Raw genomic sequence first — 72,089 nt, 5'->3', positions numbered from 1 at the left:
GGGTGGTGTTTCCGCCGTCAGGAGTATAATGACGGTTTCCCACAGTCTTTCCGTGCTGGCCTTTCTGACATGGAAAGTCTGTCAGAAAGTGACTTCTGGGGCCCCTAGCAGGGCCCATTTGCCTCTGCGGCCTACGGTTGAAGGCAGAGGGGGTACCTAGGTCGCACCCCTGTAAATCCCTGCACTGTGTGGCAGGCAGCATGGGGTGCCTGCCACAGGGTACAGGGTTTTACACACAGACGCATTTCCCTATTGGAGCCTGTATTATGGCCAGTTTACGGCCGTAACACAGGCTCCCACGGAGAAAGGTGAGTATCTGACCAAACAGCATTTGGTCGCGTTGTAATCAGGCGGTCAGAACCACCAACCGGAGTTTGGTCATTTCCGAGACGGTGATGGTCAGGGGCAACACCGACCAACATCATAATAAGCCCCTAAGTGTCCAGTGATTCAGTTACAGTTCCACAATTCTACGTATGATTTCCCTGAATTCCCAGTTTTGCTCGTTCTACTGGCACAGCAAATTCCCTGCTTACGCATTAGTGGCCCGTAGTCACTCGTTCTGCTCCCAGAAATATCCCACCATACAGTTTGGATGAAATCGTTGTATTCACAGCACACCATCACTTTCTAGAAACATATTTATACTATATGGAAAGCTAAAGAAAATAAATAAAGTCAATTGTAATTTAAAAAGATAAACAGAAAGTACAAAAATACTTAAAATTCACATTAAAACAGTAATAAATCAGTAGAAATGTAGTAAAATTGTAACTGTATTCTAAGTGCCTCTCTTGACATGTTAAAGAGACTGAGTTACACTCAGCCACAGCCCGTATAGGGCATGCCACCGGGCGGTGACGTGGGGCAGGGGTTGTAAAATGCGGCAAACGGACGATTTGAGGAAAGTAACAAAATCAAAACAATAAGACGAATTTTGTTGCGCTCGCTGCATCGCATTTTGCCCTGGGGGGGCACCTATGGTGGATGCTGCAGAGTGCAGCACCCACCACAATGCAAAACATGGGCAATGCGACCGCCACAGTGGCGGTCACATCCTAATTTGCTCTGAGGGACTGCCGCCTCGTAGGCGGGCGGTCCCAAATACGATTGGATGACAGATGGACGAAAGTCCATCCGTCAACCTAATGACCCTGAATTCCTATTTGTCAAGAACAATAAGCAAGGTACAGTGAAAACCGGGCTTAATAACATTTACCTTAATGCTTCCGAATCCAACCATTTCCCAAATTTCCAGTCACTTGGATTTACCTTTGACACCAATCTCACCCTCAAGGAACACATTGCCAAAAACACAAACATTACAGTTCTCATTTCTTCCAGAAAGCAACTTCAGAACTACTATTCAAGCTGTTGTACTCTTGTCTTTGGATGGTGGTAACACCCTGCACCATGACCTCCAGACTCCACATTGTCACCCCATAATCGCACCCTACGGCATGTACACCTGATCCAGGGCTAAAAGAAATATGATCACATCACCCTCCTCCTGATGAAAGTCTATTGGCTCCATCATAAAAAACGAGAAAAAAGGAGGGTCCCAAAACGTGTTTTCCCCATGCAATTTCCCATAGGAAACTTTAGACAAGGCTACAGCCCGATCTGCTGAACAGAATTCGACCAAATTTGGCAAAGAGGTAGTTCTTGGTTCAGAAAGAGGCTTTTTTGTTAAACTGTGTAAATCCGTTCAGTAGTTGCTGAGAAAATCAAAAGTAAAAACACATATATATCTATGGCCGTGCAGGATCCGCGCACCCTCCCGATCACGAGATGTATGCTAATTGACTGTCAACACTCCAAAGCAGGAAGTGTTGGCAGCCGTCTTGTGCCTCGGTAGAACCGAGGCACAAGAAATCTGTAAAAGAAATGTAGAAAACGTGAAAAGGGGGCAGGGTAGAAACACCCTGACCCCCTAGGCCTGCTTAGAGGGTACCCGACACCCAGGGCCCAAAAATATATATATATATTTGTTTTAAATCGGCTAAAATCCGCGAGGGTGCGCGGATCCAGCCGTGAAAAAAAAATGAAGCGCGGGCTCCCGTGCATAATTAGCCCCTGGGTGGGCCAAATACCTTGGGCAATCTTTGTATAGGGATGGGGGCCTAAAGGGGCCCCCCAGCCCCAGGGACCGCCACCCCGGGGCTTTAAAGTAATGTGTGGGGGGGCTCACAGCCCCCCAGCCCCGGGGACTGCCACCCACGGGGCTTCTAAAATAATGGGTGGGGGCTCAAAGGCCCCGCAAAGCCCCGGGGACCACCACCCCGGGGAATTTTGAATATATGTGTGGGGGGGCTCACAGCCCCCCCAACCCCGGAGACCACCACCCGCGGGACTTTTCAAAAACATTTGCGGGGGGCTCATGGTCCCACCGCAGCCCCAGGAACCCCTGTGGCTTCTATTTTCTTTAAAAAACCTGTGTGGGGGGCTTCAACCCCACCACACACCCCGGGGACTGCCAACTCCCCGGGGCACTAAATATTAAAATTGGGGGTCCGTAGCATTGTACAGAGATGTAAAAAGGGGCACGGCCTAGACCACCTCTCTGCAACGCAGCTCTGTGGCGCTTACTGGAGGTACCTAGTGGGCTAGTTGGACCCTAGGGACCCTCAGGATTCAAGGGGACTTAATGTCCCAACTTAAAACAGCCACAGAGCGTGTTTGCACAATGGTGAAGGGAGGGGACGGGGCCTGAGGTGACGTGTGCAAACACGCCCTGTGGCGTGTTTTAAGAGGTAGTTTTAATCCCCCTGCCCTATTATATACTAGGGGCTTACAGAGGAGGTCATGCTAATCACAGGGGGTGCCCAACACATAGTGTTCCCTAGTGTATGTAGGTGTTTTCACTGTATTCTAAGTGTCTTTTAACATAGCACTGGCTCTAGGACTGGTTAGTCAGACTCAGTTACCACCAGTATCCGTCTGAAAAGTTGAGTGTACAGGATGATTTTGCAACAAGGCTTCTTTCTGCTCTTCTGTTTGTTCTTTCTACACGTTTTCCTTTTTCCTGCACTTTTCTTCACCTTCGAGGACTTCAGTTGCTTCTTTCTGCATTTCTTTATTTTCTTTCTGTGCGTTTTTCTTCTTTCTTCACATGTCCTATCTCTGTAGGCATAGAGTTAAGAATTAGCATTTAAAAAACCTTAGAAATTCACTGAAAAAAACTTAGGTTTCAGGGGCGTTATAGTTAGCTGGACATTTCACTCATACAAAACCATTGAAATTGCCCCGATATAGTTAGTTCAGCTAACTATAACTCGCGCGCCTTCAATGCATTGCTGATGACATCACATATTACATCACTCATGACATGGCCAGTGACATCACTCATGACATCACTGATGACATCTCAAATGAAATCACTAACTTAATTAACAACTAGTTATTAAATAATTTTTAAAAAAATACTTTCCACCCTTTAACCCTGTAAACCCCACTTCCCGTACCTAAAAAAAGAAGTTTACACATTTAACATAATTAATTATCAATTAATTAATTAATAACCAACAAAATATTTTTTAAATAAATAACTTCCCACGTTCTACCCCATAAGCCCCATATACCTCACCTATAAAGGAAAAAATAAATTACACAATTAACATAATTATGTATCAATTAAAATAATTATTATTGATTAACAACTAATTAATAATGAATTAAAAATAAATTACATAACAACCTTCATCCCTCTAAACCCCACAACCCACATATTAAATTTACATGAAAACATTAATAGCACCACTAAAATAATTGAATATTAATTAAATAATTATTATTAAGTAAAAAATAATCATTAATGTATTATAATTAAATTACTTCCCACCCTATACCCAGATAAATCCACAACCTAAAAATCACAAGCATTAATTAAATAAATGTAATAAATGCTAAAAAGTTAACAAATATATTAAGAAAATAAACACATCATATACATTTAAAATATATACTAAAATACTTAACAATAGTTTCAAAAACAATATTTTAAACTATATATGTTTACAAACAATCTTAATGACTTACCTTAAAATCGATATTCTTCACAACAATATTCTTGCTGATGATATTTCCATATCACGATATTTTGAACACAATATTTTGGTAAGGCAATATTTTTACATCAATATTTTGTCTGAATTCCCACTCCCTGACTGTATGTTTGCCTTTGACCCTGTACAGCACTCTGCTGACTGGCTAACGTCTCACTATACAAATATCACATGAATATACCTATATGCAAGAATCACAAATACAGGCCCCAAAAATGAGTGCCAGTGTCCTCCACCGGCGACCACTGACATAAAGTGCGTGGCCCGCTTTACATCAAATCCTCCTTGACCAGACATAAATGCAGAAAGGCACCTTGCAATCTGCACTGTTACATGATGCATCAAGGGAGATTGTCGCTCTCCGGCAGCATGCCTGGCCTTCGTGAATCAAAGCGAACACGTGGGTTATATCTGAGTCATCGGCAAAGCAGGGCACTCAGCTTTCAGCCCAGGACACCATTGTTTGCTTTTGACCTACTTTTCGCTTTTAAGGCCATTCAACGCCAGTCCTTCTTCCAGTAAAACCTCCCATCTCTGGAGCCCTGAGTTACATAAGAGGAACATTGGATTTCCAGGACAGGTGAACAATAGATACACTGTCATCATGCGACAGAGAGATGCAAAACACAAACCAAAACAATGCAGTCAAGGAGCCTCATTATGAAAACATGGCCGCGATTTGACAGAATTCTATGGCGCGGACTGATGACATCATCACTCTTTAGTATTTGTGTCCAAGACACTATGCTATACAAGGTAACCCTGGGCGTAGTGGGGCTTCGCGAAGCTACGCGAAGTGGGCGAGAAACTACGTCCACCTACGCACTTCGCGTAGCCCCACTACGCGCCACCCGCCTCCCTCCCGCCCTCCCTAAATACTTAAATTACTTATTATAAAATGATTAAAAACCACTTACCTTGTCCGCCACGTCCCCGGGGCTCCCTCTCGTCATCGCGCGATTTGCGCCGCCGTCTTGGATAGTAATGCACATGCGCGGCCGCCCGCGCATGCACATTTCTTGTGAGAAATGCGCATGCGTGGGCGGCCGCGCATGCGCATTACTATCCAAGACGGCGGCTCGAATCGCACGATGACGAGAGGGGGCCCCGGGGACGCGGCGGACAAGGTAAGTGGTTTATAATAATTTTCTAACATGTAATTTATGTATTTAGGAAGGCGGGTGGCGGGCAACTGGCGGGCAACTTCTCTACACCCGCGGGGTGGGCGTAGTATTGCCTGCTACGCCTACTTCGCAAATGGCGGAGTAGGCAACACTACGCCCACTCCGTGGGCGTAGCGAAGTGCTACGCCCAGGGTTAATACAAGGTATTTACATATTCTTACTACTTGTTGTTTACACAATGAATGCACATGTCTTGTACACCCAAGTTCACAGAAAAAGAAGCAATACATTAAACACATTGAAACTGTCACAGGAACGCTCTCTATGTGACTGCCTGCAGGGTCAGACTGGCTGTAGCGGGCCCCGGGCAATCCCCCGGTGCACCGCAAGGGTGGGGGCCGGTTTTGGGCCCCTGTGGGCCGTTTTTGCAGCAAAGCTGCAAAATCGACCCTGTAACAAAATCGGCCGAAAACCGGCCCAGGCAAAGAGCTCGATTGCACCCCCACCCCCAACCTGCCCCCTGGGGGCCAGCCGAGCAGTTTGCCAGGGCCGGTTTTGGTTCCCAGTCCGGCCCTGACTTCCTGTCTCAATGATCAGTGGCAGGTTACTGTGGCAGCTGGACGCAACTTTAGGGATGGTCATGTTTTCCTCCAACTGTACACGGCACATATCCTATATGTGTTCTCTGTGCTTTAAATGGGCAGGCACTGTTCGGTACTGAGTACCTGCACTTGTTTAATTTGAAAGGGAGAGTTCCTGCACTTCTCAGCACTGCTGCAATGCATTTAATGGAAGAGTACTAGCACTTCTCCCTTGTCAGGAGCAAACAGGAACTCTGACCAGTGAGCACCTGTATTTCTGAATTTCCATTTAATCCACTTTTTGTGGTGTTCCTTTGGCGATAAACGCTTTGCCTTAGTTCCAAGGCGGCGTTAAGCCACTTAATGGGGCTTGATGCTGCGTGGTAAATAAGGACCCCTTTCGCACTACTCTGAGGATGAAGGGGGTGGGCAATGGGTGTCGTGGTGGGCGTTCCACCTAAACAACCATTGATTTTGACGATATCCCCTATAAACAAGGGTGGAAAATAACCTCGTCTTAACGTGGCGAAACGTGGAAAAATGATTAATTTCGCCTTGCTTTTTACTGTTTCTATGTGTGCTGCATTGTGTAGCACACATTGAAACAGCAAATCACCATCAGTGATTGTTTATGGGTAGGAAGGTGTCCCTTTCTGCACATAAACAATCATTAAAAAAATTATGATTTGCAACTTCTATGTGTGTTGCACAATGCAGCACACATAGAAGACCTTCGTGCACATAAACAATCATTCCCTCAATGCAGGCACCTTTGCACTATTGCGCAAGGGTCCCTGCATTGATGCAAGGCAGCTGAATTTAACGCCAGCGCTGGGGAAAATGCAGGTGTGTGCCGCATCATTTTAAATATAGGGCATTCATGTGTTTTCAGAATGGAAGAGTGCAGCGTTAGCAATTTTAGCTTAACGCTGTGCTCCGCCAGTCTATTGTAAATATGCTCCTCTGTTTGCTTGGGATTCGTTAAGCGGGGGCTGTGAAAAAAGGGGGGTCCCAAAACACATTTTCCCCATGTAAATTTCCATAGGAAATTTTGCGACCAGCCACAGCCCGAACTGCTGAATGGAATTACCCCAAATTTGGCAGAAAGATAGAGATTGGTTCAGAAAGGGACCTTTTTTTCAAATGGTGTAAATCCATTCAGTAGTTTTTGAGAAATTCAAAAAATAAGAGTAAAAAAATTAATTTTCCATAAGAAACTTTATGCAAGGTTACAGCCGAAACTACTGAACGGAATTATCCCAAATTTGGCTAAAAGGTAGTGCTTGGATCATAAAGCGACCTTTTTTTTTTAAATGGTGTAAATCCGTTCAGTAGTTCCTGAAAAATTAGAAAAATAAAAGTTTCTATATCTGGGTGTAGCCTAAGTCTTGTGCATGAGCTTCACTGTGATTGGCTTTCAACACTCCAAACCAGGAAGTGTTGGCAGCCATCTTGTGACTCGGTAGAAGCGAGTCACCAGAAAACAGAGAAACAAAGGTATAAAACAAGTGAAGGGGGCAGGGAAGAAACCCCCTAACCCCCTAGTCCTGCTCAGGGGGTCCCAGAAAAACCCCCAGGGCCCAAAAAAGATTTTTTTGGGGGCGTGTTTGCACAGTGGTGCAGAGAGGGGGCGGGGCCTGACATAGCAAGTGTGCAAACGCACCCCCTAGCACATTGTAAATTGGGGATTTAAGTCCCCTTCAATCCTGAGAGTCCCTGGGGGTGAACTAGCCCACCAGGTACCTCCAGTATGTGCCAGGGAGCTGCATTGCCAGGAAGGCATATAGCTCTGGTATGACAGAAAGCCACTCTGGTAGAGTTTCAACCTGGCCAGAAAGTGTGAGTGATGGTGCCTGTGGAGCCCAGGGCTCCTCAAGACAATTGGTTAGGGCTCTATGAGGTGAAGAAGAGGAAGGTGGAGGTCACTTACTTGGTGGACATCAAGACCCCCAGAAACCCCTCAAGGGTCCTCCACTTCAACCGCCTCAAACTCCACTATAAGAGGTCTAAGGTCACCGTGCTCCTGGTGATCGATAAGGTGGTGGAAAAGGAGTGAGCCTCATCCTGGCCTCTTTTCCTCTTAGGAGAACAATGGGTCAGTAGAGGGTGTCAATCTCTCCCCTACCCCAGAGGACTTGTGTACCCATGACATAGACACAGGAAACAGTACACCTGTAAAGAATTAAATTAGCATGCTGTTAGATAAGGTGAGGGTAGGCCTTCAGGAGGAAGCCTCGAAAATGCAAGATTTAGAGGTGAATGAGCCCCCCCTACAGTACATGGTCTAGCCCAGTAGGGCTGGTAACCAAAGCCGCCCCACCGTATATTGCCCCAGAATTTAGGTTGTGTGTGGACTACGGGGGACTCAACTCAGTCACAAAGACTGCTGCTCACCCCATCCCCAGAGGTGATGAGATCATAGACAGACTGAACACTGATATGTTCCTCAATTCCTTTGATCTCTTACCAGAGTACTGGCAAATTTTCCTGACTGAGGGGGAAAAGAAGAGTTCAGTAATCTCCACCTCAGAACCCTGCCACCTTCCAGAGGTTGGTGAACAAGTTTTTGGCTGGGAAGAGGCCTTTTGCGCCTCCAACTTGTATGACATAACTACCTACAGCTCCAACTGGGAGAAGCACCTGTTTCGCCTACGGGATGTACTTCTGGCCCTGCAACAGGCAGGACTGACTGTCAAGGCCAGCAAGTGCCAGAATGACAAGAAAATGTGGTGTATCTGGGACACCTGGTGGGTGGAGAGGTGCAGCTGTTCCATGTCAAGATTAAGACCACCCTGGGCTGGCCACCCTCAAAACTGTGACAGATGTGAGGGTCTTCCAAGACCTCTCTGGATATTATAGCTGACTTGTAAAAAGCAGCCCAGGAAGATGATCTGGACAGAGGCCAGCCAGAAAGCCTTCAACATCCTCAGGCAAGCCATGTGCACAGCACCTGTACTCAAGGCCCTTGACTTCTCCAAAGAGTTCATAGTACAGACTGATGCTTCAGGGCATGGCATTGGGACTGTGGAATTACAGTTCAATGAAGAGGGCCTAAACCAACCTGTAGCCTTCCTTAGAAGGAAAATACTTCCCAGGGAATAGAGGTGGAGTGCTAATAAAGGGAAAGCCTTTGTTGTGGCCTAGGCACTGAAGAAGCTAAGACAATACCTGTTTGGGACTCACTTCCAAGTTCAGACTGACCACAGACCCCTCAGATGACTCATGCAAAAGAGGGACAGAAAAGGTTCCAAACATCTTGAACCTACATCTGGGCCCAGCCTGAAATGAATCCTGGCTACTGTTTATGTGATGCATACATACTGTATACATTGCCTCTAAGTTAAGCTTGACTGCTTTTGTTCCAAACTACAAGAGGGTTAAGTGACTATTTGTGGTTCACCCTGTCAAGGATTGGGGCTTCTGTTTGAGTAGTGTTTCACCCCCTCATCCAACAACCCAATTTCTCACAGTACCAAAGGTTAGAGAAGGTGATCTGTGCTTCAAAGGGAAAACACTTATAGTCAATCTTAATAAATCTACTTAAATAGATTGAAAAGTTTCCGCTAAACATATAAACATCAATGTAAATCCTACCATGCTATGGTGGCCCAGTAAGACACCTTCCACTCATAGTAAAAATATGGAAATATATCCAAAAGGCTTACTGCAGTAGAGTAGAATCAGGGCACAAAATAATTCAATATCCCCAATGTCACATACTGCTGCCTCAGCGTCTGCTTCTTGAAGAAGACAGCGAGCGCGAGAGAGATAGAGAGAGAGAGAGAGAGAGAGAGAGAGAGAGAGTGTGTGTGTGTGTTAGTGTGCCGGTGCGTGTGTGTGTTATACTGAGATCGAAAAAATGATTGATTAATGAACATTAATAAAATTGTATAGCTCATTTACCTGGTTTCAGTGGCGGCTCCTCTGCTAAGGAGGCGGAACGTTGCTTCACTGCTTTCAGAGGAAACAAAGGAAAAATAAAATGATAATAACTTGTTGTTATTATTATTTGCTGCAGCGTCTTTGTGATGCGGGCAAGGCTGCTCTGCTCTCAGATCAGGAGGCAGGAGTGGTGGGCATTCTGGTAATGCGCAATTACGGATTGGCTGGCCCTCTTAGGCCGCTCAAACAGTCATGTGTACTTTTCATGTTTTCCACCAGGCTACATTACAGCCTTGGTGGAGAACATGCCCAGGCTCCCATTCCCTGGCTGAGCGGCAAACCACGGCACTCAGTCCAATCACAATGCTGCATTGCAGCAGTCCTGCCAAGCGTCACGCAACAGGTGTGACGCTCACGCATTTCAGTGCGGTGATCCGCATCACCGCACTGAAATACATTGTCACGCATTTTGCCACCTGTGGCAGGCATGCCAGCGGCGCCTGTGCCCGGGCTCTCTCTGCTGTTCCGAGAGAGGTGCTGTTAGCCGAGTTCCTAAACAGTTAACAAGACTGCCGCTCTCGGCTCTGTGTAGTGGCTGAGAGCGGCACGCTACAATGTATCTCTCTGCACTCGTGGCACCAGGGGGCCGGGATTAAATCCGGATGTGCCGGCGGTAGAGTGCCGTCACGTCCGGAGGCACTAGGAAGTCCAGAAAGCGGCGGGGGAATCTGAAAGATGAGTGCAGGCTGCGCACGAGAATCAGTCTCTCTCATGCCATGATGGCCACCCGCTGCTGCCGCAGGGGGCCGGATGAATCATTTGCGGCAGTCGGCCGCCTGTGCCCTGCTAAACACTGCAGGCTGCACCTTGACCACCTCCTGGCAGTGGCAGCCGAGCTGACGACAGTCAGCTCTAGTGCCTTGAGGCGTGCGCGCCGCCGGCAGCTTACACAATCCGCTGCATACAGTCAAAAGTGTGCACTGTCCACAAAAAGAATAAGAAGTCAGTATGATGATTAGCATGGTGCGTCAGAGGCCTAGACGATGAACATGGTGCGGCGCTCACACCGGGACCGACGGACGGACCGAAGGACCGAACTTGCTCAGTGGAGGAGGATTGGAAGCATAAATATGCTGTGAGTCTGTGTTTAAGTTGAATGTTAAAATGACAAACGGATTAGAAGTTGCTACCGAGTACACGCTCTTTATTTGTGCAAGTAAGAGTAGTAGTGCTCTTCATTTAAAATGTGCTCTTAAGGTCACGCCACAGGGAGCAAAGAGAGAGAGGGGCAGGCAAAAGTGACCGCCAGAGACGGCTCACAATCTTGGTCAGTTTAGGACGTAGAGGGGAGATGGGCTATGGCAGTCTGCCGTGAAAAAAAGCCCCTTATCAATTAATTGTCCAGCAGGGGGAGCTTGCAGGACATAAGAAAGCACAGCATAGAGAGCATTTTTTTAAAACACCCTGCAAGGCTCCTTTATTTCAGCAGAGAGCGCCGGGCCCAGGAACAAGTCAGCATATATGGCACTTGACAATACCGCTTTGTACATGTGAACGGACTTTGGTCATAGGATCATTTCCTGTTTCCTACGTTTTTTTAATATTTCACACCATTCTATACTGAATGATTAGAATGCCGCTTTTAATCTAATGTTAAACGGTTTCATCTTTTTTCGTTCATTGTAGCTGCACTTCATGTGTTTCTCCCAGAATGCATGGGCACAGTGAAGTCGCACTTATCATTTTGTCAAGTAAGATTGGAGTTTATGTGGACACAGCATTACACTGCGCGGACTGAGCAGTTGTTGGGAAGGAGTGTGTGCTGTTGACTCTGGCAGCCAAGTGGGGGGGGGGTAGCTAATGGAGAAAGAGTGTCGGATAACTGAATGACTTGAAAAAAGCACTAGAAAGTGGAGAGTGCTGACGGCTTCATAGTGCTTTTAGGTCCAGATTGCAGAGACAAGGAAGGTGGGAGTGGGTGAGGAAGGAGGAATAAAAAGAGTACAAGGGAGGGAAATGAGACAGTGGCTAGGAGGGGAAAAGCATTAAAGAAGACTAAAGGGGAGGAGAGAAACAACATGAACCACACATATATTTGAAAAACTTTTTCATGAGGATTAACTGTGAGTTCATGCTTTTTACTAGCTTAGTACCCTTCCATTTCTTCAGCTTTACAACAGTTGTACGCTCTTATTAGGGTTTCTTGCTGCTCAAATGGGTTTAATTTCTTGAATTTATATATTTCCCTTTTCTTTATTGCATGATTTTGCACGCGAGAAAGTGTCACTCATAGTCGTTGAATGTCACTCATAATTTCACTGAAATTATGAAAATGTCACACATAAGCAATCGAAACCTTGGCAGCTATGTTGCAGCATTATGATTGGCTTGGAGGAGCCTAGAAGCCTGGGTGCTTCCAGTTCTGGAGGGCAGGTATGACGATGAGGGACGATGAGGAGAGACGCAGCGAGGAGGTATGTTTTTTCCTTTACTGCCTTCCCCCTCTGACACCTCCTCCCCGCCCCCAACGTCAGCCACGCCACCCTCAATCCGTGCCGGCAGCCACTGCCTGGTTTCACCATAATTGGACTTCAGAGAGAATAAAATTATTTTCAGTTAGTGATTTGTGCCACCCTGGCCCATATTAAATATTTAATGTTGATTTGTGTAGGTAAAAAGGAATATTATTGATGTACAGTGTATAACGATAATGGGAATGTGTGAGGTTTATGTTGTCACAGATTTATGAATCAAAATTGAGCAAACGACTGCATTTCTACAATTGAAGCTTGAATGGCGAGTAATTGGCGGAAAGACATAATGGTCTTTTCTGCAGGACATTTTATTCCTCCCCATCCTTGACCTCTGAATATTTCTTTCTGGATGACGCACAAAGGCACCAAAGGAAGGCATTTTATTATGTTGAAGAGAGTGACCAAGAAAAACAGTAACCTCAAAACACAGATAGCTAGGCAAAAACACTGTGTAACCGAATTTCAAAGCCTTTCTGTCAACTGCTAGAAGTCTCTTCCTGCCTTTTGTCCTCACTTGTTTAGAGCATATTTCCAACAGTTTTGACGAGCAATAAAGATTACTTTTGCATATTTATCATAAGCGTCAATTTCAGAGAGTGCGACAGTTTCATTAATTTTACCCAGTCTTGTTCAATGATGCAGATGCACAATTTTTCGATGAGTAAAGTAAAAATTGTTTTGGAATCCATAATTCACTGACACATGGGTTGCTCCTTCTTTTTTCCCTCCCTACCTGGACATGTACATTGATTAGTATTACATGAAAACGTGTCGGCTAAGAGGCCTATTTACAAGCCCCTATCGCCACCACAACATCACTTTCAGTGACCTTGTGATGGCAATAGGGGCCTCGCCTTATTTACAAGGCAGCGTTACTTAACGCTGCCTTGTAAATAAGACCCCCTTTCACGCTGCATTTAGCTTGAAAGGGGTGGGCAATGGGTGTTGTTGTGGGCGTTCCACCGCAACACCCATTGATTTTGACATAGCCCCCTATTTAGAAGGGCACCGTAAATAGGAGGCAGCTGGTCTTAAACAGGCGAAACTAGGAGAAATGCTTTATTTCTCCTTGTTTTTGCTGTTTCCATGTGTGCTGCCTTGTGCAGCACACATAGAAACAGTTAATTACCTATGATTTTTTATGTGCAGGAAGGTCACCCTTCCTGCACATAAACAATAAAAAAAACTTAAATGCCATTTTGCAACTTCTGTGTGTGCTGCATTAAGCATCACACATGAAGTTACAAAACGGCATTTAAAGATTGTTATTGTGCAGGAGGGGTGAACCTCTGGCACGTAAACAATCTTCCCCTCAACAGAGGCACCCTTGCACTATGGTGCAAGGGTGCCTGTGTTGGTGCTAGGCTGCTAAAGTTAGCGCCAGCACACAGTCGCGGTCGGCATGACTCGCAGGTGGGGGGCCGGGAGGTCGCGCCGGGAGGGGGCTTAATTTAATTTTCTTAAAATGTTAAACTTACCTTCCCCTACAGTCCCGTGTTGCGTCTCCTGCTCTCTCTCTCTGCTCACAGGAACCAGAAGCAGGCAGCATCCCTTTCCTCTAAGCCAATCACATGGCTGCAATGGCAGCACTGTGATTGGCTAGGACGCCGTCCGTACAGGAGTCTATGAAGTGGCCGTTTTCTTCATGCAGGCTGCATGCAGCCTACATGGAGAAAACAGGAGAGTGCTCATGACTGGTTTGGTCGACCCTGGGGCCGACCACACAGTCAGCGCCCAAAACATTGGCCTAGCCACTCATCCCCTAGCCGCCCACCCGCCTGCCCCCAACCAAACCCTTCTTCTGCTTTCTCACATTGCAAGAAGAAGAAATATAAAATGATATTTATACCATTTTCAGTTTCTGCTTCTCGCACTGGGAGAAAGCAGTGGGGTGATGCTCCTCTGCCCACGTGGAGGAGCCGCTCCTTCTAGCGCAAGGGGAAACACAGGGCTGCACCATGTTCTAATAAATTTGGTGTAGCCCTGCGTTTCTACAGTGACAAAGTGTGTCATTAGCCTCCTTGGCTTAACAACGCGCTTCACCACTTTATTGTAAATATGCCCCTTGGGGTGCTCCTTCTCTTTTCCCTCCCTACCTGGACATGTACATTGAGAAGTATTACATGAGTGTGTTAGTTAAGTGTCTTGCATACATCAACCCCTACACTTTCTCTTAACTTTAACAGAAGCTTTTTAAAATGTGTTTCCAGGATGGAAAACAGCATGGACGGGACCGGGCCCACAAGCATAAAAGGTATAGATGGTCACTGCCGTTCTTATACCTCCCTGAATGCCCCTTTCCAGCTCACCTAACACTAAACTGTGTATGGTGCATTACACATCCTTGTGAATGCACTCTACTCCACTAATCCTGATATTATGAATCAGAATGTGGAACTTCAAATTGCAAGTTACTTTTGTTGTGTAACCAAGTTACATTTAGATGAACAAAAACGTTTGAGTTTCGTGTCCCTATTTCTTTAACACTGTTTAAGAAAAAATCAAAGGGGCATATTATCAAGAGCAAAATCGCCACTTTTCCAGCGCAATGCGCCGGAAAAGCGGCAATTTTTACAACTCAAAATTTACAAGGACTCGCTATCACGCTTTACCGCAAGTTTCCTTGAGTCAGGTGCCATTTTAACCCTACTTTGCATGTCAGCGATATACATCGCTAATGACATGCAAAGTAGGCATTCCCAAACGAATCCGCATGGATTCCATCAAAAACACAACATCGCCCTATTATCGAGGCAGGTCAGGAGATCACAAAAGACGCGCTAACCGCGTTTTGCACCAGATTTTAACCCCTGAAGAAAACCTGACCAAGCCATCCTGCCAATGGAAGGTGGATTTGTCAGGCTTAGTCCACCAGGGCGTATCAACAAGGATTTCACCATTGATAAGTTTATATTGTTGGATTTCCAGCGATATTCAAGCATTCTGCAGCTATCGCTGGATTTTAAATCGCCAATGCACAAAGCGTTGTTAAAACAGCGCTATCATGGTGATAAAATCCAACGATAGCCAGGGGATAGCCAGCGATAGGAAAAAACGCGCTAAGCGAGTTTAGCGATAATTATCGCTACGTGTTTATAATATGCCCCTAAATACCTAAAAGATACAAGGCCATTATAGCTGAAACTTAGCGTGGGACTTCAGAAAGAAGAATTAATAAATGAATATATATGAATATATATGAGTAGGAATTGGCAAACTCAGGCAAAGGCTCAGTTCATCCAGGACCCAAAAAAGACTCACTGAGTTAACCTAGGTTCTGTGAGGGATACATTTACTGGGAATTATAACTTGGTCTAAGCAGCAAGGAGTTTCATAGATGGTAATGGGGTAAGCTACCCCAAAAAAAAACTGTACCAAAAAGTTAAAGGGGCAACCCTTTAAGGTTGATTTCATTACAAGACCGGAGGCTACATTATGCAATAACTTTTTATTGCTGCTCAAGATATGCAGGCCTTCATAGTGTAACAATTACATCATAAATAAAACATTCCAAACAGCATAACAAAGTGTCATAGCAACCGATTAGCTTCCTCTTTTATTCGCTGCTCATGGACAGTTAAGTACAACTTCTTCCTATTCTCCCTTATTTGATGTTTTTTGATGTAAATGAATGATCTAAACTTACTATTTATTCACAGTTTTATTGGTTTGGTAAGTAACTTTATATTTCTGGACTAAAAAGCGCTTATTGGACAACTTTACCTTTTTTCAGGTAAGTTTCTTTTCTTTTACTCATCCTTCAAATTTATAGTTGGGCTCTTTCCTTTCTTCCCTTCTATTTATGCTAAAGAAATGTTATGGGAATATATTGTTTAACCTGTGACATCAGCTTTTAGCATCTCGGGGACTGACTATTGACGCAAATAATCTCTAACGGACGATAGACACGCCTTAACTTGAGCGTGTCTACCTCCGCTTACCGCTTGTACGGAGATTATCTCTCCAATTGCTTTTAACCTCTCCCACAGTTATCTGAGCATTAACTTGAGCATTGTTTAAACATTGACCTTTGTTTATTCTTAAATAATCACATTTACCTCGAGACTGTTTCCGCTCCCGAGCGTGAGTAAGTCGAACGCGCGCTGCTCTTCAGGGTTTGAGAAATGTGACCCGCTCACAAAAATTAGCATGATGTATGCTTTTGTCACCTCCCTTTGGGACCGGTAAGGACAAGATTACAGCCTGAGAGACTGAAACAGGGGCTGTTTTCAGCTCGCTCTGTGCTTCTCCATGCCAACGCACAGCACAGAGCTAACGGACAGACTGTTTTACCCTTTTCTCGGCGAAGGTGACTTGATTGACAATATTTAGAGAATTTTAAAGGAATTTAAGTCCTCGCTAGGACTGTACTTTTAAGAAAGTCCTTGCTAGGATTCTATTATATTATTTTCTTATACTAATGATAGAGCAAGCTTCGCATTGCGACTTGCTCGAGTCATGAACCTCGCCTGTGTGTAATCAATTAATAAAATTTGTACGTCTTACTAATCTTTTATTTTTATATTCGAACGAAGTAGAGGAAGCTTGCGTATTTGTATTTCTAATACAACTAATCCATGTCTCTAAAACATGGCCACCGCTTGGTAAATGGCTTCTGCGCATGCGTCAGTCACACTCACGTGACCTGACGTAGTTATAAGTTTGGTGGGAAAGGGTGCGCATGCGTAATACACAGCTTTCGTGAATAACGTGGTGATGCTCTTGTGAGTGTGTATATGTTGCTAACATTTAAACTGCATAGTATAATTTTATAGTGATAAGAATGAAGTACAAAATTATGACATGTAATGCATTCATTTATTTCTATGTATTAATTTGTCCTCGCTTACTTTTCATGTACTGCGGGGAATGGGGGCCCGAACCGGTTGGGAACCATATTGAAGGTCCCTTCTGCGCATACTCGTGGAGCACTGAAAGGTGGCAACATTGGACAGTGGAACTCAGCCAGCTGGCAGCCACAGTCAAGATGCTCATGGGAAAGCCACCTCTGCCCTACGAGAATGGAGAAAGTTGCTCCTTATATGATACATTGTGTGTTGCGCTACTGTTTGCCGTGCAGTTTCTCATGGGAACCCCAATCTTGCTAGGCGGTACCCAGAGATGCAAAGTAGGCCTCCAAATAGTCTATTCTGATTGGTGTGTTACCCAAATCCTACCTTAGGACCAATCCAAATTGAGGGATTCTGACACTTTGCAACATTGGGGGGTGGTACACCGTCCCAAAACAGTATATCTACCCTGGGTTCACCTAGGGAAATTGTCCAACTTGTTGGGTTTAGCTGACCTGTCACTGACCCAACGCACTCAATAGGTGACTTGATACAGAGGAGCTGCGGAGCTCTCTGTCCGAAATTTGACCATAGACTCTGAAGGTTTTACTGAACCTTAAGTGCTGGCGAAGCACTTTGCTGGGGAATTCGCTGACCCAATCGGGGTCCTGATCGATAGCTGCAGAGAGGGTGGAGCGCAGGCGTTGCTTCCGAACTGCGGGTGCTGGTCGTATCCTGAGGGTCCTGTCCTGATGCTAATCTGAGGGTTTCCTGTCCTGTCTTGGGTGTCCATTCTGCACCTGCTGTCCATTCGAGGGGTATCCTTCCTTGAGGGTTTCCTGTCCTTAACTGACCCGTGGCCAGGGTTTGGTTTTCACACCAGTCTAGGTAAATATTGCTCTGAAAACTCTGAATCTTGCACCTTTCTATTTTTCTGTCTTTGCTTCAATAAAGACATATCCTTGCACGTGAATTAATTTTCAATGCTTTCTCCCGCAACCATTGAATTATAAAGTCATTTGCATTTATAACGTGTTCCTATGTCACCCTATCTGTTAGAAATTATATTTTGCATTGCAGTTTGTCATTTCCTGATATGGTCTAGAACCTCCCTACTTAAATTGTCTAAAGCACTTTTGCCTTAAAGCATAGCGTGTCTCTCTCTATAGACTCTCCTATAGTTATATAAATGTCCCGAACTCCTGTCTCATATTTTTTAGATAAATTCTAGAATACTAGTCCCAATCAAAGCCTATCCCATCTGTAGTGATTCATCCTAAACGTTCTAATTTCTGATCCTTTATTTTAATTGTGTCCTGGTTCCAGTAGGTTATAAATGGTTGCACTGACTTATTTACTATTCAGCTATGTACTTTCTGTTATTTTGATTATCGATTGCTTAATTACTGTGAATTTGATGATTTCTGAATTTTACTAAATTAGATAAAGATTTTAAAACTTTCAGTTGTCCGTGGTCATTTTACAAAGGGTATTGAATGTTATTTGCTGGGTTTGTATTTTGCTGCCTTTCCTTTTACAGCTAGCTCCCTGATCCATTGTGGTCATAGGTACCCGTGTCGGTGGATGGTAAGTCGGGTACTCTGAGGAATAACGAGAGGGACTCACAAATATCTGATAGCAGACCGTGAGGTCATCCGATCAATGTATATGGTGATTTGAAATATATGGGCCCGAAGCCGGAAGTGGCGAAATTATTGGTCGGGTGACCCGCGCGCTCTATCAGTATTTTCTGGTAGCAGAGGTATGGTTAGGGAATAGTTAAAGGTTAGGTAGGACTAGTTAGGCTAGGCAAGTCGATAGCTGCTAAACATTATTGCTGCTATAAGAACGGCCATTTCGGGGGACTTGATCAATCTCTTGAGAATGCGCTGCTATTGAAATATATGAATTGTTTGAAAATTGTTATTCTTGTTCTTATATTGTTATATGTATTAATCCATGCGTATGTAAAACGTTTTGTTAAGTGTTGTCGGAACTCCCCGGGGAAATTGAATGGCAAGTGGTGAATAGAATCCATTGCCTTGAGGTCGCAGGCTCAAGGAAAGTTAGGTGCAGGTTAGGTAGAACCAGAAGCACTAACTAGGGCGTTTTCTGAATACATGTGTGAATAAATGTTAGTAACGAGGTTCATTGGCAAAATTCCCATAGTGGCGTAACCTAATAAGGGTCACATCGGAAGAGTAGCAGGTTCATCGGAGCTTGGGTGAAAGCAAAGGGGTCCGCTGGGAAACCTTAGACTCGAATATATCCCGGAAAGAGTGGATGGGTCTAGGGAAGTAACAGGTTCACTGATGCTAGAGTGAAGGGTGGGCGGAAGAGATCTACCCGTAGTGTGTGAAAAGTAAATGGAAGTAGTTTACTTGCAGTAAAACAACTCTTTCCTGTCTAGACACTTGAGCACTGTGGCGAATGTGTATTCGTTGTAAAATAACCAAGTACTAAGCACTTTGAAAGAAAGAAAGTTTCCGTTACCTTGTGAAGGGAGGGAGTCAGTCGCGAAGCGTCTCTGACGTCACTCCGTGCCGCGCTGGGATTGGTAGGAACAGCGGGCGGGTAGCGGGGCTGGAATTGTGAAGGAGGGGTGAGCGCCGGAGCGTGAGAACGGTCTCGCGAAAGGGCCGCGCACCCATTGGCCGAAAATTATTTGAACTCGTGCACCCCATTGGTCGCACGGAATTACAAGACGCATTCTGATTGGAGGTAATTTTGTAAACAAAGTTAGGCGTAGGAATCGTATGTGGCACTCGTATACTCCAGAGACTAGACCCGATCCAAGAAACCTAGGGTTTGAAAGGGATCAGGGGAAGGCTAATAGATACGGCATTATGTACGGAAATAAGCGAAAAATGTCCCTTATAAATAAGGTAAAGAATTACTTCAAAAAGGACAAGCCGATTCAAACTAGAGAGGGCATTGTTATTCCTCCACCAAATACTCCCGCCTCTTTCATGATGTTCGACAGAGGGTACAATACATGTGTGTGGTTGGAAAATTGGGCGAAATACACACAAGATGACGGAATAATGGCCTTTCCGTTAGAAGGTACCTTTAATGGTAGGATCTTGTTCAATTTAAGAACCCAAATGAATGAATTACATCCCAGACCGAGACTAACGCAGTATGAGGCATTAGAGGAATGGGAGATTGAGGCTTTCCAAAGAGAAAAGCCCCGAATGGACAAAGGGCTGACAAAGTATTACCCAAAACTGAAACAAGAATCACGAGACAAAAAAATGAAACAGTGGAGACAGAGCATGATTGTTGAGGGTCTGTTTCCCATGATGCCAGCAGAAGATCCTCCTGGGGGGGGAAAAGGACGGAGAAGTCCAAGCACTGGGGGCCCCTAGGAGAATCAGATGACGAGTTGTTAGATGACCTATGCATGAGAAGTCCGCCTCCTTATAATGAGGGACACCGACCTTCGAGTGCAGGAGATATTCCCCGGAGACCCCTACAAAGGGAAGAAGTCAGGTCCGCAAGTGTAGGAGGGGATTATCTAGTTCCTCCTTATACTGAGAATCTAGGACCCGTAGAAACCAGAAGTATTTACCCCAGGAGACCCGTGGGTGGGGAGACGGGATATTCACGTGAAGGAGATTTTTGCCCTCGTCCCCCTTACGGAGGTGAGGTGAGGTCCTTAGGTACAGGAATGCCATTATTACAGCCCCGGGATGAGGAAGATCAGAGAATCCTAGGCACAGGAAGTTTGTTTCAGAAACCTAATTATGGTGGAGGGCCGAGTGAGACACATCCCACTGCCCCGAGTTATGCTCCCATTCTAACCCCGCAGGTGTTACATGGAAACACTTTGGACAGGTTATTAGAAGAAAAGGAACGAGAAGCGCTAGGAAATCAGAGAGCTGAGATAATACGGAAAATGTCACAACTGAATGCAAGTCCTGAAGCTTTGACGATCCCAGTAACTATCGGACCGGTGGTTCCGTTGTACGGGGACCGTCAAGGAAGTCCGAAAACTCCAGTAATTACTCCTGTCATTGCACCGACCAGACCAGAACCATTAACCGTAGATGACCAGACGAGTGAGTGCGAGTCGGAGGTCTCGCTGCTAGACCTGCCCGTTAGAAATACAGGAAAAAGGATCCAGAAAAGACACAATCCTTTTAATGCGAGGGAAATTCAAATGGAATCGACCTCAGGTACGAAGAGTGGCACATTGGTGACTCCTGAAGAAATAGAAAGATGGAGTCAAGAATTTGAAAAACAAGCGTCCCCAACGAAACCTTTAGATCTTTACAAGCTGAGAATAGAAATAGAGGAGTTGATGGCAGGAAACGTAGGATTAGACAGATTAAATACCTACTCGGAAGACGAAATGCTGTTTATCTGCAAGAGTCTCACCCGAAATACCCGAGTACTTCATGAAAAACTGACAGATACTGCTGCTAGCATGGGAATAGATATTTCAAAATCAAAACCACTGCAGAAACCATATAGGGCAGATTTCTCGGACAAGGATTTGGAAAACTTGAATGTTTTAGGGAAGAAAGCACAGGTCAAAGAACTATTGACAGTATTACAAAAATGGGGCGATGTGGAAAGGTGGAAAGCCAGATGGGCCAAGAAAAAGGATGAGGCCAGGTCTAGGCAGGCAACTCCCGAATTCGCTCTAAGAGAAGCTGACAAGCCAGAACAGTTATGCCCGATGCGCGAAGTACCAGGTGGAAAGTATGTGCACGTTCCATGGTCCAGACAGGATATTGTGTCCTTTACTAACGATTTCCCGAAATTGCGCGAAAAGCCAGTCGACTGGTACAGGCAGGTGGAAAGGTTCGTAAAGGTGCAAAAATGCCTGTGGAAGGACCTGGATGGGTTTTTCGACATAGTGGTCCCGGTAGATCTGTGGACCGAGTGTAAAATAGCAATAGCTTGGCCTAGTGAGGAATACCCGAGAGATGACAAAACAGGGGAACCATCGAAAGAAGTGATGAGAAAATATGAACAAGTAATTCAGCATCTGAAAATAAAAGTGCCAGCAAAGGAAACTGATTGGACCAAAATAGATAGAACCACGCAGGAAAGAGACGAGACAGTGCACTCTTTTTATGAAAGGCTGTTGCAGGTGTTCAAAACATACAGTGGTATAGATAACATCGAGATGAAGGATATGACACATTTTATTTACAGGTTTGTAAATGGTTTAAGACCCGAAATTTGTCAGTGGATAAAAGATAACAAAATCTGTTGGCATACAAAAAAAATGGATGAGGTCCTACGGTACGCAAAGTACTGTGAGGACGAGATGGCAGAAAAGAAAAAGGCTCTCAAGGAGAAGGTTATGTGGGCTCAAGTGAAGCTCGCAGAACAGCAGGAAAAACAATTGAATAAAATGGCCAAAACTACTCAGAATCCAGGTCCTGGGGGTGGGGGAGGAGGAAAGCCCCGGCCCAAAATGAGCAGGGAGGAGGCTAAGAAGAAATTTCCCTGCCACCAGTGCGGAGAAATTGGACACTGGCGAGACGAGTGTCCCTATTTGCAGGATGATAACTCCCAAACACCTGATTTAACTCCACAGACGCAGAATGAAAGACCAAGAAAGACCCAACAACAGGTAAAAACGATTCAGTTGCCCCGAGCACCAAAGCAAGTGTTTAAGGGAAAATCCACACAGGGTGAGGACGTAGAAGTCTGGGGGAGTAATGAGAACAGAAATACAGCAACTTCGCAGTATTTACTAAATGATACCTTCTTTTGTGATGACCAGTACTGACGGGGCCTGAGAGGGGAGGACGAGGAGTGCGTGCTTGGCGCCTCCTTGCCGGTAGACCAGTCAGGGCCATACATTGAAGGAAAGGTTGACGGAAATGATGTCACTTTTCTATTGGACACTGGCGCTACCCGTTCTACTGTGAGAACAGTGGACGTTCCAAACCTACCCCTCTCGGGAGAAGCAATCCAAGTAGTGGGGGTATCTAATCAACTGATTAGTACTCCTGTTACCGAGCCCATGAAGATCTCAATTGGAAACTTTAAAGAAATGCATAGATTTGTCGTTTGTGACACCAGTCCAGTGAACTTACTGGGACGTGATTTGCTGTGCAAAATGAACTGTACCATCTTTTGCACACCAAAGGGTGTTGAAATTCAGACCCCAGATGAAGATGGCATTTATAAATTAATGTTAATAAGACCTAACTCAGAAATTAAACGAATGACTATGCAGGATTTGCCCAAAGAACTCCAAGAAACAGTGAAGCCAGAGGTATGGGACTTTACGGGGAAAGATGTAGGGTTAATGAAAAACGTAGACCCCATACAGATAGCCATAAAAGACAATGCAGTATACCCTAATACTAAACCCTACAGAATGAATGCAGAAGTGAGAACAGGTGTTGCCCTGGAAATACAGAAACTGCTAGAAGGAAACATCATACAGGAAGTAATGAGTAGCCCATGCAACTCACCGATTATGGGCATCAAAAAGCCTAGTGGCAAGTACAGAGTAGTGCAGGACCTAAGAAAGGTAAACAAGATAGTGGTTCCTTGCTGCCCTATTGTCCCGAACCCAGCAGTGATTCTGTATCAGATTCCCTGGGATGCTGAGTAGTTCACTGTGATAGACCTATGTCATGCATTCTTTTCCATTCCCTTGCATCCAGACAGCAAATTTCTTTTCTCATTTGCTTTCAACAGCCACGTGTATGTCTGGAATAGGGTCCCCCAGGGGTACACAGAGAGCCCCTCTATCTTTAATCAGATCCTGAAAAAATGCTTGGAAACTTTGGTCTTACCTGGAAATTCTGTCTTGGTGCAATACATTGACGACCTCTTGGTGGCGTCCAAAAGTCATAAGGACTGTGTGATTGACACCATTGCCCTACTGAATCACCTGAGTGAGAAGGGACATAAAGTGGCCCCTGAAAAATTACAGTTCTGTGCAAAATCAGTAAAATATCTGGGGCACCAGATAGAGAAAGGCATCAGGAAAGTAACGTCAGAAAGAGTGAGAATAATTCAAAAGATGCATTTACCCCGTACTCAGAAAGAAATCAGAATGTTTCTTGGGGTGATAGGATACTGCAGGCAATGGATTCTGGGATTTGCAGTCCTAGCTAGGCCCTTGATAAAAATGACCAAGAGAGGAACACCAGATATTGTAGAATGGGATGATGAAAGCTTAACAGCCTTCACAAAATTGCGAGATTGTCTGTGTACAGCCCCTGCGTTGGGAATGCCAGACTATTCCAAGGAATTTGCCCTGTTCTGTGACACTCGCGATAATTGCGCGTTGTCAGTCCTAACACAAGAGCATGGCACAACCAGAAGGCCAGTGGCATATTTCTCTTCCATCCTGGATCCAGTGGCTGCTGGATTACCAGGATGTCTGAAAGCAGTGGCTGCTACTTGCACAAGTTTAGAGCAGAGTGAATCCATTGTCATGGGACATCCTGTGACTGTGTATGTTCCTCATGGAGTGGTAATTTTGCTAACAAGAACGAAAACTCAGTATCTCACCCCTAGTCGGCTGACTAAATACGAGAGGATTCTCGTGGGTGCTGCAAATATAACAATTGTCAGGTGTAACATTCTGAACCCCGCCACTCTGCTTCCCAACTCAATGGATATGGAAGATGGGGAGGAAGATGAGCATAACTGCATTGATTTAACAGAATTTTGCACAAAACCACGCCCAGACATTAAAGAAACACCTTTGCCTAAACATGACATGGAATTGTTTGTGGATGGTTCATGCCTAAGACATGAACAAGGAGGCCTGAGTGCTGCCTATGCGGTAGTCTCCTTAACTAAAATTGTAGAAGCAGGTTATTTATTTGAAGTAAAGTCTGCACAAGTAGCCGAATTGATCGCTATGATAAAAGCTTGCAAAATTGGGAAAAATGTACGCCTAACAGTGTATACTGACAGTCAGTACTGTTTTGGAGTTGTGCATGACTTTGGCCAATTATGGCTACAGAGGGAGTTCCTGACTTCATCAGGTACCCCTATTCGAAATGGAAAAGTTGTTCAAGACCTTTTAGAGGCAATCCAATTACCAAAAGAATTGGCAGTGGTCAAGTGTGTTGCCCATAAGAAGGACTTTGACCCTGTATCATTGGGAAATGATTTCGCTGATCGAGTGGCACAATAATGTGCCAGGGATCGATTGATCATAAATCCAAAACGGGGGGGCCCGGAACCAGCTGCCAACTTCGAGTGTTTGAAGAAGTGCCTACATGGGATGAAGTGAGAGAATGGCAGCAGGCGACACCCTGGCAAGAGAGAGAGAAGTGGAAGGAAGAAGGGTGTAGACCAAGACGTGAGGATGGTGTCATCTTGGGCCCAAATGGTATGCCTGTGTTACCCAGACACTTGCTTGGCACAATGGCGAGATTGATACATGAGGGATCACATATTGGTAGGGACGCCATGATTCTGGTATTCCAAAAGACTTGGTACAGCAAAAAGTTCAGGAAAGTAGCAGAGTCCCTCTGCCAGAGGTGCCTGTCATGTCAACAGATGAATCCAGGCAAGAGAACAATGGTGGAACTAGGGAAAATTGGAAGGTCAGGGGGTCCCTTTGTGAGAATACAGGTTGATTTCATCACCATGCCACGTTGTGAGGGGAAGCGTTATGTCTTAGTCATTGTCTGCCTATTTTCAAAGTGGGTGGAAGCTTACCCTACTCCCCAAAGTGACACACTGACAGTAGCAAAGTGTTTACTAAAAGAACTGATACCTAGATTCGGGGTTCCAGTCACTATTGAATCAGATAGAGGCCGACATTTTCGGAATGATGTGATCGACCAACTCTGTAAGGCATTTGGGATCTCGCAAAAACTCCACTGTGCATATCATCCAGGCTCCTGGAGTAGTGGAACAAATAAACGGGACTATCAAAACAAGACTAGCGAAATTGTGTCATGCATCTGGCATGACCTGGGTAAAGGCCCTGCCTCTGGTTCTGATGGGACTCCGAAGTATTCCAGACCGGAAGACAGGCCTGAGCCCACATGAAATCCTGATGGGAAGAGTGATGAGACAAGCGTGGGTACCAGGAAGCAAACTGTTGAGTATTACTGATGATTTGGTGCTTGAATACTGCAAGAGATTAGGTGACCAAGTACGTTATATCTCTCGCCAGATCGGAGAAGACGCCGTCACCAATCCAACGACTCCTCTCCACAAACTGGTTCCAGGGGACTGGGTCAAAATAAAGAAGCATACTCTGTCGAGCTGCCTGGAACCAAGGTGGGGACAGAAGCGCCAAGTAATCCTGGTGACGACCACAGCAGTGAAGTGTGCAGGTGTTCCCCATTGGATCCACGCCAGCCACACCCAGAAGGCACTACCTGACGAGGAGTCTGGAGAAGAAGGCCGTCCAGCAGAGGGGCCTGCAGAAGCAAGACCAGAAACAACTGACAACGTACAGCCCAGTACCAGTCAAGCTGAGGGGTCCGCAGACGTTGGTCCAGGAGTAGTTAATGACGAACTACCAAGAATCCAGCCTGCTGAGGGGTTCCCAGAAGTTGGTCCAGAAGTAGCTGATGACGAGCTGCCGAGCATATGGCCAGATGAGTGGATACCCTTGATTGACCTCACCGAAGACCCCATCAGAACAAGAGAGCGAATTTTGGAAGGTAGAGAGTGGAATAGAGAGGAAAAGCAAGGCACAGGCGAAGAACCTCAGACTATTGAGATTCACATCAAACCTGAGGAAGGAGAAGGTCAGACAGGGACTGAGCAAGTAATTGATACACCTCCACTGACTCCTGATGTCGAAAAGGAACAGACTAGACATAGTGTAATAGTTCAAGCAGAAGAAAATCAAGGGATCGAAGTGCTCGAACAGGATCAGACAGGGTTAGAAGAACGTGTTCAGGACACAGAAACAGAGACATTTGAAAAGCAAACACAAAACTCTCCTGAACAAGGCCAGTTTAGTAACCAGGCAGAAGAAATAGATACGAGCCCTGGAACTAGTCAGATAGGAAGGGAAGAAAAGGAAGCAGAATTGCCACAAGCAAATGAAAATAAAAGGGTAATAAAAGAAAACCAAATCCCAGTGCCAACTAAAAGACTTAAGAAAAGAAAGCACCTTGTGCCTGGATTCATAAAGAAATTGAGGCTAAGGATAAAAACGGTAGAAGAAAAACGTGCAGAAGAAAGGAGAAGTTCTCGCATAGCAGAACAACCAGAAGACACTTCCAAAAGAAGGAGCGATCGAATAAAAAGACAAAACAAAAAGTACAAGTCTCCTGAATGGACGCTCGTTCTGGAAGAATTTGAGGATCTTGATATAACTGACGAAAGCGACGGAGAACCAGTTGCTGAGTACTCTGCCGAAGAAGAAGACGAGCCACCGTGAATTTGCACAAAGTAAGCTACTGGTGCAAAGAGACAAAGAGGGGTCGAGAAACTTCTTCTGAGCCAAAATGTCTGATTCAAACGTGAATGGTAGACCTAGTCGCAGCTGTTGCAAAACATGCTGCAAGGTATGTGTATGTAGTATAATTATAGTGATATTAGTTTGGATAGGACTAACAGTTTTCATTCCTTTTGCGGTGAGCAAAAATACTAATATTGACCCTACTCAGATTACCGACACTGAAGAACTGACAACACGAAGTGTACAAAGACATGAAAAAGCACTCAGACAGACAAAACGAGACTTAGAAGCATCAGATGAGGAAGGACTACATTACCACGGAGTTAGAAACAAGACACATTTAAATGTTTTCGCAAACTTGTTAATACACTATGTAGAAACTATGGAAATTGAAGATTGCTATGTCTGCATGAAGCTACCTACCTCTGTGGCTGAAGGCGTGACATACCATCACTTGCCCCTGACATACGGAATATCCTGTAGTATTTTAGCAAGTTTATTTTACAAAAGAGGACCGTTACAGTACTATTACTCTAACAATGACGTGATCTTTTCTGAACTTCCTATACATGGGAACCTGAATCCTGTACATACCAAAAGTGACGTTACTCGCTATATGGGCGAATACTTTCTGACTATAGGTAATATAGACATAGGTGACGCACACAGAGATAACTTGACCTGCTCTTTGCGTGAGCAGGAAAAGATTTTCCTGAACATGGCAGAGAAGAGGAGAATAAAAATAAAAAGAAAGGCAGATGACGAAAAACAGAAAACACCAAAATGGGCTGAGGACATGGAGGGCACCTCAAAGGGTGGGGCGGGACCTGCTCTGTTGCTGGATTTTGAAAAGAAAGGAAAGCTTTGTCTTCACCGTGAGAAGACTAGCTATTATAATAACATTTTCATTGGTTCCAGTGAATGTGAACATAATTACAAGGTAATTGGAGGATGGGGTTTCAAAAATGGGTCAGAGCCTGTGTTTCCTGGAATTTATTATATATGTGGAGACAAGGCTTATTTCAAATTGCCGGATCACTGGTATGGAAGCTGCTATTTTGGCATTGTCTTCCCGAAAATATACCATGTGAATGAAGTTGCTGGAAGCAGTGAAAATACTAATGGCTTAGTGCGTAGTAAAAGAGAAAGCGTAGGTGAAATAATGGGTAGTATTTTCAGTGCACTGATACCTGGAGTGGGAGTGGTTCTGAACACTCACAGAATTTGCAAATTGTCCACTATAGTGGATGTGTTGTCTACTGACACAGCTCATGGATTTCTGCTGGTCAATGCCGAAATGGTTGCGATCAGATCAATGGTTTTGCAGAACAGACTTGCTCTTGACACCTTATTAGCAAAAGAGGGCGGAGTCTGCCGGATATTGAAGGCGCAACATTGTTGCACTTATATTCCGGACAAAAGTGTGCAGCTCAAAAGATATGTGAAAAACATTACTAATTTGGAAAAGGAACTCAAACCACTCGAGGTTGACAGTGCCTGGAAGAGACTGGTAGATGGTCTCTCAAATGTAGGTCATTGGTTTGCTAGTTTAGGTAAAAGCTTATTGTTCAAGGTATTGATGCCAATTGGAATTATAGGTCTTATCTTATTTTTCATATTTGTCTGTTGCAAATGCCGTAAGCACACCAGAAAGCATCAAGTGAATGCCAGAGGAGTGAAACGAAGTGTGGATGAGCTTGAATTAGAGGAAATGAATGATCAAATATACAAAAAGGTGAAAAATTCTCACCCTACTAAAAATGAAAAGGAGAAACTGGATCGTTTGTTGGAAGAGATAGAGCTGTATAAAGTGTGAAGAAGTTGGCATCTGGGTCCATTATTTTTGTGATGATAGTAAATATCATCAAAGAGGGGATTGATAGAGCAAGCTTCGCATTGCGACTTGCTCGAGTCATGAACCTCGCCTGTGTGTAATCAATTAATAAAATTTGTACGTCTTACTAATCTTTTATTTTTATATTCGAACGAAGTAGAGGAAGCTTGCGTATGTGTATTTCTAATACAACTAATCCATGTCTCTAAAACATGGCCACCGCTTGGTAAATGGCTTCTGTGCATGCGTCAGTCACACTCACGTGACCTGACGTAGTTATAAGTTTGGTGGGAAAGGGTGCGCATGCGTAATACACAGCTTTCGTGAATAACGTGGTGATGCTCTTGTGAGTGTGTATATGTTGCTAACATTTAAACTGCATAGTATAATTTTATAGTGATAAGAATGAAGTACAAAATTATGACATGTAATGCATTCATTTATTTCTATGTATTAATTTGTCCTCGCTTACTTTTCATGTACTGCGGGGAATGGGGGCCCGAACCGGTTGGGAACCATATTGAAGGTCCCTTCTGCGCATACTCGTGGAGCACTGAAAGGTGGCAACATTGGACAGTGGAACTCAGCCAGCTGGCAGCCACAGTCAAGATGCTCATGGGAAAGCCACCTCTGCCCTACGAGAATGGAGAAAGTTGCTCCTTATATGATACATTGTGTGTTGCGCTACTGTTTGCCGTGCAGTTTCTCATGGGAACCCCAATCTTGCTAGGCGGTACCCAGAGATGCAAAGTAGGCCTCCAAATAGTCTATTCTGATTGGTGTGTTACCCAAATCCTACCTTAGGACCAATCCAAATTGAGGGATTCTGACACTTTGCAACATTGGGGGGTGGTACACCGTCCCAAAGCAGTATATCTACCCTGGGTTCACCTAGGGAAATTGTCCGACTTGTTGGGTTTAGCTGACCTGTCACTGACCCAACGCACTCAATAGGTGACTTGATACAGAGGAGCTGCGGAGCTCTCTGTCCGAAATTTGACCATAGACTCTGAAGGTTTTACTGAACCTTAAGTGCTGGCGAAGCACTTTGCTGGGGAATTCGCTGACCCAATCGGGGTCCTGATCGATAGCTGCAGAGAGGGTGGAGCGCAGGCGTTGCTTCCGAACTGCGGGTGCTGGTCGTATCCTGAGGGTCCTGTCCTGATCCTAATCTGAGGGTTTCCTGTCCTGTCTTGGGTGTCCATTCTGCACCTGCTGTCCATTCGAGGGGTATCCTTCCTTGAGGGTTTCCTGTCCTTAACTGACCCGTGGCCAGGGTTTGGTTTTCACACCAGTCTAGGTAAATATTGCTCTGAAAACTCTGAATCTTGCACCTTTCTATTTTTCTGTCTTTGCTTCAATAAAGACATATCCTTGCACGTGAATTAATTTTCCATGATTTCTCCCGCAACCATTGAATTATAAAGTCATTTGCATTTATAACGTGTTCCTATGTCACCCTATCTGTTAGAAATTATATTTTGCATTGCAGTTTGTCATTTCCTGATATGGTCTAGAACCTCCCTACTTAAATTGTCTAAAGCACTTTTGCCTTAAAGCATAGCGTGTCTCTCTCTATAGACTCTCCTATAGTTATATAAATGTCCCGAACTCCTGTCTCATATTTTTGAGATAAATTCTAGAATACTAGTCCCAATCAAAGCCTATCCCATCTGTAGTGATTCATCCTAAACGTTCTAATTTCTGATCCTTTATTTTAATTGTGTCCTGGTTCCAGTAGGTTATAAATGGTTGCACTGACTTATTTACTATTCAGCTATGTACTTTCTGTTATTTTGATTATCGATTGCTTAATTACTGTGAATTTGATGATTTCTGAATTTTACTAAATTAGATAAAGATTTTAAAACTTTCAGTTGTCCGTGGTCATTTTACAAAGGGTATTGAATGTTATTTGCTGGGTTTGTATTTTGCTGCCTTTCCTTTTACAGCTAGCTCCCTGATCCATTGTGGTCATAGGTACCCGTGTCGGTGGATGGTAAGTCGGGTACTCTGAGGAATAACGAGAGGGACTCACAAATATCTGATAGCAGACCGTGAGGTCATCCGATCAATGTATATGGTGATTTGAAATATATTGGCCCGAAGCCGGAAGTGGCGAAATTATTGGTCGGGTGACCCGCGCGCTCTATCACTAACAAAAAAAAAGAGGGCAAATGTCTGAGAATGGTATTGAGGGTGCTAGTGAGGCACCTCTCACAGAGAACACTCTAATGAGTCTCTCTGAAAAACAAATACATCCTCCTTAAAGGAGGCAGTTGAAGCGTCTCTGTTTAAAAGAAAAAGGGATACCCCTCAAGATGACACAGCTTCTTCAGATGAGGAGGATCCTCTTCCTAAGAAAGACGGTAAGGTCTTAAAAAAGACCAAACATCTTGAAACTCAGGGTAGCCTTCACGCTTCAAGAGACCAAATCCTATCTATTGGTAGCCCACGCGCTACAAATGAACCAGGTGTCCTGAGTGGCACAAAGAGAATAAGCGACCTTCATGGCGCAAAGAATGCAGGTGCCCTTCGCGGCACAATTAGACAAGGTGTCCTTCACGGCACAAGAGACGTCATCCCTTATGATGATGACGATTATTTGTCCCCTATTGATGACCCTGATGATGTTGACGAGTACGTTTTTGATCCATTAGAAAAACTTGATGACCTACTCGATGAGGATTTGAACCAACCCTCACCCTCAGGCCCCATTAAAAACCCAGCAGGGGTGGAGATGTTTAATCCCTAGAGGTTCAGACTGGTGGCCTCTTGACCACGTAGCTAAATTCATTAAGGTTTGGATCAGAAAGCTGCTTGAGAGGGACTCACGAAACCTAATGAGGTCTGAATGCCCTAGACCCTTCCTGGACAACAAGGCAGGCATGACCCTTATCCTAGACCCTGAATTATTGACCTCCTTTTTAAAAGTGGATGGGACCCTCGTAAGGGACTTGAACGCTGCCTTAAACAGTGTCAAGATAAGTTACTGGACACGTTAGGCCCTCTGGCCAGAATTCTGGACCTTGCAGAAGAGTCCTCTATGAATGGTACTCCAGTTGACACCGAACTCTGAAGAGGATGGAGTCAATGTGCCCTATGCCTCCTCGGTAATGCTAATGCTAGTCTCACGTCCGAAAGGCGAAGAGGCATTCTGATGCGACTGAACCCAAAATTGGGGAACCTAGCTAATAAGGATATTGAGGGAGACCCTAATGGACTCCTCTTTGGCAAGTCCTTTATCAAGATACTTGGCAAATATGTCCCCACCTTCTCTGCATTCAGCAAAGCCCAAAGTAATATGAGGGGAATGTTTGGGGGTAGATTTTTTGTAAGGGCTGACAGGGCAAGACCGGCTGCCAGCCGAGGGTACAACAGGTCCTTCTATCTACAGAAGCAGCGTGGCTGTGGAAGATACTTCAGAGGGAACAACTCTTTCTTCCCTCAGAGAGGCCGCAACTACCGCACTCGAGGAGGTGGAAACAACTGTGGAAGATTCCAAGGACAAGGAAGTCAAGCTAACAACTCCTCCTTTTGGTTCTTTCCTCCCAAAGGTAGAGGGAAGGCTTGATTTTTTCAGCCAAAATTGGTTATCGATATCAAACGATGCATGTTTACTGTAAAATGTAAAAGGCTTCAAAATAAACTTTGTTTCTATTCCTCACCAGACCTCACTTCCCAGAGAACTTATTCTGGACCAAGATCAATCCGCTCTGGTCGACGAAGAGGTTTGTCAAATGTTAGACAAAGGGGCAATTTTCATTGTCTCAAACACTGGCCCCGGCTTTGTGAGCACAATATTTGCCGTGAAGAAAAAAGAGAAGGGTTGGCGCCCCGTAATAAATCTAATGCTTCTGAACTTATTTCTTGTGTACAGACACTTCAAGATGGAGGGTATCCATCTTCTGAGAGACATCCTTCAAGAGAAAGACGTGCTCATAAAACTAGATCTCAAAGACGCATATTTTACTATCCCTATGGATGCAGAATCTCAGAAATATCTAAGGTTTGTATGGAAGGGTGTGACCTACCAATTTCGCTGTCTTCCATTCGGTCTCTCCTCGGCTCCTTGGTGTTTTACCAAGATCCTAAGACCGGTTGTAGCATCTCTAAGGAGAAGAGGAGTCCGTTTGATTATCTATCTGGACGATATCTTATTGATGTCCCAAAGCCAAGTGGAACTGATAGAGATCGTAGGTCATCCGACCAGTAATTTCACCATATAGTATTCGGGCCCATAAATTTCAGTTCAACATATACAGTACTACCTAACCTGCACCAACTTTCCTAAAGCCAGTGACCACACAGCAAGTGGATTCTCTTCACCACTCGCTATTCTATTCCCCGGGGATTCCCAACAAACATATAACGCTTAACTTACAAAAATGTGTTGATACATATATCAGTACAATAATAGGAAAAACAATTTAAAACATTTCATAATTTTTCAAAGAAAAACATTTCACGTGAGTGATCAGTTCACTAAAAATGATTTACTTTTGTAGCAGCATTAACGTTTCCTAGCAGCATCCAACTTATCTAGTTTAACTAGTCCTACCTAACTTTAACTAGTCCCTAACCATCTCCTCTGCTACCAGAAAATTACTGATAGAGATCGTAGGTCATCCGACCAGTAATTTCACCATATAGTTTTCGGGCCCATAAATTTCAGTTCAACATATACATTAGTCAGATGACCTTACAATTCTACCATCAGTAACCCTGATTCCTTCCTATTGTATTCTAGTGTACCCGACTTACCATCCACCGTTACGGGTACCTATGACCACGATAGATCAGGGAGCTAGCTGTGAAAGAAAAGGCAGGCAAAATACAACAAAATACCACCTTTATATCTCACTTTGTATTTAAAATGACCACGGACAACTGGAAAGTTTAAAAAGTTTATCTTAGTATTCAATTTCTTAGAATATACATTCCACTACAAGGAGACAGTCTACAATCAAATTAGCAAAGAGTACATAACCATACAGAAAAATTATGAAGGCAATCATTTAAGGCCTGTAAATCTGGAAAAATAGTGAATGCGCTTAAGCAGACATGTAACTTTAAGAATGAACACCTATGAATGAGCAAGATTTACACGTACTAGAATTATACTATTGGGACGTATCTCATGAGTGAGAATCTAGGAACACCTATATATCTATAGGAAGGGTAGAAAAGTGGAACACGCTATAGTTCTAGCATCATTACTTCAATTCAGGATTTAGAGAAATTATAAATCGTATCTAAATTCATAAACAGTGTGGAGAGAATTGTACTCTAAAAGGTAGGGAAACATTGGAACATGCTATGGAAAGTAGATGCTTTAATTCTTCATATAGTAGATTGCGGAAAGCATGGAAATTTTTAACATATGCAATAGTATGTCTTTATTGAAGCAAAAGACAGAAAAATAGAAAGAGCAGCATAGAGTTTCGCTCTTATAATTACCTAGACTGGTGTGAAAACCAACCCTGGCCATGGGTCAGTCAAGGACAGGAAAACCCTCAAGGAAGGACAGCCATCAATGGGACAGCAGGTGCAGAATGGACACCCCAGGACAGGACAGGGAAACCAGATTAGGATCAGGACAGGACCACCAGGATACGACCAGCACCCGCAGTTCGGAAGCAACGCCTGCGCTCCACCCTCTCTGCAGCTATCAGTCAGAACCCCGATTGGGTTAGCGAACTCCCCAGCAAAGTGCTTCGCCAGCACTTAAGGTTTAATAAAACCTTTAGTCTATGGTCAAATTCGGACAGAGTGCTCCGCAGCACCTCTGTATTCAGTCACCTATTGAGTGCGATGGGTCAGTGACAGGTCAGCTATTCGGACAAGTCGGACAATTTCTCTAGCTGAGCTTAGGCTAGATATACTGTTTTCGGGTCAGTGTACCACCCCCCAAATGTTGCAAAGTGTCAGAATCCCCAATTTGGATTGGTCCCAAGTAGGATAGGTTAACACACCAATCAGAACAAACTTCTACAATCTCCCATTTGCATGTTAAGGAACCGCCTACTGAATTTGGGGTTCCCATGACCTACTCTACAGAATACAATAGCAGAATATACAATTGTTGCAAATGCAGGACAAATTCTGTTTCTCCGGCTGGGTGAAGGTGCATCTACCCAGGCACATCTTGGCAGGGACCTTCAGTTGGCATTTTGTCAATGCCACAGCCATCGCTCAGGCATGCGCAGACTATCGTCTTAACATGGAGTCTTGAGCCTCGCATCAGACACACAACACCGCGGTACATGAAAAGTAAGCGAAAACAAATTACATCATAGAAATAAATGAATTCATTGCATATCATGAATAACTACTTTATATTTCTTATTATAAAAATATACTATGCCATTATTGTTTAGTGCAACTGACAATAACACGAGAGCATCTGCGCAAGCTTCACCATGTGATTATTCAGACAGCCATATTAGATGCAAGTACGCATGCGCGCATTTTCCCACCAGAACTGCAACTACGTCACGTCACGTGAGTGTGACTAACGCATGCGCAGTAGAGAATTCCCAAGCGGCGGCCATGTTTACGGACAAGAGTTAATCGTTTTAGTAAAACACATAGGCAAGCGTCTCTAAGACACACATACATCAAAAATAAAGGAAATTAGTAAGACGAACAATTTGGATTACCGGGTTATAACAGATTCGAGGTTCATGACTCAAGCAAGTCGCGTAATATGCGAAATCTTGCTCTATCAATCCCCTCTTTGATGATATTTACTATCATCACAAACAAAAAATGAAACCAGATGCCAACTTTAAATTTTATGCATTTCCATCTCTTCCAATATTCGATTCAATTTCTCTTTCACATCTTTATCAGGGTGAGAATTTTTCACCTTTTTGTAAATCTTATTATTTAAGTCTTCTAATTCAAGCTCATCCACACTCCGTTTCACACCTCTCCGATTCATAGTGTATTTCTTTGAGCTTTTGCGACATTTGCAACAGACAAATATGAGGAATATGATGAAGCCTATCACTCCAATTGGCATCAGTACCTTGAACAATAAACCTTTACCTAAATTAGCAAACCAATGACCTACATTGGAGAGACCATCAACAAGTCTCTTCCAGGCCCTATCAACCTCAAGTGGTTTAAGTTCTTTTCCCAAATTTGTAATGTTTTTCACATACTTTTTGATCTGTACACTTTTGTCCGGTATGTAAGTGCAACAATGTTGTGCCTTCAGCATCCGGCAGACTCCGCCCTCTTTTGCTAATAAGGTGTCAAGCGCAAGTCTGTTCTGCAAAACCATTGACCTGATCGCAACCATTTCGGTATTGACCAACAGAAATCCATGAGCTGTGTCAGTAGACAGCACATCCACTATTGTGGATAATTTGCAAATTCTGTGTGTGTTCAGAACCACTCCCACTCCAGGTATCAGTGCACTAAAAATACTACCCATTATTTCACCTACGCTTTCTCTTTTACTACGCACTAAGCCATTAGTGTTTTCATTGCTTCCAGCAATTTCATTCACATGGTATATTTTCGGGAAGACAATGCCAAAGTAGCAGCTTCCATACCAGTGATCCGACAATTTGAAAAAAGCCTTGTTTCCACATATATAATAAATTCCGGGAAACACAGGTTCTGACCCATTTTTGAAACCCCAACCTCCAATTACCTTGTAATTGTGCTCACATTGACTGGAACCAATGAAAATGTTATTATAATAACTAGTCTTTTCGCGGTGAAGACAGAGTTTCCCTTTCCTTTCGAAATCCAGCAACAAAGCAGGACCACCCCACCATTTGAGGTGCTTTCCATGTTTTCAGCCCATTTAGGAGTTTTCTGTCTCTTGTCATCAGCCTTTCTTTGGAAACTCTCCCTTCTTTTCTCTGCCATGTTTAGAAATATTTTCTCTTGTTCATGTAATGAACAGGTCAAGTTGTCTCTGTGTGCTTCATTTAAGTCTATGGTACCTATAGTCAGAAAGTATTCTCCCATATAACGTGTAACGTCACTTTTAGTATGTACAGGATTCAGATTTCCACGTATAGGAAGTTCAGAAAATATTACGTCTGCGTTAGAGTAGTAGTACTGTAACGGTCCTCTTTTGTAGAATAAGCTTGCTAAAATACTACAGGAAATTCCATAAGTCAGGGGCAGGTGATGATAAGTCACGCCTTCAGCTACAGAAGTAGGTAGCTTCATACAGACATAGCAGTCTTCGATTTCCATAGTTTCTACATAATGCACTAACAAGTTTGCGAAAACATTTAAATGAGTCTGGTTCTTAACTCCGTGGTAATGTAGTACTTCCTCATCTGATGCTTCTAAGTCTCGTTTTGTTTGTCTGAGTGCCTTTTCACGTCTTCCTACACTTCGTGTTGTCAGTTCTTCAGTGTCAGTAGTCACAGTCTGTGTAGAGTTAATATTAGTACTTTTGCTCATCATAAAAGGAATGAAAACTGTTAGTCCTATCCATATTATTAACACTATAGCTATACTACATATACATACTTTGCAGCATGTTTTGCAACAATTGCGTTTAGGCCTTCCATTCACGTTTGAATCAGACATTTTCGTTCAGAAGAAGTTTCTCAACCCCTCTTTGTAACTTTACACAGGTAGCTTACTCTGCGTAACTTCAGGTGAGTTCGTCTTCTTCGGCAGACAGATCAGCAATCTGTTCTCCGTCACTTTCGTCAGTTATATCAAGATCCTCAAACTCTTCCAAAATCAAATATGTCCATTCAGGATCTTGGTATTTCTCGTTCAGTCTTTTTATTCGATCACTCCGTCTTTTGGAGCTTTCTCCAGCTTGTTCTGAAATACGGGAACTTTTCCTTCTTTCTGCAAGTTTTTCTTCTACTGTTTTTATTCTCAACCTCAGTTTCCTAATATATCCTGGTTCAATATTATTCTTTTTCTTGAGTCTTTTCGCTGGCACTGTGATTTGGCTTTCTTCTAATGCTCTTTTATTTTCGTTTGTTTGCGGCACTTCTGCTTCTGTCTCTTCCCTTCCTGTCTGACTAGTCCCAGGTCTTGTATCTGTTTCTTCTGCCTGGTTACTAAGCTGGCCTGGTTCAGGAGGATTTTGGATTTGGTTTTCGAATGTCTCTATTTCTGAGTCCTGAACACGTTCTTCTAATTCTATCTGATCCTGTTCAAGCACTTCGATCTCTTGATTTTCTTCTGCTCGAACTTTTGGACTAGTTCTAGTCTGTCCCTTTTCAGTTTCAGGAGTTTGTGGTGGTGTATCGATCACCTGTTCTGTCCCTGTCTGACCTTCTCCTTCCTCAGACTTGACGTGAATCTCAATGATCTGAGGCTCTTCGCCTGTGCCTATCTCCTTCTCTCTATTCCACTCTCTATCTTCGTAGGTTCGCTCTCTTGTTCTGATTGGGTCTTCAGTTAGGTCGATTATGGGTATCCAATCATCTTGACTGGTGCTCGGTTGTTCGTCATCAGCTACCTCAGGACCAACGTCTGCAGACCCCTCAGCTGGACAACCTTCAGCGCCTTTTTCCTCGTCTGGAGACGTCTTGGGAACGCCTGCACACTTCACCGCTGTCGTGGTCACCAGTATTATTTGGCGTTTTTCTCCCCACCTCGGTGCAAGGCAACTCGAACGAGTATGTTTCTTGATTCTGACCCAGTCACCAGGGACCAATTTGTGGACTGGAGTCGTTGGATTGGCGACGGTGTCTTCCCCAATCTGGCGAGAGATAGAATGCACTTGGTCACCTAGTTGCTTGCAGTACTCAAGTACCAAATCATCAGAAATGTTTAACAGTTTGTATCCTGGTACCCATGCTTGTCTCATCACTCTTCCCATCAGGATTTCATGGGGGCTCAGGCCTGTTTTTCGGTCTGGAATGCTCCTGAGTCCCATCAGAACAAGAGGCAAGGCATTTATCCAGTTCATGCCAGTAGAATCACACATCTTTGCTAATCTCGATTTTATAGTGCCATTTATTTGCTCTACTACTCCAGAAGCCTCTGGACGGTATGCACAGTGCAGCTTTTGTGTGATACCGAATGCTTTGCAGAGCTGATCGATTACTTCATTCTGAAAATGTTTTCCTCTATCTGATTCAATAGTGACTGGAACCCCGAACCTAGGTATCAATTCTTTTAGTAACAATTTTGTTACTGTTATGGCATCACTCTGTTTGACTGGGTAGGCTTCCACCCATTTTGAAAACAGGCAGACAATGACAAGGACATATCTGTTTCCCTCACAACGAGGCATGGTGATGAAGTCAATTTGTATTCTCACAAAGGGACCCCCTGATTTTCCAATTTTCCCCAGTTCAACTACTGTTCTTTTCCCAGCGTTGAACTGCTGACATGTCAAGCACCTCTGGCAGAGTGATTCTGCTACTTTCCTGAACTTCGGATTGTACCATGTTTGTTGGAAAACCAGAACCATGGCGTCCCTACCAGTGTGTGAATTTCCATGTATCAGTCTGGCCATAGAAGCAAGCAGATGTCTAGGTAACACAGGCATACCATTTGGGCCCACAATGACACCATCCTCACTTCTTGGTCGACAACCAAGTTTCCTCCACTTTTCTTTCTCCTCCGATGGCACAGCATGCTGCCAATCTCTCACCTCATCCCAGGTAGGCACCTCTTCAAACACCATAAATTGGCAGCTGTTTCCAGTTCCACCCAATTTAATATTTACAGACATGCAGCTTTTTGCACAATGTCTGGCCACCTCATCAGCAAAATTATTTCCCAAAGATACAGGGTCAAGGCCCTTTTTATGAGCAGCACATTGGACCACTGCCAATTCTTTTGGTAATTGGATTGCCTCCAGTAAATCATGTACCACCCTCCCATTTCGAATGGGAGTACCTGAAGAAGTTAGGAACTCACGTTGTAGCCACAATTGGCCAAAGTCATGCACACCCCCATAACAGTACTGGCTATCAGTATATACTGTTATTCTTTTGTTTTTCCCAATTTTGCAGGCTCTTATCAATGCGATCAATTCGGCTACTTGTGCAGACTTCACCCCATATAAACAGGATGCTTCTTTAATGCTGTTTAAAGTGACTACAGCATAAGCAGCGCTTAGGCCTACAAGTTCGTGTCTCATACATGAGCCATCCACAAAGAACTCCTCATCATTTACAGGCAAAGGTGTTCCCTTAATGTCTAGGCGTGGTTTAGTACTGAATTCGGTCAGGTCAATGCAGTCATGCTCGTTCTCTCCCTCATCTTCTACAATCATTGAGTCAGGGAGTAAGGTGGCTGGATTCAGAACATTACATCGAGTAATGACTACATTTGCAGCACCCACGAGAATCCTCTCGTATTTAGTCAGCCGACTAGGGGTGAGATACTGAGTCTTAGTTCGGGTCAACAAAATCACAACTGAATGAGGAACATACACAGTTACAGGATGTCCCATCACAATGGATTCACTCTGTTCTAAACTCGTGCAAGTGGCAGCTACTGCTTTCAGACATCCAGGTAATCCAGCAGCCACTGGATCCAAAGTGGCAGAGAAATATGCCACTGGACGTCTAGTCAAACCATGCTCCTGAGTTAAGACTGACAGTGCACAATTGTCTCGCGTGTCACAGAACAGGGCAAACTCTTTAGAATAGTCCGGCATTCCCAAAGCAGGGGCTGTACACAGACAATCTCGTAATTTAGTAAATGCTGTTAAGCTTTCATCATCCCATTCCACTGGGTCCTTTGCTCCTTTCTTTGTCATATTTATCAAAGGCTTTGCCAGGACTGCAAATCCCACAATCCATTGCCTACAGTAACCTACAACTCCAAGGAACATTCTGATCTCTTTCTGAGTACGGGGTAACTGCATCTTTTGAATTATTCTGACTCTTTCTGAAGTGACTTTTCTGATGCCTTTTTCTATCTGGTGCCCCATATATTTCACTGACTTTGAACAGAACTGCAATTTTTCAGGGGCCACTTTATGTCCTCTTTCACCTAGGTGATTCAGCAGGGCAATGGTGTCAATCACACAATCTCTATGACTTTTAGACGCCACCAAGAGGTCGTCTATATATTGCACCAATACAGACTTTCCAGGTAAGACTAAAGATTCAAGGCACTTTTTCAAGATCTGATTAAAGATAGAGGGGCTTTCTGTGTACCCCTGGGGGACACGATTCCAAACATACACGTGACTGTTGAATGCAAATGAGAAAATAAACTTGCTGTCTGGATGCAATGGGATCGAAAAGAATGCGTGACATAGGTCTATCACAATGAACCACTCGGCATCCCAGGGAATCTGATACAGGATCACTGCTGGGTTCGGGACAATGGGACAGCAAGGAACAACAATTTTGTTTACCTTTCTCAGGTCTTGCACTACTCTGTACTTGCCACTAGGTTTCTTGATTCCAATTATGGGAGAGTTACATGGGCTACTCATTACTTCCTGTATGATGTTGGCTTCTAGTAATTTTTGTATTTCAATGGCAACTCCTGCTCTCACTTCGGCACTCATTTTATATGGCTTAGTATTTGGGTAAACTGCATTTTCTTTCATGGTTATTTGTATGGGGTCTACATTTGCCATTAATCCTACATCCTTTCCAGTAAAGTCCCATACTTCTGGTTTTACTGTCTGTTGGAGTTCTTCAGGTAAGTCTTGTATAGTCATTCGTGTAATTTCTGAGTCAGGTATGATTAACATTAATTTATAGATGCCATCTTCGTCTGGGGTCTGAATTACGACGCCTTTTGGTGTGCAAATGATGGTGCAATTCATTTTGCACAACAAATCGCGTCCCAGTAAGTTCACTGGACTGGTATCACAAACGACAAATCTGTGCATTTCTTTGAAATTCCCTATTGTGACTTTCCTGGGCTCGGGAACGGGGGTACTAATTAATTGATTAGATACACCCACTACTTGGATTGCTTCTCCCGAGAGGGGTAGGTTTGGAACGTCCGCTGTTCTCACAGTAGAACGGGTAGCACCAGTGTCCAACAGAAAGGTGACATCATTTCCATCAACCTTTCCTTCAATGTATGGCCCTGACTGGTCTACCGGCAAGGATGCGCCAAGTACGCACTCCTCATCCTCCCCTCTCAGGCCCCGTCAGTACTGGTCATCACAGAGAAAAGTGTCATTCAACAAAAACTGCGAAGTTGCTGCATTTCTATTCTCATTTCCTCCTCAGATTTCTATGTCGTCACCCTGCGGTGATCTTCCCTTGAAATTTGGCTTTGGCGCTCGGGGCAATTGACTTGCTTTTACCTGCTGCTGGGTCTTTCTTGGGTTTTCATTCTGCGTCTGTGGAATTAAATCAGGGGTTTGGGTATTATCATGCTGTAAATATGGACACTCGTCTCTCCAGTGCCCGATTTCTCCGCACTGGTGACAGGGAAATTTCTTTTTAGCTTCTTCTCTGCTCATTTTTTCCTTGGGCTTCCCTCCACCCCCAGCTCCTTGATTTTGGGTATTCTTATTCATTTTACTTAATTGCTTTTCCTGCTGTTCGGCTAACTTTACTTGTGCCCACATTACTTTTTCCTTTAAAGCCTTTTGCTTTTCTGCCATCTCGTCCTCACAGTACTTTGCGTACCGGAGGACCTCATCCATTTTCTTAGACTGCCAACAAATTTTATTATCTTTTATCCACTGGCAAATTTCGAGTCTTAAACCGTTTACAAACCTGTAAATGAAGTGGGTCATGTCCTTCATCTCGATGTTATCTATACCACTGTAGGTTTTGAATACCTGCAACAATCTTTCATAAAAGGAGTGTACAGTCTCATCCCTTTCCTGCGTGGTTCTATCTATCTTGGTCCAATCAGTTTCCTTTGCAGGCACCTTTTGCTTCAGATGTTGAATTACCTGATCATATTTCTTCATCACTTCATTAGAGGGTGCTCCTTTGTTAGGATCCCTCGGGTATTCCTCACTAGGCCAAGCTATGGCAATCTTACACTCAGTCCACAAATCCACAGGAACCACTATATCGAAGAACCAATCCAGGTCCTTCCACAGGCATTTCTGTACCTTTACAAACCTTTCCACCTGTCTGTACCAATCCACAGGTTTCTCTCGTAATTTTGGAAAGTCATTTGTAAAGGACACAATATCCTGTCTGGACCATGGAACATGCACGTATTTTCCACCTGGCACTTCTCGCATAGGATATAACTGCTCTGGCTTGTCAGCTTCTTTTAAAACAAATTCGGGAGTCGCCTGTTTGGATCTAGCTTCCTCTTTCTTTTTGGCCCACCTGGCTTCCCATCTGTCCACATCTCCCCATTTCTGCAATACTGTCAATAATTCTTTGACCTGTGCCTTTTTCCCTGACATATTCAGGTTTTCAAGATCTTTGTCTGAGAAATCTGCTCTGTACGGTTTCTGCAAAGGTTTTGATTTTGAGATATCTATTCCCATACTAGCTGCAGTGTCAGTTAGTTTTTCATGGAGTACTCTGGCATTTCGAGTAAGGCTCTTGCAGATAAACAACAGCTCCTCTTCTGAGTAGGTATTTAGTCTGTCTAATCCTACATTTCCTGCCATCAGTTCTTCTATTTCTACTCTTAGTTTGTAGAGATCTAAAGGCTTTGTCTGAAGAGTTTGTTTTTCTAATTCTCGACTCCATCTTTCAATTTTTTCAGGAGTCACTACCGTGACACTCTTAGTGCCTGAAGTTGATTCCATTTGAATCTCCCTCGTATTGAAAGGATTATGTCTTTTCTGCATCCTTTTTCCTGTTTCCCTAATGGGCAGATCCATTAGCGAGACTTCAGACTCACACTCACTTGTTAGGTCATCTAGAATTAAGGGCTCTGGTCTCGGCTGGGCTATAACTGGGGTAATAACTGGAGTTTTTGGACTCCCCTGTCGGTCCCCATACAATGGAACCACTGGTCCAATAGTTACCGGAATGGTTAAGGACTCAGGACTTGTATTTAACTGGGAGATTTTCTGAATTATCTCAGTTCTCTGCTTGGCTAGAGCCTCTCGTTCCCTGTCCTCCAATATCCTTTCGACTGAATTGTCATGTAATACCTCTGGGGTCAAAGTTGGAGCATAACTCGGGGCAGTGGGATGTGTCTCTCTTGGTCCTTCATAATCGTTAACAGAAGGGGGAGGGAGAGGGAATAGTGGATTCTGTCTCCCCTAGCAATTATTATAAACAAAATGGAATCCACTAGGTGGACTGCGGTTGTCACCACAATGATGCAGCGTGCTACGACTCACGGCTACGCAGGAGCACTTATCTGTGAACTATGTGTTTGGTGTGTGTGTGGGTCCGTTCTACCCGTTATGGCTCAGTCGGAGCCGCGTGGAGGGGTAGGAAGCCAGACAGCCCTAGAAGTAACCGTTGCCATAACGGGTAGAACGAACCCCCTCATCACGCTGTGGCTCATGAGGCCATTTGACCCCTTTCCATAAGTGTCTTTAATCGCCAATTGGGCGCAACGGACCTTATATTAAACATAGATAGGTAAATTTTCACCTAATCTTATTTTTGTAGAGCACACTTTTAAATCTACATACATGTGAGTAAGGTGGGGATAAGTAGTGCACATCCTCGTCCTGAAGAAGGGGTTCTCTAACTCCGAAACATGTCGACGCACTAACATGGTTGGGTTACCCTAATCAGTAAACCACAACCACTTTAGCACTCTTTTAACAATACCAGCCGGAGACTAAATAAAACTTTTTCTGTACTCACGTGCCAGGTATTTTTTAACCTCTCACTTTCACCTCACCACTCACATCATTTACTCACACACACCAAACACATAGTTCACAGATAAGTGCTCCTGCGTAGCCGTGAGTCGTAGCACGCCGCATCCCGTAGAGGTTTGCGAAGACCCCGATGATGAAGCATGACACCAAGGGGCCTGTTGGTGTGTGAGGGGTATTTTAACAACACTGGTTGCTCCCCATCATTGTGGTGACAACCGCAGTCCACCTAGTGGATTCCATTTTGTTTGTAATAATTTCTTGGTCCTTCACCATAATTAGGTTTTGGAAACAAAGTTCCTGTGCCTAGGGATCTTGGTTCTTCCTCATATTGAGGGTTTAAGAACGGCATTCCTGAACTGGATGGTCTTGCCTCACCTTCATAGAGAGGTCTAGAGCAAAAGTCTCTTTCGCGTGAGTATCTCGCCTCTCCACTAGCGGGTATTCTTGGATAAATATCTCTCGCATCTATGGGTCCTAGACTCTCGGTATAGGGAGGTATGTGACAGCCCCCTCCTACACTTGCGGATCTGGTCTCTTCCTGAGGCGGAGGTCTTCGAGAATTATCCCCTTCACTAGAAGGTCGGTGTCCTTCATTATAAGGAGGTGGACTTCTCATAAACATGTCATCTTACAACTCGTCATCCGATTCTCCAATGGGCACCCAGTGTTTGCATTTCTCTGTTTTCTTTTCCCCCCCAGGAGGACCACCCGCTGGCATCATTGGAAACAGTCCCTCTACAATCATATTCTGTCTCCACTGCTTCATCTTTTTGTCTCAGGTCTCTTGCTTCAATTTCGGATAAAATTTTGTTAACCCTTTATCCATTCTGGGCTTGTCCCTTTCAAAAGCCTCGATTTCCCATTCCTCTAGTGCTTCGTACTGCGTTAATCTAGGTCTGGGATGTAAATCATTCATTCGGGTTCTCCAATTAAATAGAATCCTGCCGTTAAATGTACCTTCTAACGGAAAAGCCAATACTCCGTCATCTTTTGTGTATTTCGCCCAGTTCTCCAACCATACACATGAGTGGTACCCTTTATCAAACATCATAAACGATGCGGGAGTATTAGGTGGCGGAATGACAACACCTTCTCGAGTCCTAATTGGTTTGTCCTTTTTAAAATAATTCTTCACTTTGTTTACCAGGGACAATTTTCTCTTATTTCCGTACATAATGCTAGTGTTATGACCTTTCCACTGATCGTTTTCAAACCCTAATTGTCTTGGGTCTGGTCTAGTATGTGGTCGGTACGTATGCCACATATAATTTCCTTCAAGTGACTCTTTGTTTACAAAATCACTTCCAATCTAAATGCGTTTCATATTTTCCGTGCGACGAATGAAATGCACGAATTCAAAATAGTCTCGACCAATGGGTGCGCTGCCTTTTCGCGAGACAGTTCTCACACTTCGGCACTCACCCCTCCTTTACAATTTCAGCTCCGCTACACACCCGCTGCGTCTACCAATCCCAGCGCGGCACAGAGTGACGTCAGAGCAGCTTCGCGACTGACTCCCTCCTTCACAAGGTAACGGCAACTAAATTTCTCTCTAAAGTGCTTGTGCTTGGTTATTTAACAACGAATACACATTCGCCACTGTACTCAAGTGTCTAGACAGAAAAGATTTGTTTCACTGCAAGTAAACTACTTACATTTACTTTTCACACGCTACGGATAGATCTCTTCCGCCTACCCTTCACTCAAGCATTAGGGCACCTGTTACTTCCTCAGACTTATCCACTTTCTGGGATATTTTCTAAGTCTAAAGTTTTACCCACGAACCCCTTTGCTATCACCCAAGCTCCGATGAACCTGCTACTCCTTCCGATGTGACCCTTAGTAGGTTGTATCACGATAGAAGTTTTGCCAATGATCTCGTAGCTATCATTTATTCAAACATGCATTCAGAAAACCCTAGTTAGTGCTTCCAGTTCTACCTAACCTGCACCAACTTTCCTAAACCCAGTGACCTCACAGCAAGTGGATTCTCTTCACCACTCGCTATTCTATTCCCCGGGGATTCCCAACAAACATATAACGCTTAACTTACAAAAATGTGTTAATACATATATCAGTACAATAATAGGAAAAAAAAATTAAAACATTTCATAATTTTTCAAAGAAAAACATTTCACGTGAGTGATCAGTTCACTAAAAATGATTTACTTTTGTAGCAGCATTAACGTTTCCTAGCAGCATCCAACTTATCTAGTTTAACTAGTCCTACCTAACTTTAACTAGTCTCTAACCATCTCCTCTGCTACCAGAAAATTACTGATAGAGATCGTAGGTCATCCGACCAGTAATTTCACCATATAGTTTTCGGGCCCATAAATTTCAGTTCAACATATACATTTGTCAGATGACCTTACAATTCTACCATCAGTAACCCTGATTCCTTCCTATTGTATTCTAGTGTACCCGACTTACCATCCACCGTTACGGGTACCTATGACCACGATATATCAGGGAGCTAGCTGTGAAAGAAAAGGCAGGCAAAATACAACAAAATACCACCTTTATATCTCACTTTGTATTTAAAGTGACCACGGACAACTGGAAAGTTTTAAAAGTTTATCTTAGTATTCAATTTCTTAGAATATACATTCCACTACAAGGAGACAGTCTACAATCAAATTAGCAAAGAGTACATAACCATACAGAAAAATTATGAAGGCAATCATTTAAGGCCTGTAAATCTGGAAAAATAGTGAATGCGCTTAAGCAGACATGTAACTTTAAGAATGAACACCTATGAATGAGTAAGATTTACACGTACTAGAATTATACTATTGGGACGTATCTCATGAGTGAGAATCTAGGAAAACCTATATATCTATAGGAAGGGTAGAAAAGTGGAACACGCTATAGTTCTAGCATCATTACTTCAATTCAGGATTTAGAGAAATTATAAATCATATCTAAATTCATAAACAGTGTGGAGAGAATTGTACTCTAAAAGGTAGGGAAACATTGGAACATGCTATGGAAAGTAGATGCTTTAATTCTTCATATAGTAGATTGCGGAAAGCATGGAAATTTTTAACATATGCAATAGTATGTCTTTATTGAAGCAAAAGACAGAAAAATAGAAAGAGCAGCATAGAGTTTCGCTCTTATAATTACCTAGACTGGTGTGAAAACCAACCCTGGCCACGGGTCAGTCAAGGACAGGAAAACCCTCAAGGAAGGACAGCCATCAATGGGACAGCAGGTGCAGAATGGACACCCCAGGACAGGACAGGGAAACCAGATTAGGATCAGGACAGGACCACCAGGATACGACCAGCACCCGCAGTTTGGAAGCAACGCCTGCGCTCCACCCTCTCTGCAGCTATCAGTCAGAACCCCGATTGGGTTAGCGAACTCCCCAGCAAAGTGTTTCGCCAGCACTTAAGGTTTAATAAAACCTTTAGTCTATGGTCAAATTCGGACAGAGTGCTCCGCAGCACCTCTGTATTCAGTCACCTATTGAGTGCGATGGGTCAGTGACAGGTCAGCTATTCGGACAAGTCGGACAATTTCTCTAGCTGAGCTTAGGCTAGATATACTGTTTTCGGGTCAGTGTACCACCCCCCAAATGTTGCAAAGTGTTAGAATCCCCAATTTGGATTGGTCCCCAAGTAGGATAGGTTAACACACCAATCAGAACAAACTTCTACAATCTCGCATTTGCATGTTAAGGAACCGCCTAGTGAATTTGGGGTTCCCATGACCTACTCTACAGAATACAATAGCAGAATATACAAATGTTGCAAATGCAGGACAAATTCTGTTTCTCCGGCTGGGTGAAGGTGCATCTTCCCAGGCACATCTTGGCAGGGACCTTCAGTTGGCATTTTGTCAATGCCACAGCCATCGCTCAGGCATGCGCAGACTATCGTCTTAACATGGAGTCTTGAGCCTCGCATCAGACACACAACACCGCGGTACATGAAAAGTAAGCGAAAACAAATTAAATCATATAAATAAATGAATTCATTGCATATCATGAATAACTACTTTATATTTCTTATTATAAAAATATACTATGCCATTATTGTTTAGTGCAACTGACAATAACACGAGAGTATCTGCGCAAGCTTCACCATGTGATTATTCAGACAGCCATATTAGATGCAAGTACGCATGCGCGCATTTTCCCACCAGAACTGCAACTACGTCACGTCACGTGAGTGTGACTAACGCATGCGCAGTAGAGAATTCCCAAGCGGCGGCCATGTTTACGGACAAGAGTTAATCGTTTTAGTAAAACACATAGGCAAGCGTCTCTAAGACACACATACATCAAAAATAAAGGAAATTAGTAAGACGAACAATTTGGATTACCGGGTTATAACAGATTTGAGGTTCATGACTCAAGCAAGTCGCGTAATATGCGAAATCTTGCTCTATCAGAACCACTAGTCCACATGAAGTGGACTGTAGAGCTTTTAGAGAATTTGGGATTCATCATCAATGTAGAAAAATCTGTCATGACTCCTTCTCAAAATCTGGAGTTTCTTGGCTTTCAAGTAAATACATCTTCAGCCCTATTACAACTCCCTTTAAAAAAAATTGCAAAAATAAAGAAAGAGGTTTCTTTTGTTTTGTCCAAAGATTTGGTGAGTTTGAGAGAACTAGCAAGAGTAGTGGGTCTCTTATCTCCATCCATTCAAGCTATTTCACCGGACCACTTCACTACAGAGCCCTACAGAGATTAAAATCCGTGGATCTGAAGAAAGGTCTTTGCTATTCAGACCACATTCCCCTGTCTCCGGAGGCTCGAGCCGACCTCCTTTGGTGGCGGAACAACCTAGACAGTTGGAATGGGAAAGTGATATTCGGAAATACGCCGGATCACATTTTGGAATCCGACGCAAGCAATTTAGGCTGGGGTGCCAGATTAGGAATGTTAGAAACAGGTGGGAAATGGTCCCAGGAAGAACTCACTTTACATATAAATTGTTTAGAGATGATGATGAGCTTGAATGCTCTAATGAGTTTAAAATCAATTCTGAAAAACAGTGTAGTGCTGCTCAAACTGGATAATTTTACAGCCGTCTCTTACATCAACCATTTGGGGGAGCAAGATCTATGATTCTGGCAAATCTAGCCAAGAAGATTTGGTACTTTTGCTGGATGCAGAAAATAATACTGAGAGCAGAATTCATTCTGGGTCACGTAAACACAAGGGCGGATTGGAATTCAAGATTCCTTCGAGACTCAATTGATTGGAAACTGAATCCTCTAATTTTCCAGAGAATTGAAGACTTAAGGGGCCCATTTGAAATAGATCTATTTGCCAGTAGAATGACCTTCCAGATAGATCGATTTTTCAGTTGGAGACCAGACCCCTTGGCAATTGCGGTGGACGCACTTCTCCAATCTTGGAACACTCTCAATTGTTATGCCTTCCCTCCTTTCGCTCTAATCCAAAGAGTTCTTCTGAAAGTTCGATCGGAACGCTGCTGCATTGTTCTAATTAGTTCCTTTTGGAATTCCCAAATTTGGTTCCCAGGTGTGATGGAATTGGCGATGGAAGTTCCACATCTTATTCCAGGGTGTTTAGATCTCCTTCAGGGTCTAGAAGGAGAAATACATCCTCTTCTTTTAGAAGGCAGCATGAACCTTCTTGCCTGGAAGATTTCAGGGGTTCTACAAGATGCTCAGGCCATTCAGGCGAAGCTAAAAGCCTTTTGGATAAATCATGGGCTCCGGGAACAAGGAGAAGATATACCGGTGCTTGGAAAAGATAGTGTAGTTGTTGCATGGAACGGGATCTGGATCCCGTGAAGGCACCTGTAGTAGAAGCAGCAAACTTCTTAGCGGACCTTTTTAATTCAGGACTATGTTATAGAACAGTGAATTGCTATAGATAAGCAATTTCTGCAGGACATTCTTTGTTAAACGACTTTTCTATTGGTCCTCCTAAACCCAAATGTAGTTCCGTATGGAATGTAAACCTTGTTTTCGATCTTTTTTCATCCTGGCCAGACAATTTTTTCCTTACAAGGAAACAGTTATCCATTATACTAGCTACTTTACTTTGTCTTATATCTTTTAGGACAGTATCCGATGTTAAGGCGTTAGAAATATGTAGCGTATTTTACTCACCAGATGGAGTATTGTTCGAAATATGGAAAAGGACCATTTTCTACCCTTATTTTTTGGATTTTTCAAAACTATGTGTGGTTAGTTGCATGAAAGTATACGAACAGAAAATTAGTGTTTTTAGACCTTGCAATGAAAACCAAGTATTAATCTCATTTGTCAAATCCTATAAGGCAGTCTCTTCTGCTACAATTTCTAGATGGGTAAGAACAGTGATGTTTGAAGCTGGTATAGATTTGTCAAAGTTTGGCGCACACTCCTCTCATGGCGCTATGGCTAGTAAAGTATTTTGGGGTGGGGGATCCCTTTCTGACATTCTGAAAGCAGCAGATTGGTCAAATACCTAAACTTTTGTAAAATGTATCTTAAGCCTTATGAACATGTAAGCAATGCTGAATTGAAAAGCTTTGAACTTGCATAATGTAGCCTCCGGTCTTGTAATGAAATGACGATTCTCCAATTATCATACAGAGAGAATCTTGATTTCATTAAAGACAACGGAGGCTGACATTATCCCTACCACCACCCCCTGGTGGATTTTTTTGGTAAATATGTCTTTTATGACTGATTGCTTACTCTTATTATTAATGTCTCGTATTTATTCTTTTGTCCTTTCCGGGAACAAGTACTACCTTTTTACTTTTCTTTACAGATTCAGCTTCCTTATAAGCTTTTTAATATGATGGAAGAAGTTGAAGCTATAGTTACTTTTCTTCGCAGCTCTAAGAGGAAGATAATAGGTTGCTATGGCACTTTGTTATGCTGTTTGGAATGTTTTTATTTATGATGTAATTGTTACACTTTAAAAGGCTGCATATCTTGAGCAGCAATAAAAGTTATTGCATAATGTCAGCCTCCATTGTCTTTAATGAAATCAAGATTCTCTCTGTATGATAATTAGAGAATCGTCATTTCTACTCACTGCCCTCTGGTGTGACTATTAGGTGTCTTACCTTGACAGACATTCATTTAAGGTCAAAGAGCCTTACAAAGAATACAGCTGATCATATCATGATGAAGTAAAACCTATAAACTGGCTCAATTCACCCTATGATTTTAGTTTCAACTCTGTTGATTTCTAGTGTAAGCCTGGGCAAAATTCTAATTATGCCAGTGAAATTCATCAGAATCCTGCATTATGCAATTCAGCACAACTTTGCCTAAAAAAGGCATTCTCACTGGGAGCTGTGTCCCTGATACATATCCTTTGTATAGCATACTCTGTTCCTCAATCATCAGATAAGATTCTCCGGGTGAGACATTCCCTGAAGTTATTCTATGTATCAGCCGGATCACAGCACTTCTTGACGCTTTTATGCTTCTGCTACCTTCACCAGGGGTCATTAGCAGTACAGTCGACAGACAAAATTGGTCTTTGTTTGCAAAAACAAATAATTACCTAGAAATGATGAACTTGTAGGTAGAGAAAAGAAGTAAGTTGACATACAGGGTCCGATTCTGATCTCGTTCGGAAAGTTTTCCGACCGAATCGGTTCCGGAATGCTTTCCGGACGACTCGGATTAGGGGAGTCCGACCGACCAAGTACGATGCATCTGGATGATTCCAGATACAATTCCGTCGGGCTCCCATTGACTTCAATGGAAACCTGTGCTCCGAATGAGAACACAGTGTCCCATTGTGGAAAGGGATGGTTAGAGAAAATCGTGCACCTTGTGAAGGTACCCCATGGTGCCTGCCACATTGTGCATGGTTGTAAAGGGGGGTCCCATAGGTACCACCACGGGCCTGATTCAGAAGGCCCCGGGTGAAGGGGGGCCTGATACGGGCCTCCAAAGACAGATTCCAGCAACCGATTTGTTCCGGAGATACTAATTTGGAACCGCTGTCCGAATTGGTCACCCTACTCGCTCGTGCGGAAATGGAGTCCAGAGAGCTCTACGATTCAGCTCCAAAAGACGCGAGCTAGCCGAATGTCTTTCGGAACCGATTCGGACAGCCCTACCAGTTTCCAGGCATCGTACTTGGTCGTTCGGAAGTGTGCACGATTTAGTCTGAGACAAGGGCTCCGGATCGGATTCGGCAAACCCGATTCCGATTCAGAGCCCTTACAAACAACATCGGAACCGACCCCTTAGTCTATGAGATGATTCCCAAAATAAATGTTCCTTTACAAAAAAAAGATTTGTATTCACTCTTTTTATTTTATGTTGTTTTCAAATTTTGAGAATTAGAACTTTAGGAGGCTAAATAACCAGGAAAAGGGGTACATAGCCATGTGTTTAAATAAAAAAATGAGTAGGGATTGGAAGTGTAGGGAGTGTAGAATTTGGGAGCCAAATATGTATTAACAAATGGTGTATTACTCTGACACAGCAACATGGCTCAGTGAGTTCAATGCAGACTCCTAATGTGATTTGCAAGTAATGAGATCGAATCCCAACCTAGGTAACTCACTCTTCAATCCTTTCAAGGTTTGTAAGCTGAATACTGTTACATTTGGTACTAATGACACCCATTCTTTTTGGCTCTTAAATTTAGCAAAGCTATGTGTCAAGTGTATTTATTTTAACACATCGAAATATCAAAATAAGGAACTCAAAAGATGGGTGCAGATGGTCCAGCTGCACCACGGTGACAGTGAACATGGAACAAATTTGGGGAGACAGTCTCTCAATCAATAATAAAATGAGGCAACTCATTGCCAGGGATGACTTTGCGTTTGACTCCCGCCTCTGTAATCGCAGCCATACGAATCACGCCACCACTGGAGCCATTTCGTTCCATTGCTAAAGCAGCAGCATTGGCAGTAAACTTCAAGCACTCTTCTTTTGTCATTCCTGGCTTGTAAGAGGAGTCCACAAAACCATAGATATAGGACCTCCCGGAGCCACCAATGGAAAAGGGTTGACGCACAATCATTCCACCCATGGGAACACTATAAACCTTGCCTCCTTTCCTGGAGTCCCAACCGGCTATGAGAATCCCTGCCATGAGTTCCTCCCGGTACCTGTAGCACATCTCCTTGAAGAGGTTGGCAGCGGTGTGCACCAGTGGCGGCTCGTCGAGCTCAATGCTGTGGAATCCAAGCTGGTAGGTGACTGCATCAGCAATGGCTTGCGTGTCTGCAGCAGAGTCGGAGCGACAGCAGAAGATGCGATCATGAATCGGAGTCAGCTTGTCTGTCACTCTGTTTGCAATATAAGCCCCAGTGGTGGTTCAAGAGTCCGCACCAATGACAACTCCTCCGTCAAACTTGACAGCCATAATTGTGGTCCCGGTGCTGACTTCTCACCTCATCCAGTCGGGGCAGAGGTTGGCGCAGCTCCCGGGCCGGGCTCCGCTGGATCCCCGCTGCTGCTGCATCGTTACCACCGCCATCTTGATTCTAAATGTGTTAGTATACTATTGAAGTGCAGCAAAATCCATGCATCATTATCATTAGTTAAGTAAAATATTTAATAACAGACATAGCCATGATAGGTGAGTGAGTGCTGTATGCTCCAACTGGAACCGTCCAGCCTGAACTGCCAAGCCCGGCCCTCCCTGAACTGGAACAAAAGAAACCCAGGACCGGTTTCACCTTGATTGGGCTCTTCAATCAGGCGTAGGTTGATTCCAGTGGCAGAGCGACTATGGGACCCACATCTTGACCACTTTTGTAACTAATGTGTTACTTGCCACTTTTATTCAGAGCCCCGACCTAAATACATTATTAAGAGAATGCAGGTGGCTCAGAATGCAGGTGCGAGATTGATATTCAAGCACACTCACCAGAATCATGTCTCACAACACCTCATGCAATTAAACTCGATCACTTGGTTGTCAACTGATTCTTTTCAAGGCCCTGGTTGCAGTCTTTAGAGCTTTCAAGGGGCCTGCCCTAAATATTACACTAAGAGAGTTAAACATCATGTAAATCGCAGAACGCTGAGATCCACTTATGCAAATATTTTTGATATACCAAAATTTAGACTTGACCCAAGAGGAGGCAGATCCTTTTCAGTCCTAGCTTTAAGAGGTTGGGATAAGCTTCCTCTCAATCTAAGACAGGAAAAGAACCTCCAATCTTTTCTTCATTTCTTTAACTCTTCACAGTAGGGCATTGAGTTATCGTTTTTTAGGTTATTTAAAGCGAGCACCAAGATAACCCTTGGGGCAGCAGCTTCTCTTAACAAGTGTGATTACCTTCCAGCATGATGCCAGGAGCTCTTGCTCATCTGGCTCCTTGTTTTGTTGTTCTGGCTGGCTCTTCTATTTATGGCATCAAGACCGGTGGCCCATGCAGGGACCAGGCCTGGTGAGCACTTCATTCTCCACCCAAGACTTAGTAACTTAGGATCCTGTTTGTCTCAGTGAGGGATTTTGTCAACCACGGAGAGTCTCACCATTTAAAGATTACATGGAACGGGTGACTCTACTTGTATTTTATCAGCTGCCTTTTCAATAAGCAGGTCACTGGGTTGGAGGCTCTTCAGTTCAGCAAAGTTACCGTAACAATGTAATAGAAGAATACAAACATTGTATAACTTACTCGATGTCCGAAAAGTCAGCGGTGGCCGGCACAGGGTAGAGCTGCCAAGCAGGGGCAGGGTGGGGTGGGAGAGGGGGGAAGCTGACAGACGATGGACTAGGTACAATCAAATAAATAAATATTACCTATTCCGTCATTGGTCGACTCCCCCCACCGCGCCCTGCCCCGCCCCACCATGCTTACCAGTGCCAGCCGCTGCTGCTAAAAGTGAACACATGCAAGGATGTCAGATGGGATTGGCCTTATGACCTGTCCCAGCATCCCATACTGCATGCTGTTAATGTATGTGGGCTCACCTCATCATTCCAGGACTGCATTAACCATGTTTTGCATAAAAACTTTAATGTCCTTCCCTTCTGCCCCTTGAGGACACACTGACATTAATGCTCTTTCAGGTGGCTACTGTATCCAACTGCCCATTCCTCACCCCTCATCAGGCTTCGGACTGGGCCTGCAGAAACTTCATCAGAACCCTCTTGCACTGGTATGGTGTGCTGTGACTTTGCTGCAGGTAATGGGCTGCATTTTTTATGTGTTGTTGCCATTTTCCAGGTTGTTTGTTAAAGTGCAGGGTGAGAGGTGTGCCTGTGTGAGTGCAAGGTGAGTGGCCTACATGTCCGACATCAAGGTGACTGGTGTGGCCATTAGGGTGTGGGATGAGCATTGTGTTTGTGTATGTGAGTGAAGAGGGAGAGGTGCATTTGTATGAGCATAGGGTGAGAGCTGAGCCTATGTGAGTGCAGGTTAGGCAGTGTAGCTATATGAGTGCAAGGATAAGTGCTCTGCCTGTATAAGTGCAGTGCGGTAGGTGCTTCTGTACGAGAGTAGAGTGAGCAGTGTGCCTTGGGGTGCAGGGGGTGCCTCTGTATAAGTGGAGATTGAGTGGTGTGCTCATGTGAATGTAGTATGAGTAGTGTGCCTGTATGAGTGCAGGGTGAGTGATGTGTCCATGTGATTGTAATGTGAGCCATTTGACTTCGGAGTGCAGCTTAAGCAGTGTACATGTGTGAGTGCAGCAGGAGGAGTGTGCTTGTATGAGTGCAGTGTTGAAGGGGTACCTGCGAAAGTGCAGTCAAAGGGGTGCATATGTATTATAGCAGGGTGAAAAGTGTACCTGTGGAAATACAGGTTGAGCACTGTACCTCTGTGAATGCAGTATGATTGTAGGATAAGGGTATGAAAAGTGCCTGTTTGAGTGCAGTGTAAGTGCTGTATTTGTATGAATGCAGAGTCAGGGGTGTAACACAGGCCCTGCAGCCCCTGCGGTGCGGGGTGCCTCACCCTCCAAGGGGCCCCGTCAGCACCGCACTTCTGCTGGGGAGCTCTAGATTGAGTCCGGAGGTGGCCCCTTCACGTACCCTGCAGGGGGGCCCCTCAAGATTCGTTACGCCACTGTGCAGAGTTAATAGTGTGAGTGAAAGTTGTAAGGTTTGCCTTTTGGAGTGTATGAACGCAGGGTATCATGTCCCGGCAGCAGCGGTGCGTCCATTGGGGCGTAGGGGCGTAGCCCTACCAGCCACCACATGGACCCGCATCGCTGCCGCCGGCCGCAATCCTTCTCTAAATAAAATAAATACATTGCAATACATTCATTGCAACAATCAGCCGCCAGGTGGCCTGCTGCAGTTGCACAATCCCGATAGTTGCGCAATCCCGATGGGGAATTTACAGTGCGCATGCTTGGGAAAGTTGGATACTTCCTCAAGCATGCGCACTGTAAGGTCCCCAGCGGGACCCAGGGGTGCTGTTCGCCTGCCACAGCCCGGGTTCACAAAGGGCGACAGGGCGAGCAGCAAAAATGCCCCTCTAGCCAATCCTGGCGCTCTAGCAGTGCCAGGATAGGCTTGTCAGCCCCGCAGCTTCCATCATTGGATGCCGCGCGTGGGGGTATTTGGAATTGGCTGGTTTTGTGACGTGGCAGCCGCAAGCTGAGGAGCTAACAGGATGTGGAGCGCATCGGAGCAGCGTGACTGCAGCAACAATTGGTATGTCTGACTCGGCGCTGATAATTCCAATGCTGTGCCCCGGAGTTGCCGGAATGTTCACTCTCTCCAAGGTCGGTGCTGAGGACGGAGACTTTCCATCTCCGTGCTCTTTCCTCCTGCCAAAATGTACGCCAATCTCGCAATCGTGGAACTAGGAAAAGCCATCCGATGTTGTCAGATGTGCATTCTGAAGTCATGGGGAAAAGTTTGGGCCGCCAGGAATGTGCGGTCTGGATTAGGCTTTCTGTGTAATTAAACTGTCACGAGGAAGTGACTCCGCATTGACCCGCTGATGATGGTGTAAGATAAGTTGGAGGGTTAACCACAAAGGCACCTTCACAAGCAGAGGCTTGTCAATTCATGTGCAGGAAAACCGTCGTCTTTCCATGATTGTTGTTTTTAAATTGCAGAGATAGTGATCAGGCCGAGCCCACGAGCGCACAATAGCGACAGTTTACCGCACAGATTTTTTTGTTGCCTTTTCGTGATAGAGTGAACAGGAAAGACTTCAGACCAACGTGTGACTGACGTCAGATATGCTGCATCGGAGATGTGAGTTTGTGAGCAGTGCACGCGTTTATACACCCAGTGCAAATGTTCGTCTCCATATCGCTTTGAAAGTTACCATGTGCCTATAACATGGCTGTTTTTCACGTCTGAGAGAATAATTAGACAATTATCAAGTGTCAATTTCGAAACGTTTAAGTAGAAGCCGACCAATGCCAGTACCTAGGCTATGAGTGAGATGTTGATGCTAGTTGCATGTGTGCTTCAATTATCCTTGCAGATATGTTCTTATCTGTTCTGGCATATGTGGGATCCAGTCTAAGGGTTGGAATGTACAGCATTCTAGCGTCAGAGGTCCGCTGGCACACGTGTGGCAGATGTTTTAAGTGATATATCCAACAAGCAAGAAAATCCATGTTCTTCTGAAGCAACCCGCTCAAATAGCATTCACAATGTACCTCCCTCGTAAAACAGACTCAAGGCGAAATGCTGAATATCCACCCAACCCTTTCCTGGGTGCCCTTTCAAGGGGTGGCATTTAATGCCCGGGAGAGACCGTCTATCTACCACCATCTCCTCGGGAGAGTACCGTTACAAACTGTGTTTACCTGTCAGAGTCAGGAGAGGGGAAACTAGTCACCCTTTTTAAAATGTTTCAAAAATAGAAATTTAAATTTTGGTAAAAAAGGATGGACATATCTTACCTCACTCACCCTTTGAATATCTTAGGGCTTTCCTTTTACCCCAACATCAATGTTACCATTTTTGGTTTTAGCTTTGACACCAACATATTGCTGGCACCTCAAATTAAATCTGGGGTTAACCTCTCAAATTAAATCTGTGCTTAATAGTTTTTTCTCGCAATTGAAAACGTTGGAACAACCCCCGTTCTTTTTTTGCAGACTACCTCATTATTGGTGGAAGTAATGATTATTCCAGTCTTTACTCCTATGATGCCCTATTCGCAGACCTACCAGTAATCTTGATAGACCAGCTACAGTTAGGTCTGAATAGGGCAGTGTTAGATATTGAGTTGATACTGCTGAGTGCCTCGAGCTAAGAGCAGGTGATGGGCTAGAGGTTGTTTAGGTACCATGGTGCATTCAATGAGAGGCAGCCGTCTGAAACCACATCCGGCCATACTTTGCTTGGTAACTATCGGTGCCATGGTATTAATGCGCAGATTGGCACAAGTGGTTATTGTAACGGCGAATAACAGACGTTTTTCACTGCGGGGTTTCTGAATGTCATGAAAGAGGCAAGGAGAGCGAAACTCGAGATGTCTATGAAGCCACTGAAAACCCCGAGGTGACTGCTCAAATCAACATATTAAATAAAAATACCAGGCCTACTGCCACCTTCCCGACCACCCTTCTCCACACCTCGCCTAATCCCAGCCCTTTTCCGTGCCTCTGCTGGAGTCGGAAGCGCGCTCACAGCAGCAGTGAGAGGGAGCAGCCTGTCAGCACGGATGGTTTTGTCCTTGCAGCGCAGTTCTACAGAGTTGATGTGCGTAAAAAAGTATGGGAACTATGATCCGGGACTCACTCCTCTAATCTAAGGTAACTTTATTTTCAAATCAATTCCTGCCAGCAACGTAGACTGTGCGATTGCAGTATTTAGTGGCCTGTCTTACTTTTAAATGTTGTTCATGTGCCCCGAGGTTTATTCCCTTATAGATTGTTACTTGCACTTTATCATACATTGGTGCTGCGTGTCGTGAACTCTTTACACACATTTGTAAGAGTAGTTTTTATCTAATGAAATATTGTTTAGCCTGTATCATTCACAAAGGCAGTGTAGTTGCTATTCCCTTCTGCTTTTAATCATGTTGCTATTTTAAAAATGTTTTAATTGTTTTGATGAATTATGAAACTGTACTGTATGTGGTGTTAAGGATTTTTGAAATCCAAAAAAAACTTGAGGATGATGACTAATAGTCGCTAATGTTATGTTATGTTATGTTAATAACTTTTATTCGGCGCACAGCTGCCCCAGCGAAGGGGCGTCCTGGCGCCTGTTCAAATACCACAACACAACAGATCAGAGCCGGGAAGAGAAGAGATCAATTACCAGAAACGAACAAGTGGGTTTTAATAGCGCGCCTGAAAAGAGTGAGACTATCCAGGGCACGGATGTGTACGGGGAGAGAATTCCATAGGTCAGCTGCCAGAACGCGAAAGGAGCGCCCTCCCATCCTACTCAGTCTGAACCTAGGCTTAATTGCCAGATGGTGAGATTCAGACCTGAGGGACCGTGTGGGCAAATACGGAGCAATGAGGCCCGCAAGGGCGGGAGGGGAGGAAAGCTTCAGAATCTTAAATGTCAGACAGAGAGCCTTAAATTTGATTCTCTGTCTGACCGGAAGCCAATGAAGGGAGGTCAAAACAGTAGAAACAGAGCCCCGTCTCGGGAGGCCCACGATGGCACGTGCAGCAGCATTCTGCACAATCTGAAGCCTAGAAGCCTCAGCCTGGTTCACTCCAAGTAGCAAAGCGCTCCCGTAGTCCAATCGCGACAAGATGGAGGCCTGAACCACCAGTTGCCGCGTGGGGGGGTCGAAGAACTTAAGGACAGGTCTCAGTCCTCGCAGGATACCAAAACAGGTAGCTGCTACCTTCTTCGTATGGCTGGCAAAAGAAAGATGGGAATCCAGCCAGACCCCCAGATTTTTAACTTCGGCCGCTGGAGTGGGAGAAACCCCCAGTTCGGGAGGCCACCACTGGTCTCCCCAGAGTTCCGTCTGCCTCCCTAGAATCAGGACCTCGTTTTTTTTAGCGTTAAGCTGTAAGCAGTTGCAACGCATCCACTTAGCCACAGCTATAAGTCCAGCTCGAAATCTGGGCGCATTCACCTCAGGGTCCCCGCTGAGTGTTACCGCCAGCTGCGTGTCGTCGGCGTACGATGTCATGGTAAGGCCACATTCCCTGACGACAGCAGCCAGCGGTTTCACATACAGGTTGAACAGTGTAGGACTTAAAGCAGAGCCCTGGGGAACTCCCAGACCGAGAGAATGAAACGAGGACTGGCCAGGTGGAATGGCCACTTTAAAACACCGGTCCGAGAGGAAGGAGCGGAACCACTCAAGAGCTTTCCCGCCGATACCCACTTCCTCCAGACGCCGCAATAAGATGTCATGAGACACCGTGTCAAATGCGGCGCTCAGGTCTAACGGCAGGAGCGCCGCTGTCTGCCCCGCATCCAGCACTGACCGCAGGTGCTCGGTCATGAAGAGCAGGGCCGTTTCCGTGCTGTGTTGAGAGCGGAACCCATTTTGGCTCTCGTCGAGAATGTTATTGCGAGAGAGATGGGTAGGCAGAATGGTGTTAACGTGTGCCTCAGTGACCTTTGCGGTCCAAGGTAGGAGGGAGATGGGCCGGTAATTTTCCGGGAGCAAGGGGTCGAGATTAGATTTCTTCAAAATAGGGCTGACCACAGCTTGCTTCCAGGATGAAGGAACCACGCCCTCAGTAAGGGAAAGATTGATAAGATCCAGGATGGGCTCACGACACAGCGGCGGGAGAAGAGTAAAGAACTCCGGCTTCAGTGGGTCTAAGGGAGAGCCAGATTTAATTTTGAGGCTTAGAGTGTCAAATACCTCAACAGACATAGCCGGCAAGGAGGACAAGGTCTCCACAACCAAAGTCTTCACAGTACTCGGAACTTCTTCGGGGACGGAAGATGTAAAACCTCGGTAGATTGCCTGCACCTTCTCCACGAAGAAGGATGCCAGGCTCTCACAGTGTGAATCCGTGCAGATTTCTATCGAGGTGGCCCGTTTCCCCATCAGATCTTTAAGTACCTTGAAGATGAGCTTGGAAGGATTAGAACTATTGGAGAACTCAGTTGCATAGTAAGCTGCCCGAGTTTGACAGATGGCTCTGTGATAGTTCTTGAGCTGGGCAAAGTACAGTGATTTTAACCTGGGATCAAAGGACTTCCTCCAGGCCCTCTCAGCTTGCCGGCACGTTCTTTTAAGCTCGGCAAGGTTCTCATTGTACCAGGGACTGCGGGTCTTAGCATGACATTTAGACCAGCGCAGAGGTATAAGAGAGTCGAGGGCCATGAGAACCCAGTTACAGAACTGTTCATAGCCCTGTTCCACATTCTGCAGTTTGCCTAAGGGCTGTGCCTCCAATATCCCAACAAACTCCTCCAGCTTGAGTTTCCGCCAGCTACGCTTGAGGATCTGTTTGTCCACGGGTTTCAATTGTGGATTATCTAAGGGGCACGCCACTTTAACCAACATGTGGTCCGTCCAACCCACCGCCAACGGGACAGATGTTTTTGCCCGGATTAAGGTGGTAAAGAAGGGATCAAGTATGTGTCCTCCTATGTGGGTGGGGGAAGTAACTAATTGGTTAAATTGCATCGCTTCAAGATCCGCTAGCAAAGAGCTAACAGGGGAAGATGACATCAGATCGAAATGAATGTTTAAGTCCCCTAAGATGTTAAAATTAGCACAGCTAGAGACTAGCGAGCTGACCACATCTACAAGTGCGGACTTGAAGACGGTGTCGTTCCCAGGTGGACGATAGATAAGGATGCCACTAAAGGTAAAGTGATGGCTTATCCTTACCTTAAAGGAGGCACTTTCACACATAGGAAGGTTCTGAGCCTTCCATTCAGCCGAAAAGCAAGATTTAATCGCCATGGCGATACCACCTCCCCTAGTTGTACGGTTCAGTGTAAACACCGTATAGTTGGAGGGGAAGGCCAGATTTATAATGGCGGTGTCAGCATCTTGTAGCCAAGTTTCGGTCAAAAAGATGATATCTGGAAAATCCGTATCTATCATATCCCGAAGGAATTGATAGTGCTTGACCAAAGATATGACATTCAAGCTCCACACGTTTAGAACTTGCTCAGTGCGATCTGTATGGGTGCCGTAAACAGTCCCTAGCACAGAACGCACCCCCGTGGGTGCGGCCAAAGAAAACCAGCCACAGGAACAGTCATAAGGTCCCGAAAGAGGAGATAATGGGACATGCTTACATACTGGAAGAATATCTCGTACAGAGAGGATACCAGCACGGTCGTACCTAAGCGGAGCGATATTACACATCATGTTACCGTGGCAGGAGGCCAGAGTCCATAGCCCGCGCCCGATACCTCGACGCGGACGAGCGCAGACGGGCAGGACTCTGGCACGACTCCGGCTAAGCGACGGCGTCCCTCTGCGCGTTTCCGCTGCGCGGAAGAGGACGACTTTAAATAGGCGTCTCCCAAACCACCTCGAGCGTCAGGACGCTCCAAGATGGCGCCCGCGCAAGCAAACACTCACCCCAAACAAAGATGGCGCCCACCAGTCTCCAGCCCCGGGACCCGGACCCACCAAATGGCGGTGTAGTTTCCAAAATTATGTGCAAGTGAGGGGACACAAGCCCAGCAAAGCGGTAGGTAAAATCAGGGGATAATAAAAGAAAAGCAACCAAAATAGGCTAAGGGTCGATTAAAATTACAGCCAGCCGGCAGCGCGACCTGCGCTGATGCAATAGTGAACAGCTAAACAAGCAATAGTCTGAAAAATGATAGTGGTGAATTCACGGGCTGTTTTTTTATTGATTTGTTTTTTGCCTACGCCCTGACTGTTGGCCCTATGGTGTCGTTTGTCAGTGTTTTCTTTCTGTTTTTCTGTCTTGGCCCAAGTCTGGCTTCTGATATGCTTTCAGTTTTAGCTGTTAACTTGCTGATCTGAAGGCTCGAGTACCCATTAATGTTTGCAGCACATGGTGGTTTCTCACAGTACACCACATGTCGACTGCCCCTCCACCTTTATTCATGTTTAAGGGTAGGTTATGTGTATTTGTAGAGCGCTCCACCGCCCACGAGGGTATCCAGGCGCTGTGTACGGGTCCAGCCTCGCCTAGAGGACCTAGGGAGAGTTATTCAAAGAACCAGTTCTTCTTCAGCTGTATGTGTGGTGGGAGTAAAACACAACTTGTTCTTTATCCATCACATCTTTTATTTTTGATGTGCGTGTAAGCCACTGCTAATCGCCCAACATTGGCCTCCGAGCACCTGGAGGAGTACATACAGAGCCGGCTTTAGGGCGGTGAGACGGGTGCAGCAGCACCTGTTGCTGACCTTGGTTGGGGGCACGGTTTAAATTACTTATGGGTTTAAAAGGACTGTGATTCTGGGCAAATCACTTAATCTCCCTGTGCCTGAATGTGTCCCTGTGTAACATAACCGGTGCTCATGTAAAGTGCTCCAATACCTTTGGGTCGAGTTTGTGCTTTATAAATCTGCATTAAAAAAAAAGGCTTATTGTATGTTGATGGCAAGGAAACCAGTCACATCTTTTCTGCTGGTGCGTTTGAATTACAAGGCTCATCTCTCCCGTTTTGTCGCTTTCACTTAGAGTTTTTTGGGAATATCCTGATTAAGTGATTTGTAATGAATCTGTCACACATATATTCCTCATTGCCTCATTGCTTCCCCAGTGACTTCCCAGCCAAAAGACAACTGGATCCCCTTCCAGCAGTATCTGAGTCTGAAATGTGTCTCTGTTATGTAATGCTCACCTTAAATTTAGCCTTTACTACTCACATCAGTGGCACCTCCTGTTGTGGTTGTGGGCAAAGTTTTATAATTGGGTAGCTCATGTGCATTTTCATGACTAATAGGTGGGACAGATGCTAGTCTATAAACGATCCTTGGGGATGGTCTGAGAACGGTTCAATACATTTTACTCCTCTGCATATACCATTGTTGCTTGCTTGGCATCAGGCATGGGTCATTGACATCCCATTCTAGTTGCTAAATTTTCTGATTTAAAGCTGTGAAAACACAAGGAATCTTTTTACTCCACATCAAAAACTGTTTATTGGTAATGGGGTAACAGTCAGTACCAATGTTGTAGGGCAGGATCTTGATATGGCTGCCATCCTTCCATCATGCTGCCTTATCCATGGTTGCTGAGTCCATCTTAGAATAACTTCACTCTGTCAGTGCCACCAATTGCAATGATTTGATCTTTCCTTGTGTCATCACCCACAACAAATTCTTCTACTCTTAGAGCTGAGATTTTCATGAAAGTCTTATAGTCTGAATTCAGCACCTGAGCGTAATAGGACGGAATGTATGAAGCTCTGTGGTTATACTGAATAAGCAGCTACCTATGTTATGCCATCTATTAATGTAATAACTGCACTTTCACAATTGCTTTATTAACCTTCCTGCTTTCTCAAATTTGCTTGAAAATGCACAATTTTTCTTCTTTTTTTTCAAAATTTTCTAGGGGGGGGTTATCCCCCCAAACCCCCCTTTCGGGGTTCGGGCTCGCTCGCTGCGCTCGCTCGCTACGGTGCTGTATGCAAATCACTTTGCGCCCCACCACTTTAAAATTTCACCCACCGCCCCTGTGTCCCGGTATTTGTAAGTGTAGGGTGAGCTGTGTACCCAAGTGAGTGCAGGGTGAGAGGTGTTTCCAAGCGATGTGCCTGTGTGAGTACAGGGTGAGGTGTACACTTCTGTTAGTGCCGAGTGCGAGTGGTGTGCTCATCTGAGTGCAGGGTGAACAGCTCATTCCCGAGTGCAGGTTAAGTGGTAGTCCCAAGTTAATGCGGGGTGAGAGTTTGACCATATGTGATGGCAAGGGGGCCTTTGTGAATTCAGAGTAAACAGTGCACTTCCATGAATGCAGGGTAAGTTGTATACCCAGGGCTTTAAGTGGGCAGAGTCTCACTGGGTTTGAGCACCAGCAGTTTTCAAGGGGGCCTCGAAACGGGTCTCAATCGGGATCTGTTTTGTGCCCTGGCACAGGCGGTCCGTTTTCTTTTCGGACTGCAGTGACAGAGGCACACAGATGTCGGCGTGCTCACACTGCTCACTTCTCACTAGTGGAGAAGTTACGGCATGACGCCATGCCAGGTGAGAGTTGTAGGGGAAGGGAAATCCTTTAAAGAGAGTCATTTTCTCTCTGGGTTTCCCTTCTCTTTTTTTAAACTATGGAGCAGCAACATTGTCGTGGGGTCACCAGGGCTCAAAGTGTAAGATTTTTCTATAATATTCAAGCCAGACCTGTTGGCATTGCCAGTGCCTCTTTTAAAACATTTTGGGGAGAACAGGGTGTTGCGCCTTCCACCCGGAGCTCGCCTCGACAGGGCTCGCTTAGTAGCTTGTTGAAATTCAGACCTGATGTTATTTGGGGCTCGGGAGCCATGAAAGCGGTGATTAGCCCTATGAAGTTATCTTGTATGGGGTAGCCTACTACGGTGTTTATGAATTCCCTGACTTTGGTCCAGAATGACTTTACTTTGGAGCAGTTGAGGATCAGGTGTGCTAAATCCCCCTTCTCCTTGTGGCAGTTCCAGCACGTGTCGCTGGGGCAAAGCTAAAGCACCTGTCCTCCCCCTCCCCTACCTCTTTTCTCTCTTTCTTACTATTACTGCAACTCCCTCTACCTGAGGGTAGTACTGAAGCTCGCCAGAACTAGCCTAATCAGAACATCGCGCAGGTGCGCATACACAGACCATTACCATGATCTTGCAACACGCCTAATGTAACCCCAACGGCGTTGAATGCACAGCTGTATTACCCTCATTGTATAGATACTGTACTGTATGTATAAAAATCTCTCAATAAAATTGGTTGAAAAAAAAAAAAAAGACCTGATGTTATATTGCACCATTTTCTAAAATCACCAGTAAGTACTAGGGGCCTTATTTATGAAAAGTGACGCATCGCTGCGTGAAAACAGCGATGCGTCACTTTTCACTGCGCTCTCCTTGCGACACCAATGATGCGTCATATTTAATGTATGACGCATCATGTCGCAAGGAGTTACAGATACGTCAGTATTTCTGACGTATCTGTAAGCGCAAAAGTGACGCATTGCTGGAGTGTGTCACAAAAGTGACGCAACTCCAGCAATGCGTCCTTTCACATGGGGAAAGCCCCATGTGAAAGGGCTTGCGTCAGTCATTTTTGACGCAACAGTGTCCTAAAAGTGACGCAGTGAAATCTCATAGATTTCACTGCGTCACTATTACGAGGCTTTTTGCGGGGGAACGCCCCCTCTGCATACATTATACCTGACGCAGGTATAATGTGGCGCAGGGGTTTAAAAAGTGACGCATCTACCTAGATGCGTCACTTTTTAAATATGGCGCTACAAGGCGCATTTTTTACGCCGCTGGTGTGTCACAAAAAGTGACGCACCGGCGGCGCAAAACTGACGCAAGGGCTCATAAATGAGGCCCCCGATCTAACTGCAAACAAACAAGAGGTTATCTTTTTAATTGCACTTCATCAGAGTAGCCACACCCCTTTTTTCAGTGCACGTCATCAGAGTGGCCACGCCTCTTTTTCGTTGCACGTCATCAGATTGGCCACGTCCTTTATGCGATGATTTGCTAGTATTACTTCAGAAGAAAGCCGAAGTGGGTTTAATATTTCCACCCGTCTGATCACACTGAGGAAAAATCAAAGCAAGAAACAGAAAATTACTCAGAATTGAGCAATTCTGCCTGGTGTCGTTGCTCTTCCAAGAACCGAATGAACACTAATAGGAAATTGAGATAAAATGTATAAATCACAAAAGTTACAGAATTTTCTTTCACCCAAAAGGTTATTTCTTGGAAAGGATAATTTCTGGGTATGTTGGAAATGAGTGTCTGCTGGCCCTGAAAACAAAGTGTATCCAGTTATTCGAGGTGACACCTGACCCTGATTTAGGTGAACTGTGATGCCCCAGACTGCCAGGCAGACGCAGCGTAATCTTCCCTAATCCTGAACACGTTGCTAACGTCTCTAAATACTTCCAATTAGAGGATTTATCATGTAATCGCGTATCACATGATCACCCGTAATGAGTGAAAACTAATAGAAGACCGAAAAGTTGTTAAATGCATGGCTTACCTCACCCCGCTCCCTGAATGGAGCGTTTATCTCTTTTCCTTTAAGCATATGGCAGTCAATCTGGCCCGTACGGTTACCGAGCAGAGAAGCATCTTGAACACAGGAACACGCAGCCCGCGCGCTGAAACCAACTTCCGCCACACAGAATGTACCATCTCACTGAGGATGGCAACAGAGGCACCGAGGCAAACAGTTATGTTATCCGAGTCATTCCCATTCACAATTTGATTTCTGGTTCCTAGAGAGCAGTGCTTAATTTGTAAAAAAAAAAAAAAATGAGTGCCAATGTCCCGTGGCCTAACATTATCCCTTGCAGCCACGTGGTGTGGGGCATGGCGAACTCCAGCCCCCCCCCCCCTTCAGCACTGTGCACAGACGGCAGGCCCATGGCCCGAGAGCTCCTGACTGGGGGGCCCCCTGCAAGTTTCGTTACGCCACTGCCAGTGCCTAAAGTTCTGCTCTGGAGGTGCTATTAAAAATCAGCACACTGAATACCAAGGCTGCATACTGTTGAATTCACCTCAGGCCTTGTTAGACCTGGCACCATTGGCGTGAGTCTACCTTCCATTTTTTTGCTGTTGCCTCATGTGTTTTTCTGGTAGTAGATGATTTGGGCACTGTGCCACTGCTGTCCAGTTCCACAGTGCAAGTGCTCCCTACTGTAAATTGATGTATTGATTAGTGGTTCCCTGATTGGATGTTTGGTTTACTGTCAGACCAAGTACAGTGCACTGAGTGTGCCCAGGGCGTGTAAATCCAAATGCTGCTAGTGGGCTTGCAGCACTAGTTGTGCCACCCACAGAAGCGGCCTTGTAAAAGGTGTCTAAGGTCGGCCATTGCAGAGCCTGCGTGCAGTCTGGTACTGTCATGCTGACTTGGCAAGTGCACCCACTTGTCAGTCCCTAAACCTTCCCTTGACTTCATATTAGTCACCCCTATGGTAGGCCCACAGGCAGGGTACAGTGTAAGTTATGGTAGGACAAACCCTGATGTGTGTGGTATGTCCTAATAGTAAATTACAGCCATTTTCGTTTTTTACTATTGCAAGGCTACCTGTTCTCCATATGCCAGAATGAGCTGTTAGAATTGTTACATTCTATAATCCTAATAGACTCAGAGAATTTGGTAGAAATTCGAGTTTAGTATGCCTGGACTCCGAATAATAAAATACATCTTTTAGTAAACTTCATTTTAATATTCTGTGTTTGCAAATACCACTTTTAGAAAGTAGGTATTTGCTTGCATAACCATTTGAGCCCGCCTCTGCTAGGTTGTGTATTCCTTGTCTGGGTTTGTGTGTGACAGGACTGGGACTGGCTGTGGCTGCCCAGTGGTGAATAGGGAGATCTGCATCTAGATGGGAAGGAGGAGTTACACCTGGGACCTGAATAGGGCTGGGCCTACCCTCTACAATGCTGGCTCCACCTCCTGTGGTGTGTCTGATGTCTCTGCCCTGCACAATGAAAGAAGAGAAGGAAGACTGTCAACAAAGTGCTCCTGGACTGTACTTGCCTTCCACAATGCTGGCTCCACCTCCTGTGGGGCGTCTGATGTTCCTGCCCTGCATGGTGAAAGGAAAGGAGCCGTCTGGTAAACAGAGTGCCCAGGAACTGGTTTGGACTGGGCACAGGCCCCTCTCCCTTCAGAGAAAAAAGGATGTTGATGTATAAGTATTGGGACCCTGATCCCATGAAATTAGATCACTCCTGGAACTGACAAGACAAAACCTCTGCTGAGGAGAAGGAACCTGAAGAACCTGAGGAGAGACTATTCCCAAGCTGAAGTGCTGCTTGAGGCATTGGCCTGCAGTGGTTGCCTGACTTCCAAAGAGAGGAGAAAGGACTTTGTGGACTTTAGCTTTAATTTTCAACTTGTGCAAAGATCTCCAAGGGCTTGGAAGAGAGCTTGCCCCCTGACCGAAGTCCCAGGACCAGTGGACTTCACCAGCCTTTGTGAATTGCTGCTGTTCCAGTGGCTACAGAGGCAGGGAGCTGTGACCGACTCTCACGACCGGCCTGGTGTCCTGTAGGCACTGCATTGAGCAACATCCGCCTCGAACAACGCAAGCTCTGCGCTCACCGACTCCGTCTCAACGCAGTCAACAAGCCTTAGCCTGTACCGCGACTGGAAGGACAACGCAACGTGCAATGTCTCGCTACACCGTATCGAACTGGTCTGACCGACGCGGTCACTGCTGCTGATCTCGAGTCCTGTGACCGCACTGGAGTTGGGCACCGCATCGCACGCTTTGCGACGCACCGCCCGACTCGCACCGCTGTCCGGACTGATCGACGCTAGCACCCGAACTCTGGTTCTGTCGCCGCACCGTAAAGCTGGAAGCACCGCAACGAGCAACGTCCGCCTCGAACAACGCAAGTTCTGAGCTCACCGACTCAGTCAACGAGCCGTAGCCTGCACCTCAACTGGAAGGACACCGTGACCTGCGACACTTTCTTTTTCTACACCGCGACGAACCCCGGAACCGACTCGCACATCCGTGCCGGCCGCCTCAAGGAAAAGGTACTGTGACTGAGTCTGTCAACATTTGAGTGGGCCCGGACTGCCGCGGTCCGCTAGATTTGTTAGACTCTGTGTTCTTTTCAGTAACGCTGTAGTCGGACAAGGCTGCCGACTCGCACAGAACCTTGAATTAAGCCTTTTTAACCTGAACTCTTGAAACTTAATAGTACTGTGGATTCTTTTTGTCGTTTATTGGTCTTGTGATAACTCTATATAAAGTAGACTTAATTTTGTTACATAAAACCTGTGTGGTGTCCATTTGTAGTGTTGTCACTGGGTTACTGTATGTGGTCACAACTGCTTAACTTACATCGCCTCTGAAATAAGCCTTGACTGCTCGCGCCATGCTGCCTAGAGGGTGAGCAGGGCTTGTTTTGAGAGAGTAATTCCCTTGTCCTGACTAGAGGAGAGGGTGCCTGCTTGTCACAAGTACCTACATGTGCCAACCAGAGACCCCCAATTCTAACATTGGAAGTCAAGCGGAAAGGATTCCGAATTTGCATTTGTGACTCAAGTACAGTGATTGGTGAACACTACTTAGTGAGTGCAGACCAAAACGCAGCCATGTACTTCTGATACTTGTTTTGGCCAGAAATCTCCATTTTTTTTTTTTTTAAATTATGCCTGGTTCAGTCAGAATAGAAAAGGCAGCATCCATTGCATCTGTTGACTGTGATTTGGAGGAAGAGAAACAAGAAAACTACACCAACACCCAGCTCAAGAGCTTCTGCAAAAAGTTTAAAATTTCAGTAGCTGGAATCACCAAAAAGGAGCAATACCCCAAGGCGCTGAGGGCCTGGGTGGAAGCAAGGAATGCCCCTGGTGAACTATTGAATGGGGAGGATGCAGAGGAGCAGCTTGGTGGGCCACTGGGTCCTGAGAGGAGGGGTGCGCCCTCCCCAGTGGGAGCAGTGTTTCTGCCCGAGGTCTGTCCCCAGAAGAGTTGGCAGACGGGAAAGAAAACATGATGCACAAAATGGAGATGGCCAAGCTCAAATTGAATGGGCAACTGGAGCTAGAAAGCAAGAAAATGACTCTACAAGTGGAGCTAGAGAGCAAAAAATTGGCTCTGGAAAAAAGAGATTGCAATTGTAGCATGACCAAGTTTTGAGGGAGTTGGATCTGAAAGCTAGGAGCCTAGAGAGCACTCCCTCTGGAAGCAGCACACCGTCGGTGCATGGGGAAGGTAGAGTGTACATCCCCAAAGATGTGGTAAAGGAGTTTTTTTTAAGAATGATGATATTGGGCAGTGGTTCAGAGCCTATGAGGTAGCCATGTCTTCCCACCGGGTCCCTGAGAGAGATTGGGGAGAGGGGTTGTGGGGGAGGTTCCTTAGTGAGGAGCGGGACACACTGTTGGACTTGCCTTCTGAAGTCCATAATTCTAATAGCCACATGAAAGAGGCACTCATGACTAGATATGGTTTGACCTCTGAACTCTATAGGCAGAGGTTCAGGAAGTGCAAGAAGATAGAAAGTAGTACCTGGGTAGAGTATGTCACTTTCTTTTGCAGAGCATTGGATGGTTGGGTAAAGGGCAGCAAAGTTAATGATTTTCAAGGTCTCTTGGATTTGATTGCATGGGAGCACTTGTCTGATAATTGTTTTCCAGAGCTGCGCCAGCACGTGATTGATAGCAAGCTGACTAACCCTAGAAAGCTTGCTGAGGAGGCGGACCGCTGGGTCAGTACCAGGGTCCACAAGGAAAATGTGGGAGACTCAGCCAAAGGTGGGCAGGGTCCCCAGCCGAAGA

The 72,089-nt window shown here is 44.8% G+C and overlaps 1 pseudogene; it reads right to left on the bottom strand.

Moving 5' to 3' along the window:
- Positions 1 to 53,600: 53,600 nt before the first annotated feature.
- On the bottom strand, positions 53,601 to 54,308 carry LOC144791179 (proteasome subunit beta type-6 pseudogene; annotated as a pseudogene).
- Positions 54,309 to 72,089: the final 17,781 nt, after the last annotated feature.

This window comes from Lissotriton helveticus, chromosome 11, assembly GCF_964261635.1.
Source record: "Lissotriton helveticus chromosome 11, aLisHel1.1, whole genome shotgun sequence".
Classification (NCBI taxonomy): Eukaryota; Metazoa; Chordata; class Amphibia; order Caudata; family Salamandridae; genus Lissotriton; species Lissotriton helveticus.
Note: the sequence above shows the minus strand (reverse complement) of the source record. Positions and strands in the feature narration are given on the sequence as shown.